The 66,992-nt window shown below is 57.0% G+C and overlaps 5 protein-coding genes and 1 long non-coding RNA gene across 11 annotated transcripts; 2 read left to right on the top strand and 4 right to left on the bottom strand.

Annotated features, from left to right (window-relative positions):
• Positions 1-2,747: 2,747 nt before the first annotated feature.
• DRAXIN (dorsal inhibitory axon guidance protein) lies at positions 2,748-12,335 on the bottom strand. Its single transcript, XM_037045324.1, has 6 exons — positions 11,893-12,335; positions 9,567-9,757; positions 8,264-8,375; positions 7,812-7,901; positions 6,646-6,735; positions 2,748-2,943 (listed from the first exon to the last, which is right to left on the bottom strand). Exons 1-6 carry the CDS (start codon positions 12,329-12,331, stop codon positions 2,831-2,833), a joined length of 1,035 nt encoding a protein of 344 aa, XP_036901219.1. The 5' UTR covers positions 12,332-12,335; the 3' UTR covers positions 2,748-2,830.
• Positions 12,336-14,491: 2,156 nt separating this feature from the next.
• Positions 14,492-30,889, bottom strand: LOC118986347 (uncharacterized). The gene is made up of 3 exons (XR_005066350.1): positions 30,719-30,889; positions 27,961-28,702; positions 14,492-14,502 (listed from the first exon to the last, which is right to left on the bottom strand). It is a non-coding gene; the product is annotated as an uncharacterized LOC118986347 (long non-coding RNA).
• Positions 30,890-30,944: 55 nt separating this feature from the next.
• Positions 30,945-35,722, top strand: MAD2L2 (mitotic arrest deficient 2 like 2). Of its 5 annotated transcripts, XM_037045223.1 has the most exons (10): positions 30,945-31,085; positions 31,191-31,287; positions 31,501-31,552; positions 31,642-31,760; positions 32,694-32,765; positions 33,186-33,286; positions 34,077-34,171; positions 34,489-34,562; positions 35,033-35,125; positions 35,373-35,722. In XM_037045223.1, the coding sequence occupies exons 3-10, from the start codon at positions 31,513-31,515 to the stop codon at positions 35,412-35,414; spliced, it is 636 nt and encodes a 211-aa protein (XP_036901118.1). In that variant the 5' UTR covers positions 30,945-31,085; positions 31,191-31,287; positions 31,501-31,512; the 3' UTR covers positions 35,415-35,722. The 5 variants fall into 5 exon arrangements, with proteins under 5 accessions (XP_036901118.1, XP_036901120.1, XP_036901117.1 ...); XM_037045225.1 differs by lacking the exon at positions 31,191-31,287 and having other exon boundaries at positions 30,945-31,075; XM_037045222.1 differs by having other exon boundaries at positions 30,946-31,085; positions 31,252-31,552.
• A 144-nt stretch (positions 35,723-35,866) lies between these two features.
• LOC118986345 (F-box only protein 6-like) lies at positions 35,867-42,569 on the bottom strand. Its single transcript, XM_037045221.1, has 6 exons — positions 42,473-42,569; positions 39,925-40,223; positions 37,905-38,031; positions 37,353-37,448; positions 36,367-36,502; positions 35,867-36,245 (listed from the first exon to the last, which is right to left on the bottom strand). Exons 2-6 carry the CDS (start codon positions 40,190-40,192, stop codon positions 36,063-36,065), a joined length of 810 nt encoding a protein of 269 aa, XP_036901116.1. The 5' UTR covers positions 40,193-40,223; positions 42,473-42,569; the 3' UTR covers positions 35,867-36,062.
• A 3,015-nt stretch (positions 42,570-45,584) lies between these two features.
• Positions 45,585-50,564, bottom strand: FBXO44 (F-box protein 44). Its single transcript, XM_037045230.1, is given in 7 exon segments — positions 45,585-46,540; positions 46,543-46,675; positions 47,567-47,702; positions 47,808-47,903; positions 48,052-48,178; positions 49,337-49,625; positions 50,447-50,564. Coding segments are annotated over 7 exon segments (828 nt in total). The 5' UTR covers positions 50,453-50,564; the 3' UTR covers positions 45,585-46,499.
• A 435-nt stretch (positions 50,565-50,999) lies between these two features.
• On the top strand, positions 51,000-56,399 carry FBXO2 (F-box protein 2). Of its 2 annotated transcripts, none has more exons than XM_037045228.1 (6): positions 51,000-51,135; positions 54,090-54,452; positions 54,875-55,004; positions 55,074-55,169; positions 55,601-55,739; positions 55,972-56,399. In XM_037045228.1, the coding sequence occupies exons 1-6, from the start codon at positions 51,114-51,116 to the stop codon at positions 56,104-56,106; spliced, it is 885 nt and encodes a 294-aa protein (XP_036901123.1). In that variant the 5' UTR covers positions 51,000-51,113; the 3' UTR covers positions 56,107-56,399. The 2 variants fall into 2 exon arrangements, with proteins under 2 accessions (XP_036901123.1, XP_036901124.1); XM_037045229.1 differs by having other exon boundaries at positions 51,001-51,135; positions 54,093-54,452.
• The last annotated feature ends 10,593 nt before the right edge of the window (positions 56,400-66,992 follow it).

The following is a 66,992-nucleotide window of genomic DNA, read 5'->3' on the forward strand; positions in this document are numbered from 1 at the left end:
GACCCCTGCCCCGACCCAGTCGGTGGGACAAGAGTGGCCCGAGGGCCTAGCTCCGCATTAGTTACCTGCAGAACTTTGAAAATACAGGGAGTCCACACACAAGGAAGGCCGATCAAGCCAGAGTCTTTGCAGGTGGCCCCGCACAACAGTGCCTTTGAAAGTCCCCAGATCATTCTACCGCGCAGCCCAGGTTGAGCCTAGAGCAGGGATCTGCAAACTGCGGCCCTGGAGCCTGTCCAACCCGCCACCTATTTTTGTGTCGGCCACAAGTTACATGAGGTTTTTACAGTTTTTAAATGTGCTTTAGAAAACCAAGAGAAGAATAGCAGCTTGGGACATGTGAAGATTATGCGACATTCAAATCTCTGTGCCAAAAAGTTTTAATGGAACGTAGCCTAACATATGTATCTGGTCCTTCATGGTCAAGTTTGCCAAACCCTGGATTTAAAGGAGAGTGGCTTCTGTACCAGCAGAAGGGATTTAAGATAGACCTAAGGAAGAACTAAGACCTAAGACAGACCTAAGGTGGAGGTTTTTTAAAATACTGAAGGGGTCTTGGGATCCCTAAATCTGGAGAAAAGAGGATTTCACCCCCACCCCCACCCCACTTTGCAAACATCACCTGGAGATAGCCAGGGCAAATGGGATAACTAGGCCCCGAATTTCCAAGTGCCCTGGTGGGCAGTGAGAGTTCCTCGGGGTGAGGGTTTCAGCTTTGTCTTGACCTTCTGGGTTCCACTGCTGATGTCTGGAGCCACCTAACTGCTGCCCCCAGACTAGACGCTGGGTTTCCTGCCGGCAGCCACACCCTCCGGGCTGTATCATAATGTCCAATCAGCCACCTCACGTGAGGCACACACAGTTCTCCAACAGACAAAACTGCCGGCGGTGGAGGATTCGATTTCCAAAGAGCTGACTTTGATCTCTTTCAGTTCCCCTGCCCCACCCGACAAGAGTCCCATGCCCATCGAACTTGAACAGGAGGAAAGAGCAAGCGTATTTGGTTTCTGCTGGACGGGTCTGCTTTCACCGGTGCCAGACCCCTGACCCCAACCGATTTTCCCAGGGGAGTAAACAGCCTTGGCATCCTGGGGGCGTGGCCCCTCCCTCCCGTAGGTGGCCAGGCCTGCAAAGAATTTTGATGGGTGGGACTTTTGTCATTTGAGAGCTGGTTTGCCCTGGGCCAGAGGGTTGACCAGGAGTGAGATGCCAGGTGGGGTCGGGGCATCCAGGTTGCCCCTTAGAGCCAACTCCGCCTGGAGAGGTGTTCTGGGTGGGCATCATGGGTCTGGCCTGTGGGAGCAGAGGCCTTCAAGCACCTCAACCTCAGAGATGCCCTAACTCCCCCGTGCATTTTGTGGCAGAAGTGTGGGGTCGTAGTCCTAGCAGGGCCTCTGGGAGGCCTGAGTACCACTGAGTAGCAAAGTGGAAGCACGTGGGCAATGCGTGTGCTTTTTGAGTCCATGCCTGCCTCAGAATCTCGAAGGGCTCCGAGTACAAACAGTGAGGAACCCCTGGGGTGGAAGACAACGGGGGCAACCCCAGCTCGAATGTCCCAGGCCTGGGTGAGCAGGACTAGAGGAATCTCAGGAACCGGTCGAATCTCCAAATGCCGGCCCGCAGAGGGCAGGGGCCCATGTGCCCAAAGCCTGCCTTGCAGACAAGCAGGTGCTTAGCGCAGGTTTGGTTTGTTTTTCGGGAGGATGTCCGTTTGTCCAGGGAAGGAAGAGAGCGGTCAGTTACTGCAGCTGCCCCCCAGTGAAAGGACTACCAGGGGACACTCCGCTCGCTGTCAGCCCTGGAGAGCCCCCAGCAAGTCCTCCGTGGTGGGAAAGCAAGAACCTGGGCCGTGGAGCCAGATGACCTTGGCTGGGTTCTGATCACAGCCCCACATCTATTCCCTAAGCAGGGGCATCCGTCCCGCGCGGCCCAGGCGTCCCGCGCGGCCCAGGATGGCTGTAATGCAGCCCAACACAAAATTGTAAATTTACTTAAAGACTTTTTCCTGCTTATCAGCTTTCGTTAGTGTTTCTGTTTTTAACATGTGGCCCGAGACAACTCTTTTTTTTCTGGTATGGTCCAAAGATGCCAAAAGGTCGGACACCCCTGCAAGGCAGGGGTGGGTGCTCTCAGCGGGGCTTGGGGAGGGCCAGCAGCGTGGGCAGGCCCCCAGAGCTTGCTGGGAAGGCAGAATCAACTGAATAGGAACCTGTGTTTTCACTAGACTGCCGGCGGCTGGTACACAAGTGAAGGTTTGAGGAGCATTGAGCTGGGACCCTGAACAGGTCGTAAGACTCAACTGTGCCTCAGTTTCCTCACCTGTGAAATGGTGATAATGCTTACTTTAGCAGGTCACGTGATAACTGGATGGGATAATGTATGCCGCTTTCAGCACAGTGCCTGGTACAGAAGAGGTGTTGCTATTCATCTGCCGTCTTTGAGTTCTCCTATCTCAGGGCGTTTCCATTTCTTTTCCGTTCCAAATTAAACTCGAGGCTATTGCACTGCTGCGGTCGAACAGTAGAGGGCACTCTCGACATTGTCATCGAGGAGAACCAGGCACCGGTTGCGGAGGTCCTGCGTGTGGGTCCCCCAGGGATGGGGATGGTGGGTGCAGATTGCTGCTGCTTGGCTCCTGGGCAAAGGGAGGTCCCCAGAGCTCCCGTCCTGGGACTGCGGGTCCTGGGCCCGAGCCCGCAGCCTCAGATACCTGCAGCCTGAGCCCCCCATTTGGTTGGTCGCCCACTGGTAGCTATACACAAATTGCCTGCTTCTCCAAACCTCCAGCGCTCAGTCCCCAGGCCTGTGGGGGTCACCTCAACCTGGGCCGCTAGACATTGATGAAGGATCCCTGGTCGCCATTGGCCGTCTCGGGCTCCACGCAGCGCCCCTTCCTCCGTGTGACCCTGCGGTTCCGGTGGAACTTGGCGTAACAGCGCAGCCCTGAGCGAAGGGAGTCAAGAGGGTCAGGGGTGCCTCCCACCCCGGCCAGTCTCCTCCCCATCCTCCCACACACCCCCTCTGGGGCCCCCCCGCACCCTCCCGCACCCCCTTCTTTATCCTGCCCTACAACCAGCCCATCCTCTACAGAATGCAGAGACATGGAGCGGAGAACGGATGGAGCACTGGGGATGCGTGGAGCCGGGACACCGTCCGTGTGACGCTGTAGCAGTGGGTGCACGTCATTAGGCCTTCACGAAAGCCCACAGAACGTGCAGCCCAAAGCGTGAACCCTCACTTATACTTTGGACTTTAATTAGTAATAATGTATCCGGATTGGTTCATCAATTGCAGAAAGTGTACCACGCTAATGTGAGGTAAGAAAAGGGGAAACTGCCGTACTCTATGTTTTCCGCACAATTAATCTGTGAACCTAAAACTGCTTGGGAAAAAAGCCTATTAAAGACTTTTGAAAGGACCGCAGGCTCTGCCCTCCCTTACAAAACCTCCCAGGATCCCCATTGTACTCCAAAGGAAATTTAACATCAGTCTTCTCACTTCTCCTCGCATAGCCAGGCATTTCCTGCCCCAGGACCTTTGTGCCTGCTGTTCTCTCAGCCAGAAATCCTTCCCAAGCCCTTTGCATAGCTGGCTCCTTCAGGGCCTTCAGGTCTCGAAGAGATTCCCCCCAACACACCCCCAGACTAAAGTGGGCGTGGCCTTCCTGGTGCATCTGTGGGAGGGTTTTCTCACTGTGGATCCCTCTGCTGTGCCACAGCCACCCACTGAGGTCCACGGGTAGATATGCTTTTCATTTAGGGCCACACCCTCTGGATGGTGGGGGAAAGAGATGTCAGCGCGGCCTGAGCAAATCCAACGTTTCCCGTTAGGAGTGACCACAGACAGTGGACATTGTTCATTTCAGGTCCACGTATGGTCCACTTATTCACTGTCAAGAGAATAAGGGGACTGCTATGAAGTTTGTGCTTAGTGGCCTAGACCTGACACCTGGGTCACTGGGTTTTTAGACCTGTGGCCACACAAGTGACACTTGGGAGTAGACAGGGGATTCATGAGCAGGTGTGGTTAGTAGCCACTTCAGAAGCCCTTCCGGAACCCTCCAGAACCCAGGCTGGCCCTGATGGCAGGACTTAAGCCGTGAGCCTCGTGCTCAATGTTTTGAGATATCTCGGGAGTCCCAAGGACTCCTGGTTTTCCTGAGGACTCCTGGCACTCCCTGGGTCCCTCTGGGGTGGCATCTTGGTGAGAACCTCCTCCTGTACCACACCCTGAAGGAGCTGCCTGAACTGCCATTTACACTCTTCATTTTTTTTTGAGCCTGAGTCTCCAAGAAGGAAGCAAGGGTTTGGATGGAACCGACCAGTGCGAGGGATCATCGGAAACAAACAGATGGGGCTTTGTTTGTAGATATATCCTTTGGACGCCTGGCAAGTGGCCCCTTCCCACTGGAGGCCCAGGGAGGAAGGGAGGGAAGAAGGAAGGAAGGATGGATTTTGATTCCTGGGCAGAGGGGCCACCGCTGAGCATCCAGCCAGGCACCGACTAGGCACGAGCAGCTATCTCAATAGGGCCAAGTCCCCCTCACTCGGCTGGGCTGGGCCTGGAGGCTGAGGTTTGGCCCCAGTGCGGTTCCGGGCTCTGTGGACTGGAGTGCCTCCTGCCCTTTCTGCACCTTGGTCTCCTCCTTGGTGAAATGGGGCCCCGACCCTGCACACAGGTACCAGACCAGCATCCCCCCCGCTTCCCATACCAGCTGCCCCCACTGCCCCCACCCCCTCTGACCTCCCAGCTGGTCCTTCCTCTCTCCATTCCTGCCCTACAGAGCCGTTCAGCCATAGTGAACTTTTAACCCTGAAGTCAGACCATGTCACTCCCCCTGCTTAAAACCTGCCTGCGACTCCTGAGTACAAGTCAAACAGGGCTCGTGAAATTCTCTGGACCAGCTCTCCCCCACCGGCCCCTGGGCCTTTTACCACCTTCCCTGGGGCCTCTACGTGCCCACTCTCCACACCGACCTCAATCCTGTCCCAGGTCCTTACCTTTTCCCTGGCTCTCACCTGGGGCTCCCCTCCAGGAGCCCCGATATCTTCAGGTGGCTGACACCACTGTCCCCTCCTGTCCATCCTTTCATGAGATCCCCCGGGCTATTTTCCTTACAGCCCTTCCTACTTTCTAAAGACATTTTATCTATTTATTTGCTTATGGTCTGCTCATCTCATTAGAATGGACTCTGTGGGTGCAGAACTTGCTGAATCCCCAGTGTCCGGAACAGCGCCAGACACATAGTAGGTACTCAGTAAATATTTCCTGACTGAATGGATGAATGAGTAATTGGACCTATGTAGTGTCATGGCTTTTACAGCAGATGGATTTTAGGCCCAAGCAAACAAAACTGGGGCATGGGTCCCAGGTCGGCTAACAGAGGAACTGGGACTGGATCCCCCACTCAGGACGTATGAACGCTGATTGGGTATTGAATGATATTGAGTGATTATTGTTTATTCTTGTTATTTTTCATTCCTCACCTGAGGATATGTTTTTATGGATGTGAGGCAGAGAGAGAGAGACAGAGAGAGAAACATCAACTGGTTGCCTCCTATACACGTCCCGACTGGATTGAACCCGCAACGCAGGTATGTGCCCTGCCTGGGAATGAAATGGACAATCTTCGGGTGCACAGAAGGACATTCCAACCAACGGAGCCACCTGGCCAGGGCTTTGATATTTTGTTTTTAAAAGAGTCCTTATCTTTTAGAGATAGACTGAAGTATTCGCAGATGTAATATCTCCAAACTCCCAGGAGTTGTTTCAAAATCATTCTGGAGTGGGGGAAACTGAGCCGGGGGGGTGGGGGGGGTGGACACGGCCCAGACTGGCAGCGAGCTGGCCCATTGTGCCGCTGGGCACTGGGAAACGGGGGCTCATTATTCTGACTCCTTAGTATACTGTTTGAAAAATTCCCCAATGCAACACTGAAACTATTCCCCTACATTTCTAGCTGTGTGACTTTGGGCGCGTTGCTTAAACAGAACCTCTCTGTGCTTTCGTTTGCCGATGTGTAACTTGGGGATCATGACAGCCCCTTCCTGGGGGTCTGTGAAGGTTAAGGAGACATAAGGGCTATGGATGACGGAGGACAATGGGAGTAAAGTGCTTAGCACAGAGCCTGGCACAGCTGGGCAGGAGGGCACCCCCTGGGCTGGGCGGGAGCTCAGAGGAGTTAAAGAGGTAGCTGGCCGAGTGCATCTTCCCTGGGACGTGCTGGGAACTCCACGCCCGCCCCCGCTATCACACTTGGAAGGCTCCCCCGGGATAGAATTCTGGCCTTCTCAGGTTTGATCTTATTTAGAGAGATAGGCACCTCTCTGCCCCCTTCTCCCGCTTCCAGATCATGGGAGATGACGCCAGCTTGTATTTCAGAGGTGAGAAAAGCAAATCTCAAACGCGACGCCAGGCGCCGAGACTGAACGAGTTCACAGATTGGGAAGGCCCCGAGCAAAGCTGTCGCTGCTCACGGCTGCAACTCCCCAGGGATTCTCCCACCCCCTGGTTCGCCGCAGGGCCTTCGGCCCACCCTCCGCCAGGACACCGTGTCCCCCACTCGGTGCTGAACCAGCTTCAAGGAGGAAGGGAGTTTTGGGGGTTCTCAGAGGTGGAGGCCCCTCCCCGGGGGCCCAGGCTCACCTTCCACGCACATGCAGTCGTCGAAGCATTTGTTGTTGAGGCCCCGGTTGTGGGGCGTGCAGAGGTGCTCCCGCAGGCCGCAGCAGGTCCCTGGCGGCACAGCGAGCGCACGCGGTCAGCCAAGCTGAGTGGGCCCGCCCCCCTGACCGGCGTGCACGGTCCCGCTGGACAGGAGATCCATCATCTCCGTGGCAGGGCCATGCCCTGGTGGGGTGGGGCCATCTGGTGTGCAGGGCTCCCAGCTGGAACCACTGACGGATGTCACGGCCCAGGCCCCTGCGGGTGGGTGGCAGAGACCCCAGCTGCCCCAGATGGGCAACTGATTGACCGTGGGAGGGGCGGAGGCGGTGTGGGATCCCCTCCCTGGAATAGCAGGCAGAACAGCTAGGGGCTGCCATTGTGCAGTCAGCTTGAAGCTGGGGGTGAGGCCTCAGGGACCATCAGCACCAACGTCCTCCGTGGACAGATGGGGAAACCAAAGCCCCCCAGGAGACAATGAGGTCTCCCAAGGCAGGCCTCGCCCACCGCAGGCCAGCTCTCAGAGTGACCGTCCAGTTGGCCCAAATTATCCTTTTCTCTCTGCTCAGGGTGAAAACAATGGTTTGGAGAGAAAGCAGCCCTGTGGGGAGCCGGCGGTGGAGCTCACACGTCACCCAATGCCGGCCCGGATGCTGGATGGAGACCATTCCTGCCACTGAGGAAACCGTGGGGCACTGAGGAGGTGCGCCATTTGGATCCCTCCCGGATGGCATTGCTGTCCGACAGTGAAGAGAGCAGTGAGCACCTTCGGGATGTCACCCCGGGCCCATGACACACTGGCCCTTGAGTGGTCCCAGCCAACGACTTAAGGCAGCACGTGGGGCAGTGGTCCACCAGGCGGACGCAGGTGTGGGCCACTTCCTAGCTGTGTGACCTTGGCTGAGACACTTAGCTTCTCCGAGGCTCAGTTTCCTTGCCTGAAAACTGGGGGTGACAGGGTCTCTCTCTGTGTTGCCATGAGGATTAAATAAAGTGTGACAGCAACTCTCAGGAAAGTGGAAGCTGGAGCTGTTCCCCCTTATTACCCCCAGAAGGTCATGAACCCAAAGGCCCCGCCTCACGTGCCTGGGAAGGCCCACCCCACCCTCACCCAGGTCCCCCAGCAGCCGGTGATGCTGGGTGGGTACCTGGCAGGCAGTCTTGGTGGTGGTCGCACGGTTCCCCTTCGGCCAGTGACGTTTCGTTGCTGTCGCCGGAGAGTTGACCCCGCTGTCTCTCTGGGGATGAGAAGATCTGCGGTCAGAAGCCAGGGCCCCACAGAGCAGAGATTAACCAGCAGGACACCAGTGTCAGGGTGCTCGGCCCGTGCCACCCCCGCCGTGTGGCTGGGACACTCTGCCTCGAGTTATCTCTTTTCAGTACGGACCTAACAGTTTTTGTTTTTTTTTTTCAGGATATGTGACAAGTTCTCGATAGTAGTATTTCCATTGGGGTTTCCGTTCCAGTGTGGACCCCATGCCCCATCCATCCCCCATTCTTGACATCTGTAGGTCAGGCTGGGCTGACATAGATGGCTGGGGAGGGGAGCTGGAGGAGGGGAGGGGGCCCAGGCATGGGGGTGGCAGGTAGGTGGACGCACCTTTCTTTTTTGCAGAGGGCCAGACCTCAGGTTTTAGGTCTTCATAATCAGTCCAGTCGAACAAAGCCATGTCCAGCGTGGGCATCACCTCCCCACCAGGCCTGGGCTGAACCTGCAGAAGGAGGGTGGAGGACAGAACATGGAGCACCCAACCAGCGGAAGCAGGAGTGTGGGGCCCCAGGGCCAGAGGGCAAGGGAGGGGCTCCTCGAAGGCAGGCTCGCCCTTTGCTAGAATACAGTCCCCTGTGGTCCCTGCCTCAGCAATCACCAGTCACCGGGGTGCCTGCCTCATCTGACATTCAAGCAGAATGGTGCCCACAGGTGACCCATGCAGACGGAGGGTGGTTTATGGGGGTGGGAGGGTCTGGGAAGGCAATCGTGCCTGTGCAGGGGCTCTACACCCATGTGGAGGGAGTTCACTTCCCCGCCCCTTCTTGCCCCTGCAGAAGTTGTCAGCTCCCCACAGTGGCACTGTTGAGGCCACGGCCATGGCTGCGTTCCACTCACGGCCCTGGGCCAGCCATCTCAGGGCTGGGTGCTCAGTGGGTGGACTTCAGGGGGCCTGGGACAGCAGGGAGAGCCACGTATTTATGGGGATGGTCCACAGCTTTGATCAGAATCTCGGGGGTGGGGCAGACCCAAAAAAAGAGAATAAGAAAGATCTGCTAAAAAGTGAAGTTCTTCTTCTACATAGATGTTATTGCTCATTTTACATGATATGATTTTTGGAAAATATTTCAAAGCTACCGAAGAGGGGCCATAATGCACACCTCGCTAATTGCAAGAATGACGCGATGAACCCCCGGGGTCCCTGCCTCTGGACTTGCCAGTGGTAGCATCCTGGCCACATGTGCTTGCCCACTCCCTCTCCATACAGCTAAAGGTCCGGAGCAGGTGTTAAGTGTTGACAAATGCGTGTTGATTCTGGATCGTGGCGACCTGGGTTTTCACAGTATCGTGATTTCCCGTACTTTCTGGCAGGTCTAAGTTCTCCCCAAGGGCATTGCTCTTCTCAGGGCAGAAGCCAGGGTGCTGAGCGGGCACTGGCTTGCTGGGCTGTCCCTGGGGTGAGCCCCCAGGACCACTTTCTGCTGGACAGCGGCAGCCCTTAGAGGACAGAGTACCCACCAGGCTGTAGCTGGGCTGGACAGACACCAGGAGACCCGGTTTCCAGCTAGCCCCAGTGGCCTCCTGCCATCCTCTCCCACCCGTGCCTCAGGCTCCATACATGTCCTGGGGGGGAGGTTGCATGATGTGGCTGCAAGGACTCCTCTGGCTCCAACGCCGTTCCGAGGCCCCTTACCTGGGGCCACAGGGATGTGACGGGCAGAATCAGGGACTCTTCTGTGGCAGGCGCTGCCTCCAAGGTGGAGAGGTAGAGTACAGTCGGGGCCAGGCTGGTGGAGGATTCCTCTATTGCGGCGTCTGGCGCCTGGTCTTCCGAGAACTCCACCCTCTTCATTAGGGAGCTGGGGCCTCGGACCAAGGCCTGGCCTGAGACACAGGGTCAGAAACACAGGGCCTGTATCTGCTCGCCACCTCGTATCAGCCCGTAGCAGAACCCACATTTCCTGCTGCAAGCAAGGGGCAGCGGGCACCAGGTGACAAGCCTGACAAGCCCTCGGCTCCCTGCTGCTCACTCTCCTGGGGAGGTGGAGACTGGGGACTGGGGATGAGGGGAAATGTCTGGAGGAACTTGCAGTGTTGCCAGGGACACCACCCAAGGATTCTTGGTCTGAGGCAACATTCCAGCAAGTCCAAGGCCAGGTTGGCTGGGTGTAGCCGAGGGTGTATGCACTGCAAATGGGAACAGTCAGGGTTGCCCGAGGGAGGCTTGCTGGAGGAGGTGAAGTCTGAGTAGGGGAGCGGGGTGGTGAGGCTGAGCTGAAGCCTTTCACACACAGGAAGTGCGTGCCAGGCTGTGAAAGTCATCACCCTGTTACTGAGGCCCCACTGTGTGTGCCTGCCCCGAAGGCACGTCTGATCACTGCATGACCCCTCGGCAATAATGCAGCAATAGCAGCTGTGGGAGGCAGGAATGCAAGCAGAGAGGTTGAGAGACTTGCCTGAGGGGACACAGCTGGTAAAAGTCTGAATTCGAACCCAGTTATACCTGAGTGTAGAATCGGTACTTTTTACCACCAATCCCACCTTCTAAGGCGCATGGGCATGAGGTAGGGGAGGGTGAATGAGACTAGGCAGGTTTGGGGTGGTTGGGACAAAGGGGCTTTGAGAGAAGCTGGAAGGGCCGGGCTGTTCCTGGCCTCTTTTTTCTCAGGCAAGACCTGACTTTAAGGTCGGGGCAGTTGGGATCACTCTGCCCTCCAGAGATGAATCCCGGAGAGCAGCAAGGCTGCTTAGCAACCCTGGAATCTGCTCCATTCACTCCCCAGGCTTCACAGCTGGTCAGCAGGGCAGGGCCTGGCCTCCGGACCTCCGTGGTCCCCTCTTCCTCTTGCCCACTGTCTTAGGAGGGCCCCCCTGGCCCACTGGAACTGGGAGCTGGAGCTGAACTGAGCTGGATCCACACGCCATGTTCCCTTGGACTCAAGGATGCCAGCATCCAGGATGGGAGGCTGAGAGTCTAAATTTACACCCCCCCGCACCCCCACATTCACACACTTGTGGGGGGGCGGGTCTCAGGAGACCTGGCAGGGAAGCATGCCCCAGCTGTTTGCAGGGGAAGGTGCGGCTGAGGCTCCACACCTTCCTCCTCCCCAACCCCTGCCCCATCTCGGTTTGCAGCACTAGACCTGCCCCTAGGGGCAGTCTCGTCACACGAAGGGAAGCCGGTCTGGCAGTGGGCTGGAGGCCAGGTGAGGCTGGGGCTGGTGCAGCTGAGCAGAGCTGCTGGGAAATGCCTGTTCAGAGACTGAGCGGGCAAAGGGAGCGGGTGGCTGGGGCCAGTAGGCAGCTAGATGCTAATAGGGATTTGGAAATGTGGAGGAAACTCAAGGGAGGGCCAGGGGGGCTGAGGGGGTGGGGAGCACAGCAGGAAACCAGCAGGGCAGAGGCAGGAGGGATAAGGATGCGGTGCCTCACCCCCAGGTGCCCAGATGTCCTGGGACACCTGTGTCCAGGTGGGAGGACACTGATTTGGCATCAAGAGAAAGCTGAGAATGAACTAGTGACAACTGCTCATTGTCCCGGCCACTTGCCAGGCACCATTCTAAGCCCTTTACATATCAAGTGGTGTCTGAATCTACACTGAGGGTACCTGGGACCATTATCCTCATTTTTCAGAGGGGGAAACTGAGGCAAAGAAGGGGGACTCGCCCTGGGCCACACAGCCAGTGAACAGTGGAACCAAGATCTGAACTTGGGCAGATCTGGCGCCAGAAACGAGGCCCTCAGCCCCTGCCGTCCGCTTCAGAGCTGACTCAGTGGTGTTCTCGGAGGGCACCCAGCTGGCCCATCTCTACTCAGGATAGATGTAGGTCAGATACAAAGCAGAACTTTCTGACTTAGAAGGATCATCTATGGATTAGAGCTTCCTCTTTGGCCACAGGTCCCTCTCCTCCTCCCAGGCTCCAGCCCTAAAGTGTCCCTTGGTCATTTGGGTCTGAGCCCTCTCCCCTCCCCCTCCCTGTCCCTTCATGACGTGGAAGGACACCACCCAGTCCAGCTACCTCTGTGCGGTTTCAACCTCTCCCTGCGTCGCTTGTGTTCCTTGCCACGCTTCTTCCCCGGAGACCGGTTCTCCTTCTTAGGGTAGGGCAGTGACAACCCCAGGAACAGATTCTTGTCCTGCAGCAGGCCAGCAGGACTTTGTCCAGGTGGCAGCCCCTCTGTCCCTGACAGCCTGGAGGCCTGCCTGGTGGAGGTGCCCACAGCTCCCTCCTGGGCCCGGCCAGGCATGCCAGGGCCCCGACCCTTCTTGCCCAGGCTCCGCCGGTGGTGGTGACTGGCTTGTGGCGTCCACCATGCTGGGCCTGGGAGGTCGAGTCGATTCTCAGGGAGGTTTCGAGCAGGAGTTCCAGGTCCCAGGGAGCCCGCCAGACTCAGCTCCAGAAGCACCAGGAGAGCCAGGAAAAGCATGGGGGCAACACAGGCGGCGGGCAGGGCCATGGGCTCCTCCCTGCAAGAAAAGCGGCCTGTGAGGGGGTGGCCTTCCTCCTCCACTTCCCACTCCCAAACCCCCTCATTACGGCCCTTCTATTGTTACAGCCCTCAACAGGGATAGAGGGGGACTGTGTCCCCCAGGGGACACTTGGCAACATCTGGAGATGTCGGTTGTCAAAATTGGGCAGTGCCACTGACTGCTGGCTAGAGGCCTGGACAGACCCCACAACAGACTCCTGGGCCAGAAAGACCCCAGTGCTGGGCTGAGCCCCGAATCACCCCTCCCTGCCCTGGAAAACAGCTTGAGCAGCATCCAGGTTCCAGATTAGTCTAGAATTCCTTTCTCTGCACACACCTCTGCCCTTCACCCAGGCCCCTGGAATGAGCTCAGAATTATGTCTCTAGTCCCCGGGACTTGAGTCAAAGCCTCAGTCCATACAAATGAAACAATAGCGTTTGGGCACATGCATGGGCAGGAATCGCGTTCAGCGCCTGCCGTGGGTTTGTACAGCTTGGTCCACTCCATGGCGCTCTGAGGTGGCGCCTACTGTTTTCTGAAGTGGAGGTTAAGGCTCAGAGTGCTTTGGTCACACCAGAGGACAGTCATTTGTGCAATCTTCTGCCTCTGCTAGGAGCTGTCACATGGCGATCCCTGGACATCCTGGTTCTGTTATGGCCTGTTTTTCACTCCAGGGTCCGGGCAGGTTCCCTGCTGGGCCGAGGGGTTCTGGAGGCTTGATGCGAAACCCTGCAGGGTGGAGTGAGCCAACAGCCCCTCATTCTCCACTGGAAGCGGCGCCCCCTCAGGGGACCCACAACTCTGCCCCACACTGGAGGAAGAATCCGACCCCTGGACAGTCCAGAGGACCCTGGAGCTAAGGCCCACGAGGCCTGTGGCTGGGGCCCGGTGGAGTGTCAGCCGGACTCTGGAGAGCACCCCTGGGCCCTCCCCCGCCACCCGTCTCACTGCATCCAGATAAGTCTGGTGCCAGGTTAGCCGGGCTGATTGAATTTTGGGGACTCCCCGGGGCCCCCACCCCAGAGTATCCCATTAGGCTCACAAAGGCACTTATACTCCATTTCCTTGTGATTTGTGGCCATGGGATTGTCCAGGCTGAGGAAGGGCTGCCGGGCCTGGGAGGGCTCCCGCATGCCCTCTGCCAGCCCTGCTGGGGTGCCTGCTGGCCCCACACTGGCCTCCCCTCCACCCCAGGTGCACCTTTAGCCAACCCTGCCTGAGAGGCCCTTGAAGTGGGAGGGGAGGGCAGGTGGGACCAGGAGGCTGAGGCCGCAGCAGGCTGACGCACTCGGAGAGGGCCTGGCCACCTGCTGCCCTTTACCCTGCTCCCCCTTCATCCCGGCCTTGAGTGTCCTTGTCCCTTGGGAGGCCGGAGCCTGTGCCTCCACTGCCCTCAGTTCTGCTCTTCCTAGAACCGTGGACTGAGAAAGAGGCTGTCCCATCCCCTCTCTGCTCGGCCCATCTCCAGAGCCACCTGTGTATCCTGGGTGAACCTCAGTGAGCTGCGTGGGACCCTAAGATAGGTTTGTTGTGACAACCCCATCTCATCACCCTAAAACCATTCCTAAAACGATTATCGGTAACTCGACAGCCCTGGCCGGATGGCCTGTCCATCTGGCAGGCCCCAGGAGGCCTCTGCGCCCTCAGCCTCCCCTCCAGCCTTACCATGTGAGGGTCCTGGAGGCAGGGGCCGCCAGGCAGGAGGAAGGGCCCCATTTCAAAGGGCTGTTAGTTAAGCATTGTTCCCCTCCCAGGGACTCCTCGAACCCTGTTTCCAGAACTGAGGCATGATGTCATCTTTGTTCCCTCCCACCCTTTGTACCCGATGAATCACATGCAGCTGGCCCGGGGCAGGGGAGAGGGGATTTCAGTGTGTGGTCCTGGTGCCCCCTTGGAGGAGGGCCATCCCTCCGCCCAGACCCAGCCTGTACTGATGCCAGATTTCTCTGATCATATCCCCTCCCGTGCTCAAAACTATCCATGGCTCCCTATTGCCTTCCCTTTTAACCACAGACTCCTCACTTTGGCACTTAAGACCTTGCATAATGTGGCCCCAACCTAACTTCGCAGCCCTGACTTCTACTTCCTCCCCTGCACAGCCAATTGAGACTATTCCCTGGGCCCCCAACACACCCCATCTTTCCTGTTTCTATTCCCCCTTAGGTTGTTCCCTCTGCCTGGGGCACCCTCCCACCTCCCCCCCACCTCTCTCTGTCCAAACCCTGCCATCTTCTGGCCCCATCCCACATGTCCTCTCTCTCAGGAAGCCTCGTTCAGCCCTCCAGTTGGCTATGCTGCCTCCTCTGTGCTCCTACCAGTTCTTCAAGGCCCCTCGAGCCATTTCCTGCTGGGTGATCTGCTTTTTTTTGTAAAGCCCCTGACTAAAAGGGAAGATCCTTGGGGGCTCTGTCCCATTTTTCCCTCTGGTCCTATCGGATCTACAGGGCCCTGCAAATAGGCACTGAAGACCATGGATCGGAATGGAGGTGGATGGGGCGCAATCAAACTGACACCTGAGCACAGGATAATGAATATATTCTCGGGGCGTGTGCATGGGGGGAGGGGCCGGAGTGATCGCTGGGGGACCTGGCACCGCTTTGTCCTGACAATTGCCTGGAACTCTCTCCCAGCCCACAGGGCGTGCACGCAGATCTTGGCTCAGCCCAGCAGCCGAGATGCCAGCCTGGCAGAGAGCCACGCTGGCAATGTGGGCTGCTACGGAACCGTGCAAAGGAGCCACCGTAAGGAAGAGCTCCAGTCGGTTCTGTTGCTCTGGAAGGCGGTGGGAGGCTGAATCACAAAGCGTCAAGCATCCAGGCAAAAAGGGGGCGGCAGGCACCCCTCCCCCACCTCCAGTTGGCCACAGAGGGTTCTGCCTGTGGCTTGCTCACAAAGCCTGCTCTTCTGGGGCTGGGTCTCATTTCTCTCACCTCCCAGATGGGGGACAATCAGTAGCTTGGGTTTGTCCTGACAAGAGGTGTCAAGAGACCTCAGGACCACCCACAACCCAGAGATGGCGCTCTCACAACTCAGGTCTAATAGGGACTCATTAAAAGCAAAGCCAAACAAAAGCAATCTTGAGGACAGGAGGGCCACTCCCTGCGCTGCAGCGAAGCCCAGGCTGTTTCTCGCCTCTTATCACATCCTCTCAACTGCCCTGCAGGGCGGGTCGTTTCCCACGTTTTCAAAATGAGGACTCTGAGGCACGGAGAGGGTAAGCCACAAGTCCAAGGTGACATGACTGGTGAGTGGCAAAGCCACTCAAGGCAGGGGATCTCTCTGCACAGGCGCAGCCCTTGCTCTCCATCACCTGTGCAAGGCACTACCTCAGGGGTCACCTGTGTCCCACGCAGGTCCTGTCCTCAGGGAGAGCGCAGTTGGCACCCAGCAGGGCACCAGAACCAAGGAGGGAAAAGGGGCTTCTCTCTGGGTCTTATCCTGTGCAGAGTGGGGCTGCAAAGCTGTCTCCATCCAGAAGGCTGCCAGGAAGCTGCATCACATGCAAATGAAGGCAGTTAATCCAGCCTGGAGCCTGCTTTGATTCCTGAGTCCCCCCACCAACAGCCTTGCATTGGGGGGGGGCATGGGGGGGGCTCCTGCCTGGTAGCCAACTGCAGAGCTGGGCAGCCACCAGGCAATCTTGCCTTGCTGATCAGCCCACCCGCGGCACGGTGGCCTGTGGCAGGAGGGAGGTGATTTGGGGGGTGGGTAGAGCTGGCCGAGGGGCATTTGATAAGAATGCTGGGTCAAGGGATCTCAGCAGGTGCAGGGTGAGCGAGCGGTGCTCATTCCAGGCTGTGAGCCAGGCAGCCACCCACTGGGCGAACTTGGCCCACTGACCCCCACCTGGACCCTTAGTCCCCTCCTCCTGCCTGAAAGGGACTCACTCGGTACAGATGTGTCAGAGGCTCTGTAAGCATTTGATTCTAACCTGACTTTTTAAAAATCTTTTTCCACTATTATGTACACTAGAGTAAAAACCACAGACAGTCTCCGAGGTGTTCTCCACCAGTTTTCACACAGGCGCCGCCCCGTCATGGCTTGGGGTTCCCCTGAGTCACGGAAGCGTGTCCCTCGGACACGAGGTGGGCCCTTTAAAGAACAGCTGCCATTGGCAGCTACTTATTCACACGTAAGCTTCAGGGTTTTCCGGGCACGAACAACCGGCGCCCGGTAGAGGCCGACGTCCCTTGCATCCTTTCATGTCGCTGAGGGACAGCTTCCTTTTTCTCATCAACTTACTTTGAAACAGGGCAAGGCTGTAAATTGGGGGCATAGCAGGGGTCGTGCAGCACCTTCAGGTAGAGGAGGCTAAGGAGTCTGACGGTGAGAGGGGAAGCTGTGTGTGCAGCCAGTGGGGAAACTCACGATGCAGGGGAGGGATCCACCGTGCGGGGGGGGGGGGGGGGGGGGACCCGGGGGGGGGGGGGGGGGGCCGGGGGGGGGGGGGGGGGGGGGGGCGGTGCTACCCTGCTCAGCGGCCGTGCCTCTGTGGGCCTCATGTATTGGGATTGCCTGGAAAACCGTCTGTACTGCTGAGACCATTGGGGTGGGGGGCAGGGGGAGAAGATCGCTGGATCGTCGGGCGAGAGGGTCTGCCCAGGGAGGTGGGGATTCAGGATCCACAGGGACAAGACTCCTCCATCTGTCAGTCTGTCCAGCTGACAGCCCCTGCCCCCATGGGGAAGGATGACAGATAATCCTCCAGGATCCAGAGGGAGTCCCCAGGGACGAGGGACATGTTTTGAGGCAGCACGAGTTCAGAGGACCTATTTGTAAATGTTAAAAGATAAAGCAAACCCTGGCCAGGTAGCTTGGTTGGTTAGAGCATCGTCCTGATACACCAAGGTTGTGGGTTCGATTCCCTGTCAGGGCACATACAAGGATCAGCCAATGAATGCATCAGTACGTGGAACAACAAATCGATGTTTCACTCTCTCTCTCTCTCATTCCCTTCCTCTCTCTCTAGAAAAATCAGTTCAAAACACAACACATAATAACAACCAACACTTTCAGGGCTATCACCCCCACTCACTTTTGGAGGTCCCCTGCCTGCTCTGTCCAGCTTTATAACTGTGTCTGACTCTGTGGCACAGATGTGACCCTAACCTGCCGAGCTGCTCGGATGGGCACCCCGAGACCAGCACAGGGAATCTTCAGGATGACTGGGGCCCTTCTGTCTTCGGCGGGAGCTTCAGAGAGGGAGGAAGGGTGCTCAGGTCGGGGTGGGAGACTGGATGGGGAGGGACCCTAATTCTTGGCATTGCTCTGGTCTCGGCTCAGATCTTAAAATGACCCTCCCCATAGAAACACCCTAAACCCCTTCCGCTCACAGGAAACTTGAAGGCAGTCACCTCAGCAAACTTTGGATGGGAAGGGACTCTGACCCCTGAAAGGCCAAGAAACATGTCCAGGGACATCTTGGTCCATTGAGAAAACCCAGGTGGGGAAGCACATGCTGAACTCGCCCCAAACACATCACCTTACTCGGACACAATCTGGGCCCAGGGGACAAGCCCTCCTGGCTCCTGGGGAAATGGGCCTGGGGTTTCTTGGCCTGCTGGGCATAGGTGGGCACCTCACACCTTCCCCTCTGGGGAGTCCGGACACTAAGGGCTGAATTCTGCCCTTCGAGCAGCCGCCTCAGGCAGGACTGGCCTCNAAAACCCAGGTGGGGAAGCACATGCTGAACTCGCCCCAACCACATCGCCTTACTCGGACACAATCTGGGCCCAGGGGACAAGCCCTCCTGGCTCCTGGGGAAATGGGCCTGGGGTTTCTTGGCCTGCTGGGCATAGGTGGGCACCTCACACCTTCCCCTCTGGGGAGTCCGGACACTAAGGGCTGAATTCTGCCCTTCGAGCAGCCGCCTCAGGCAGGACTGGCCTCCGTGTGGGTGGCCCCTTCGTGACAAAACTCTCTCCAAGTTCCCTGCATGTTTCAGGTAATGAACAGCCCCCTACACTCTTCTGCCTCGTCCCTGCTTTTCACCAAAATGTTCTCCAGGTCGTGGTCAGAACAAACCTGATCACTAGTGCTCCGGTGGCATAAAACTCTTCAGTGGACAAAGCTGCAAGACACACAGCAGACAAGCCACTCCTGGACTGTCACCCCCCCTCTCAGACCTGGGCACTGCCAGCCTGGGACCCCGGGGGGCCGCGACTGTCTGCTCCGAACTCCGACACAGCACCGCTGAGGACAGATCTTGTTAGAGGCAGGGATCTCTGATGGTGTGTTCCCAAGTGTCCCTGAAGATTTTATGGGCGCACTAACTTGAAATTGACTGGCCTGACTCTTCCCAGGACAGCTGGAACTGGAGAATGCAGGCGGCTGTCCTCTGGTCCCCATCCACTTAGACCAGTGGGGCTACCCTGCAGGCAGCTCCGCAAACCTGGGACTCGAATTGGGGGATCTTAGAGCTCCTGGCCACTGGGAGCAGACTGCTGTCTTCTTTAGCGGGAGCTGATCCCCCCAGGGGCCGCAAAGTGTGCAGTTTTGCTTGTTCAATCAGAATATCTATATTCCCCTTGAGAGTCAGGGATGGGGAAGGGGGTGGATTCTGAATACATGGACTGGGCTACTCCCGAGGCAGTTTGGGACTAGACTTTGTCCCTTTAACCCCTGTCACCATCTCTCACACCATCGCGTTTCACGAGTCACCATTTCACCGCCTGGGAAATGGGATCCTTCACCCGCCATGAGATTTTGACTATTTAGGAAGTCAGTCCTTGCATGCTGTGCAGGGGTGGTTCTGGGGAAGGATGGGAACAGGAAGGGTAAGTGGGGTGAAAGGTGGCGAGGAGGAGCTCACTGTGGTGGGCGAGACTGGAAAGAGCTGCTCTGGGAGGTGCTCGCCGGCCAGCTCCTTACCCATCTCCTGCCTCCCTGCGGCTCTGAGCCCTGCAGTGTCCCCTGTCCAACAGGAAGGGGCCTGTCTGCTCCCTTTAGGTCTCAGAACAGCCAGAGCCCCACCTACTCCGCCACACACCGTCGATCCCACCTGGCCTCCGGCACGGAACTCCGCCTCCCAACCTGTGGAGCAGCAGGTGCTTCTTTGCCATGGAGACCGCTGGGCAGAGTGACGCCAGGTGGTCACCACTTGCTGAGACTCTCTGGGAGCCATGCAAGGGACCTTGCTCCAATCTGAAGGGGGACACAGAGTCCCTGCTCCTGGACATCACCGGTCTGACTGGGGATGACGAGCCCTGGCTCTCGAGGAGGGGGACCCAGTGTGACAGGGAGCTCGAACTCTTGCCTTGGAGTACTCTCTGTATAGGCAGGAAGAGTGGCCCTTGTCCCAGGAAGCCTCAGGTCTAAAGGTTGAGTTCCAGCTGCTGCCTTAGGGACAGAATTCCCAGTCTGACAGGAGAGACACAGCTCCGGCCTGGGAAGTCCCTGCAATGTTGGGAAAACAAACTCTTTGCCGGACGGAGCTGCTAACCTATAGGCAAAGACACAGTCTCGGCCCTCCAGGTGTCCACTCTGACCTGGCAGAGGCCACAGGTCTAATGAAGGACTGAAGCACCGCCATAACTCCTACTGATTCCAACACACAGACGTCAGCCCAAAGCCACGAAGCTGAGCCATGGGGGAGCCCTACCAAGCTCAGTAGAAAGAGCTGTGTGTCCCTGGGCAAGTGGTCAACCTCTCTGAGCCTCAGTGTCCTCTCCTGTAGAATGCCAGTGGGGGTGAGGATGAAGGAGGGGAAGGTAAATGACTTGTTACCCAGTAAGGATGCAATAGGCAGCAACTGAGGAGGGGAAAGAGTGGGAGGGCATGCATTTGTGCCTGCGTGTGCAGGGCAAGCACAGGTGGTCCCATCTTCTATCTGTGGTGCAGTGATCGATGGCTTCCACGGGGCAGGCCAGGCCAGGCCAAGGCCAGGCTGGAAGGGGCCATTGTCTTGGCCAACGAGGTTTGGCTTCCCTGCAGGAGCAGTGCCATCTGCTTTCATTGTTTCCAACAGCAGCCTTGGGAATTCCTGCCCCCACAAGGCCTCTGAGAGCCCTGTGCAGGGGTATTGGGGAGGGGGTGCTCCTCTGCCAGTACCCCACCCCCAACTCCTGGTTACAGGTGCTCCTGTCCTCCTAGGCAACCCTCCCGCCCCTGCTCCCCAAACTTCATGATCTTGGTGCCCAGACCATTTACCACCACTTGCTGTCCAGCCAGACCCATCACTCAATCATCGAGAGACAAAAGTGCCTGCTGTGGGCTCTGGCAGAGCCAGCATGGAGTAGAGAGACACCTGGAGTCAGGCAAGCCTGGGTATGAGTAGTCCTGGCTCCCTGCACTTAACAGCTGTGTGACCCTAGGCCAGTCCACTAACCTCTCTGGGCTTTGGTCCCACATATGAAAGGTGAGTGTTTGTTTGGGGTTCATGCACTGGGCATTTATGAAGCTGGTCCTAGAGCTCTATATGCATGATCTAATTTGACCCTCTGAAGTGGGCAATATTTTTCACATAATAACGGCAATAATGGCCCAACATTGGGACAAAGATTTGGGAGATTTGCCCAAAGTTACACAGTAGGGTAAGTGGTACAACTGGGGTTTGAACCCATGGCCATTTGACTCCAAAGGCAAGGTCTTGACCACTCATGCTACAGTCAGTGACTGATACTGGTGCAGATACCATGGCTGTCAGCAGCGATGCATTCTGGGGGCACAGAGAGGACCCCTAAAAACTTGTGGGTTCTACAGTTCATCCCAGCTGCTCTAGGTCAGGCAGAGGCATCATCGCTCATAACGCCACATCCCTCTGGGGTGGGTACAGGCCATCAAGGCCAGGCCATGGTGTTGCAGTGTGGGGGCTGCTGAAGCTGGGCCCTGGGGGCAGGGGGGACAGGGCCTCCAGTGGTGAGTCTTCAGCCACCCCCTTGTGTCCACTTGAGAGGAAGGGGTGGGGCAGGACAAGCAGAGGGCCTGGAGCAGCAAGAGAGGCAGGTCTCAACTGTCAGGGTCAGAACAGGGGTGCTCCCATGATGCCCCACTTGGGAACATGCCCAGGACCCCTCTCTGCTTCTGCTCTCCCGGCCTGTGGCATCTGGAAAGGCTGGATGCAGATCCCAGCCTTGCCTCAGTCCTGGCTGAGACAAGTGGGGGGGGGGCTCCTTCTGGGTCACAGAGTTGCTGAGCAAATCAGCTGGGGAAACCCACCCTGCTGACTTTTGGTCCTCCCATCCCTGGCGAGTCTGTTTCCTCCACTCTGATCAGGTACACACATCCTGCTCACCTTCCAGGGGGATGCATGGGGCTTCTCCAGGCAGATTGTTCCCCCTCCAACCTCCCCAGCCACGGTCCTTGGCTACAGGACTGACTCTGCCCCTGGCCTGGACAGTGGGACCCAGTGGCACCTAGGGGTAACTTATGGCCTGCAATTTTCAGTTCATTCCGTCTCCTTGACTGAGGATCCCATTCAACAGAACAGGTGTGTGCAGAGCACCTACGTCGGTCAGGGACTTGGGACCACAGGCGGGGTGGAAGCCAGCCCCGCCCAGGGAAGTGAGGACCATGAGACACAGGGAGGCAAAGGGTAGCAGGAGGGGCATCTGACCTCAGCCTGCAAGGATGGGCAGCCTTCCACTGAGCACAGAGGAGGGAAGAGATTCCAGACGGAGGAAAGAGCCCCAGCCAAATCTAAGAGGGAGTCAGGGCATGGAGATTTGTCCTTTATCATGGCTGAAATCCCAGCTGTGGATGGGGCGTGCTGGTGGCAGGCAGTTAATTTAGTGGCATTAGGAAGCCATGGGGGGTTTAGATTGAATGGTGAGGAAGACAGAGAAGGTGCCATCATTTTCACTGGGGGTGGGGGGGTGGGGGGATGAGGGGCAAGGAAGCCACGAGGGCGGTTCTTAGAGGTTGCAGGGGCTGCTCAGTTGGCTTTCCCTAGGATGGCTGCCGTCCCGGGAGGCAGGGGACAGAGATGGAGAAAGGCTCCAGGTGGCCAGAGTTGGCCTGTCTGCCAGATCACGAGCTGCAGGCTGAACGGGGTGCACAGGGGTCCCCAGTCCTATCCTGGCCTCTCTAAAGGGAGAGAGGCTCCAGGTGTCAGCCCTGGGTGTGACAGGAACTCAGCCCGGAGATCCCAGGCAGGACTAGCCACCTTCTCCAAAGTTGTTCTCATTAGGCCACTTAGCCCACATGCCGGTGGACAGGTGGGGTGGGTGTCACCTGTTAGGATGACACAGACGATCGGAGGGTTTGGGCGACCACACGGCAGGTCCAGGGTCCAGCAAAATGATTCCCCCAGAGGAAAGCAAATGGCTTGCGAGGTAGTGTCATGGGAAAAAGCAATCAGTGAGAGGCATGGGCTCAGAATTGGGGGTGGGTCCCCCGGACACCTGGTGATAAATGACCTGCTGTTGGCAAGGCGGGCAGCTCCGCTGATCTCATTTTTGAAAGCAGGGGCCCTTTTCACCCTGACTTTTAAACTCTGGTTTTAGGACAAACAGGGGAAGAGGGACAGAAAGAGAGAACAGGGTAAGAAGGCAATGCCTGTATGGGTGGGTGGGGCAACAGTGGTGCGGGAGGGGGCACTCCCCGGTTTCTCTAATGTTCAATTTCTGATCCATTTCCCCCTCTCCGCCGAGGCCCCATCCCCATGCCACCCAGGGGCTGCAGACTCCCTCACCGCCTCTGCTGTGTACTGTGCTGGTATCCAGCAAGCTTTTTTTTTTTTTTCCTCCCGCTGATTCCACACACATCCCTATATGTCGGTGCTATTATTATTCCCGTTTTGTGAAGGGGACACTGAGGCTCAGAGAAGTGCGTTCCTTTGTCCAAGTCACTCCCAGAACATGTCTGCCTGACCCCAGAGGGATGGTACTAAACCAGGACATGGGCACGTTCTTGCGTGCCACGAGGTTTGGAGGTGGGCAGCGTGGAGGAGGGCACTGGGCTTCAGAGACCAGGCAAGGCTGGCGGCGCACCCAGTAGAGGAAGGCAAGAGGACTTGGCGGGAAACCCAAGAGCCCTCTGGTCTCAAACCTCGGTGCCTGCGGGAGGCTGAGACCCCAGCCCGCAGTTGGAGGGAAGCCAGCACCCGGGAGCGCGGGTGCGCGGGTACGGGAGGAGGGAGCTTAACGCCGTCGTCGGGGTGGCTAGGGCGCGGTATGGCCCGGGCGGACGGGAGAGCTCGAGACCGAACCTGATGTTCTCGGGGGGCGGGGGTCACACCCAGAGTCCCCTCTCCCTGCAACACACTCAGCCTCTTGGGCAGCCTCAAAACAGGCAGGAGGGTATACCTGCCAGCTCCGTCGGGGCTCAGGGGAGTCTTCGAAGATTCTTCGAACGGTAGTAGATTGGGGTCCTCGGCCTGAGAGACCACCCGCCGAATCAGAGACAGAGAGACAAAGAGAGACCAGTCCCGGAAGGAGAAGGCTAGTGCCAAGGAAGAGAGTGGGCGACAGCCGCGACCAGGCGAGGGCGGCGAGGGCGCGCGCGACGCTGAGTATCAAAGCGTGGAAAAGTGAGTGACCAGCAGGAGGTGGGTGGATGAAGGACCCGGAGCAGAGCCAAGAGCAGAGGCGAGACGCGGCAGGGAGCGGAGGCGGCAGACGGACAGACCCACGCGTCGGACAGCCGGGAGGGCAGGGAAGAAAGCAGCACCCTCACCTCTAGCCCAAATCTGAGGCGCACGCCGCCCCTGAGCGCCGCCCCTGAGCGCGCCAGGTAGCCCACCTTTGTCCCGGCGCGCAGCCAGGTGAGGCCGGAGGGCGGAGCCAGGGGCGGGCCACCACCATGCCTTACCTGTCCGGCCAGCTGGGCGGGGGCCGAGAGCCTGGGGGAGCCGAACGCAGCCAGCCGACAAACAAGCGGCTGAGCGGGAACCGCGCGGAGAAGTGCGCGAGTGTCAAGAGAATGTGCCCAGGCGGCGCGGGGCTGGAGGGGAGGGGCGGAGGCGGATGAGCGTGAAGAGGGCGGGAGCAACGGGAGGGGGCGGAGGAGGGGCGGTGGGGAGTCGGCTCCGAGGCCCCCCGTGGAGGGGCAGCCCCCGGCCAGACCAGCCCCGCGCGCTCCCGGCTGGCGCGCCCTCGCCAGCTGCCCTCGGCGTTCCCGGCCCGCTCTCCAGAGGCCTAGCCGCCGCAGCCGCGGTGAGGGCTTGGGGCAGACAAAGGAGGCAGACAAAGGCGGGCGCAGCCGGGCGGCGGTGCGGGCACCGGGCGAGGCGGGCCCACTCCTCCCGGTGCGTAAGGAGCCGCCTTGGCGCGGCCCGAGGCGCGTGGGACGGGCGGGGCCTGGGAGGCGGTGGCGCATTTGGAGTAGCTCCACCGGGAGCGGTGACAAAGGGCCACGGCAGGGGGTCCCTGGCGGACCCCAACAATGAATCGGAGCTGAACACTCAGCTGCTGCGGCGGCGTCTGGCTGGGTAGGGGCCGGCGGGTCCCCAAAAGGATTATTCCGCCTAGGCTGTCAAATAGGACAGAAGAAACGCCCGGTGCGAGGGAGGCGGGACCCAGCACCGCTGAGCCTTTGTAGCCCCGGAAAGTACATGAAGAGTGTATGGGGCGGATTCTAGGAGAACTCGCTCTTGCCTGAAGGGGTATGGGGCCTTCAAAGCGCTACCTGGTGAGATTCCTGGGCGCCGCCTCCCCCACCCTCTGAAGGAAGCAGGACAATCCTACCTATCCGCCGCCCCCCCCCCCGCCACACACACACACACACACACACACACACACACATCTTCGGCCCCTCGCCACGCCCCATCCAAAGTCTGCAGCCCGGCCCTGACGGGACAAAGCCAGTGGCCGAGGACTGGCTCATCCATCACCGCTCGGGGCGCTGCGTGTCGCGGACCCTGGGAGTCCGGGAATGCTGTGTAATGGGTCCCGCTGCCCCCATAACTCACGGCAGGGTCATCGGGGCCACAGGCGCTGAAAAGATCAAAGCGTGATGGGGTGGGACGGGCGCGGGGGAAGCGGCAGTCTTTCCGTTTCGACTGCTTTGGTTTTTTTTTTTTTCTTTCTGCGGAATATGGCAAATTATGGCTCAGAGGTTTAACAGCTCTGCTTTGTAGTCGGACCGAATGCTTCGGGCTCCTCTTCTGATGCCATCGCCCTTGTCTTGGGGCCAGTGGCTTAAGCTCTCTGAGCTCATTACTATCCCTAACTCTCAGGGTTCAGGGGTTAAGTACGGTGACCTGGGTAAGGAGATGCTTTTCCCAAGGTTCTGGACCCACAGGAAATGATCTAGAAAAACCAGCTGCTGTTGTCACTGTGATGTTATCAACTTGATGGGCTTCCTGGTGGACTGGCCTAAGGGGGGAGGCTGCTTATTTCCTGGAAGGTTTAAATCCCTTATCCCACAAGTAAGGGATAAGGGATAAGTAGGTGCTGTTGAGCACCTACTATGTGTCAGCCTGTTCTGGGTACCGGGGCTACAGTAATGAACAACATCAAGGGACTCCCTGCTCTCATGGAGCTTACGTTCTAGTGAAGGAGACAGTGAACAGATATCTTTGTAATATGCCAAGTGGTGATTAGTGCTATGAAAAAGTAAGAGAGCGCATGAAGGAGAGAAAACATTGAAGGGGAAGAGTCGTTTTCCCTAAGATTCTCCGAAAAGGCCTCTGGTGAGGAAGTTTCTTCAGCAAAGAAAATGAGGCAGTGAAATGACTAAGAACAATGACCAAAAAAGAAAGGAAAATGAGGTAGTGAATTGATTAAGACAACAAAAAAAATTTTAAAGGAAAGAAAGCGAAGAAAATGAGGCGAAGAGCCAGGTGGCCGAGAGAAGAGCGACTTGGACAGGAGAGGCGGTCGGAGGCCTGCGGCAGGAGAGTGCTTGGTGTCTGGGGAAGTCCAGCGGCTTGGAGGCTGGCGCAGACAGCCCTGACATCGGAGAGGGGGTGGACCAGGGGGGCCGCACAGGCCACACTGAGGACGTGGACTTGTAGTTGGAGTGAGAGGGGAGCCATTAGAGGAGGGTCCTGAGCCATGCAGAGACGTGACATGACTTGGGTTTTCACAGCAACTCACTGTCTCCTAAAGCCGAGGACACACCAGGATAGGACAGGCACAGGAGCAGGGGGACCAGTTAGGGACAGTGGCAGAGGAGACAGTGACTTGGGCCTGGGAGGGGCACAGTGGTCGTGATTCTTTTCTCCTTCCCAAGGAGGAAGCTGCGGTCCAGCATTCACTGTCCAGAAGCAAAGTACTAGGGACTTGGGCTCGAATGCTCACCGGCAGCCAACCGTGGGCCATGCTCAGACTCTCTGTCCTCAGGGCGAGACAGTGGGGAAAGGTGGGTGTTAGGGGAGGCCCGGACTCCTAGCCCATCCAGGCTAGGGTGACTCCGGGCCTCAGTTTCCCCACCTGTAAAGTGTGGTAGTTGAGTCGCCAAAGTAGGAATGACAAAATGTGGTATAGTCATACAACGGGTTATCATTTGGCCATAAAAAGGAATGAAGTACCAACGCACCTCACATCTGGGTGAATCTTGAAAACATGCTAAGGCCTGAAAGCCAGATGTAAAAGACCACATATGAATTAGGTGATTGAGTTCACAGGAAATATTCAGAATAGGCAAGCCCATAGAGACAGAAAGTAGACCAGTGATGGCCAGGGCTGGGGGAAGGGAGACTGGAGAGTGACTGCTGATGTGTGTGGAGTTCCTTCTATTTAGAGTGATGAAAATGCCCTGGAATCAGACCGTGGTGGTTGGTGCACAACTCTGGGACTCTAAACCACTGATGTGCACACTTTAAAAGGATGAACTTCATGAGTTGCATCTCAACAAAGCAGTTGTTTTTTAAAAGTTGAGCTGGATCAAGGGGTTTTACCCTGTTACCCGGGATGCCTTCAGAGGGCCTGGACACTCCTAAAGTCTCTGTGAATTTGGGCAGAAGTTCAAAGCTTAAGAAGAGAGGAAGAAGTTCAGCCCTGGCTGAAGTATGGGGAGTGCCCAGTGTCCCAGACCTTTTCCTGGGTCAGAGGTCAGCAGCGGACCCTGGGGTCTGGGACAGCTGTGCAGGCCAGGCCTCACACCAGAAGGCCGGACGAGGGAGGAGTGGAACTGCCTGTCTGCTGTGGCCCCTGGTTGGGCATCTCGGGCCGTGAAGACACATGTCCTCCGTTAGGGCACCTTGGGGGCTGCCTGCTGCCCGGGGAAGTGAAAATGGGGTGGGAGGGCACACAGCTAAGATGTTTTGGGTGGGGTTTTGAAAAGCATGCTGCCTGGTCCAGAGTATTTGCTCTAGAGGCTTAGACAGCATGTGCCGATTTTAATATCATTGTCGTAACAGCCATTTATTGAGCATTTGTGTGCTAGGCGTTGTACACCTCAAATTTTTACAAGCGTTACTTCATTTATTTCTACTCAACTCAGTGGAATTTGTACCACTACTATCCCAGTTTACAGATGAGAAAACTGAGGTTTGGAGAGCGAAGGGCCAAACAGCCGGTGCAGCAGCAGCGGTGGGTGAAAAATGGCAGGTTGGCTGCATGAGCAGCCTGGTGGGAGTGGGGACGCCGCAGTGAGCACCCACACCCCTCGCTCCTTTTCTAAAGCAGCTCTTTTCTGCACACCGTGCCGACTCACTGCAATCCGGGGTCTTTGCTCCTCATCCAGACTGGTAGGGTGTGAGTCAGGCAAGTGGCAATGAGCCACCGTCTGCCACTGTTCTTGCCTTCACTCATTTAACACACATGGAGAACCTGGGTTTGGCCAGGCCCTGGGTGAGGGGCTGAACTAAAAGAATGAATGAGGCTGTGTCTCTGCTTAGGGGTTGTTCCAACTGGATGGGTTCCTGAGCATTGGGGTACCTGTGGGATTGTCCCCAGGCTGTATGTGGTTGATTCTGTGAGTCTCCCACCCCGTGTCTGGTGTCCTAGGAACCTCTGGCAAGGGTAGGATCCATGACTCAGCCTGTGATCAGCCTGGTGGGTATGGGAGTGGGGCTTTGAAAGCACCACAGGGTCTGGATGCTGTTGTCTTCCCCAGTTCACTCGCCGTGTGCTTGCTCAGTGGACCCCAGGAGCCCTCGTTTGCCCATGCAGACCTTCGTCTTTGCAAGGCCTTTCTCTGCAAGATGTTGTTGCATCTTGCCTTCTCTTCAGTTTCAATATAAATGTCCCTCGGGAATGGGTTTGTCTCTGTCCCATTGCAGAACCTTGGGGACCTGCTCCAGTTGGCAAATAAGCTCTTCCTCCTCCTGAACATCCATCCTTCCCTCTCAGACACCCTCCTACATAGTGTTGTTGTGGTGAAAAATATGCAAATGACTTTGAAAAACAGAAACAGTCTCCCAACAAATGGGTATTCAAAAATGTAATAAGTTAACCCCATACTGTCATCTGAGTCCCTCAACCATCCATCATGCTGATGTGATTAAGATATGAAAAGCCAGGTGCCGCAGAGCCCTGTGGATGGAAGTGACAGATGAATTTTCACAGTCCGCCCCTGCAGCTCCCTGCTCTTGCCCCTCCCCTCCCCAAGGGTCTACAGAGGACCCAAGGCCACCAGAGGTTTAAGGAACATCCATCCAGCCTTTTCATTTTAGGAATGAGAAGGGGCCCCTTTGGGGTTAGGGGTCAGATCACTTCGAATCCCTCATCTGTCTCCGGCCTGCTTTCCTCTGCATATGGCTGACCCTGAATACAAAGCCCCACACCTAGGCACTTTTCTCTTTGGGTTTTGACAAGGTGGGTTCCCCAGGGTCTAACGGGGACCTCAGTTCCCCAGGTGGGGAAATGTGAAGTGTCGGGTTGTATGTCTTTCAGGGTTTCTCTGGAGTTCTTGAGCTGTGTGTTAGGAGACCTTTGGGTGGCTTGCACTGTGTCTTAGGGCAGAGGGCTGGGGCTGCGGGCCCATGGAAGGGGGGCCTGGCACAAGCCCCATGATGCTCACACTATGCCCTGGGGACCTTTTACAAGGAATTGCCTCCCTAAAACTGCCACTTCCTGTCACCAATGAAAAAGCTACTTGAGTAGCCTCCAGAAAGAGGCAAAGAAGGACCCTCATTTCCCTAGTGGCCAAAGTATCACAATGATTAAATCTGGAGCCAGGGGACACCTTCTACAAGTCAATGAGCCACTTGGCTGGCTCTGTGTGAAAGTAGTCCCCCACGCATGGCATGGTGGGGACTGGATCTCCATGTCTCAAGAAGAGTTGCTGTGCCCCAAATGCGTTGCCAGGTGCATCAGCTCTTGAAATAAATCACCCACCCCTTTGGGTTAAGTGCTGCAGCCCAAAACAGTTGTGGTGATCCCCATACTTTTGGGGGGCATCAGGGCCCCTGGGGAGCTGTTAAAGGGCCAGTACCATGCTGGGCACTCTGGCTGAACTGGTAGGTCTGGGAGGCCAAGGGTTTCCAGTATTTAATGGGCTCCCCAGGGATTCAGATGCAGATTTGCAAGGACTCCTTTTGAGACCTGCTCTGCTGGCATTCCTGACTTAATGGGCCAAGCTACACATTCTCTCCTCTGTCCCCACCCCATCGGAAGTGCGTAAATGAAGATTTGAAGGCCTCTGGGGTAAAGAGTCTCCCACATTCATGGCTGGATGTGTCCCCACAGATGGGTGAGACTTCTGACAAGCTCTCAGAGGTCAGAGACAAGGTCCCTGGGCTTCTAGTTCTGACTTGGTTTTTCCTGCCTCCACAGCCATTTCTCTGATCTTAATTTCCCCACCCGTAAAGTAAAGGGGCTGAAAGTAAGTTGAAGTCTGAATAGAAATCAGAACTGGGTTTGTATTCCAAACGTGCCATTTCGGCAAATTAAAAACATCGCTGTGCCTGCTTTACCATCTGTAAGTGGGGCTGTGTAATGGGCATTTAGCTCCTAGGGCTAATGAGGGAATTAAAGAAATCAGCGCTTGGCATACAATAAGTGCTCAGGCCATGTTAGTAACGATTTTAACATTAGTACCTTTCAGGAGTCAATGGGGGGTGGGGAGGGGGTGATTCCAGAGCTGTAAACTGGAGGGGCAGAACACATTTCTTCGAGCCCCTCCTCCAATCGTTGTGTGACGTTTTACTCTACCCTCTGCACCTGGTTGGCTCATTTGTAAAACGGGGACAATGAAAGTAACTCCTGTAGAATTGTTTTGAGAATTTAGTGATATGATCCATGTACACACAGTGCAGCATCTGGCACACGGATGAACCTCCATGAAGGCCAGCTATTGTTTTGATGAGTGGGCCAGGGAGGTTTTTTTCTTCTTGGGAGGTAAAGCCAAGCTGTATAAGTTCCGGGAGGGGGTGGCGGCCTCCCAGGTGCAGCCTCGTCCGCCCCTCTCCCCGCCCAGGAATCGGCGGATTCGCTTTCGGTTGGGCAACTGAGCCCGGGAACTGCGATTTCGGAACTAGCAGTAGATGTCGCTGTCTAGAGTTCCCAGCTGTGACCTCCATCTAGTTCGTACCAGCAGCACGTACCCACCGCCTTACCGCGCCTTCTAAAGTGAGAGAAATGTCCTGGAGAAGAAGATTCGTAGGGATCTGAGGCGGAGGCCAAAGTTACCTTCTATCGCGCCCACTCAAAATTGAAACCACGCGGTTGCCGCAGTATTATCCCATTCGGGCCCGGGGGCTCTCCAGCCCCGAGGCTGGCCCCGCCTCTTCCGCCCCCGCTCCGGCCGCGGGGGGGAGTGGGCGTGGCTCGGAGAGCGCTCTAGACCCGCCGCGGCGCCACGGACGTCACGAGGCGGCGCCTGGGCCGCGCGGATTGAGCTGGAGGTGCAAGTGGCTGAGTCCGTGGTTCCCCGCGCGGGGGCCAGGCCTCCGGCTGGCAACCGAGGCCAGAGCCGGTACCAGGGGAGGGGAGAGGGGCGGGATTCCCTCCGGGAAGGGGTCGGGCCATGGAGAGGGTGGAGCCTTATTCTGACCGAGTTTCTCCTCCCGCGCGTGTCTAGCTTTCCCCTCCCCGCCCAACGCATCCTGCGGTTACTTCTGCGGTCCTTTTTGCCCGCACAGCTCTGGCGTTTCCTACCACCCGCCACGAGACATTTGGTGAAGTGCCAGTGAAAGCAGGCTGACCCAGAGGCAGCTGATGCCCCGAGCTGTGACGCCAGTGTGGGGGGTCGTTGCAGCTGCTCTGATTCTGTGTTCTGGGGAGTCCTGCCCTATTCCCCGCAAGCGGAGGGGAGGAGCTGTTGAGGCCGGCGGGCCCTGTGGCTGACTGGACCTTTGGAACGACACCCCCCCCTTCTGTCCCACCCCTAGTAGGCGGGAAAAATGACTACGCTCACGCGACAGGACCTCAACTTTGGCCAAGGTAGGGATGCTGGACCTGCCTACCTGGGGGCGAGGGAGGGCCTGGGCCGGCGGGTTTCCCAGAGCATACCGGGTTCTGCCCCCTCGCAGTAGTGGCTGACGTGCTCTGCGAGTTCCTGGAGGTGGCTGTGCACCTAATCCTCTACGTGCGCGAGGTCTACCCGGTGGGCATTTTCCAGAAGCGAAAGAAGTACAACGTGCCCGTCCAGGTGAGTCCCCACAGCGGCTTGAAGCCACTGGGTCACATCCTAATTACAGAGTGGGTAGAGAGAGGATTTTAAAATTCTGTTCCACCTTCAGGCCCAGCCTCCTTTCTGCAGCAGCGGGGGTCTTGCCTCCCAGGTCCTTGCAGCTACTTACTGGTAGCCACTCCCACCCCTCATTGCCGTGGTTCAGCTCCTTCCAGCCCCTCCAGAAGTTAGGGACCAGGCCTTCAGATTCGAGTTGCCTTGGGGCATGATTATACTTTAAGGTCAAGGGTTGGTTTGGGAACAGGATTCCTGTAAACCTCAGGCACCTTCTTCCTGCCCTCACTTACCCTAATTGCAGGTTAAAAGGGTCTCTAGAAGTGCCTGCCCCTTGGAAGACACTCGGTAAACATTAGAATAAATGACTGAATACTGGAAGCTTAAAGGGTGTAGAGGGAAAGGAAAAGAGAACAGCACTTACTGAGTACCCACTAGAGAAGTCTCTTATTTAATTCTCGCTTTTTCTTGGAGATCTTCATGGGTAAAGTTTATTAAAGCTCAGAGAAGTAATTTGGCTGAGGCCACACAGCTCCTTAGTTCCAGATTCTTAACTTTTGAAAACTGATTCCATTTCTGGATCCCTTCTCTGGAAAAATGCCCATATACCCAAACACAAGCAATTTAGGGGTTTTTCAGACTCTGAAGGAACCAAAGGACCCTACATTAATGCTAAGTGCTAACGTTGAGACTAAATTCTTATCCTGTAATTCATCCTCTAATGTGGATAACTCAGAATTCTTAGCCCCATGATTGGAAGTTGGTCTCTTTGGTGGGAAGCTCCAGGGAACTGCTGGGCCTCTTCAAAGGCACACAGGGCCTAGGCTCCTGGAGGGGATGGTGGGTGTTCCCCACTGGTGCTGGGGGCCTCACCAGCCATCACGGCATCGTGTGCAGATGTCCTGCCACCCGGAGCTGAACCAGTACATCCAGGACACACTGCACTGTGTCAAGCCACTCCTGGAGAAGGTGAGGCCACTGCCCCCCCAACCCACCTTATCCCCAATGTGGGATGGGGTGATGCTGGGCCCAGGAGCTGACTTGTGGATGGTTCTATGAGTGAGCCCTCCCTGGGAGGGTTCTGTTCTCACTCCCACCCCCAAGTTCTGCCTGGGCTTGGCCCCTTAGGATTCCCTCCTCCTGTTTTGTCCTGCTCTCCGAGATGTCCTAGGACCCCTAAGGAGTCCAGAGGTCTCTCCCCTCAGCCCATACCACTCATGTCTGGGAGTGCCTACTTGAACTTCTCAGACTTCTCTGGGCTCTCGGGGACCCTCGGCCTAGAGGCTGAGCAGGACCGTGAGTGTGCCCTTTCCATTCCTTCCTTGGGCAGGGCGGGGGTGGTGGTGGGTGGGGCACCCACTTCTGGAGTAGGGGATTCTGTCCTTGCAGAATGATGTGGAGAAAGTGGTGGTGGTCATTTTGGACAAAGAACACCGTCCAGTAGAGAAGTTTGTCTTTGAAATCACCCAGCCTCCGCTGCTGTCTATCAGGTGAGTGGCCATCCCACCATCCCCCTGCTAATGGTATGAAGTCCCTAGGAATGCCCTTCCCTCACCCCTTTAAGGCAGCTCCTAGTACCTCGGAAAAATGCAAGACGTGCCAACCTAACAGGCGGGCTGTCAAGCAGTCTCGGGACATCACACAGGTTACATGGGGATCCTCCAGTGTCATACCTGGAAAACCACAGCACTGGTGAATGAATGGCTAGTCCCAGCCTCATCTTAAAGAGATGGAGAAACTGAGGCCTAGAGATGTACCATGAACTGCTCAGGGTCTCCCACATGGTGGCAGAGCCAGGCCATGGACCAAGTGTGTTGACTTCCCAGTCAAGTGGTACAGTCCCTAGTCAATTAGAAGTTGGAAAAAAAAGAAGTTGACCTTGGGCAGGAATGTTGGCTGGTCGGCTGCTGGCTTCTGGTGGTGAGATCAGGACAATAAAATCCATCCCTGTCCTAGTACGGCCTTGGGCAAGCCCTTTCCCTTCAGGCTCCGGGTCTTGGTCCCCAGTCCAGGGTGGGGGTGGGGGGGATATCAGGAACTGATACTACAGGAACCACTTGTAGGGAATCCCTTCCTCCCTTCCCTTCATCCTGACTTACCAGGTCCGGGATGGGGCTCTGTGTTGGTTTTAAACTTCCCAGATGATAGGTAGCCAGGCTCTTAGAAGTCAGGAGGACTAGCGGGGGACTAGAGGGGCCCTGGACCCCCTGGTTTGCTTCCCGGGCTGACTGCATGCTGGCGGGAGGGGGCGCCCATGTGATGGGAGGCCTTCCTTTCCAGCTCAGACTCCCTGCTGTCTCATGTGGAGCAGCTGCTCCGAGCCTTCATCCTGAAGATCAGCGTGTGTGATGCTGTCCTGGACCACAACCCACCAGGTGTGCTCCCCTCCTACTACCTTTTCCCTGGGTGTTTCCATGGCTACCTTGGGTTGGTCTGTGTTCTCAAGTCCCTGTTTGGCTGCACTGAGCCTCGTCCCTTCCTGCCATTGAGAACTCCTTTGAAAGCCTACTTCCTCCAGGAAGCTTCCCTGGTTGACACAACCCTGGCTTCCATCTGCCTGCTGACTGTGTCTTAACATTTGGTTTCCACTCTGATCCGTGGGGCCGCTGAGCTAGCTAGGGAGGTGGGAAGAGACTAAGCCGAGTGGCGGGCACCGTGTGGCTGGGGTGTGACCAAACGCTTGCCTCTTCAGGCTGTACTTTCACAGTCTTGGTGCACACGAGGGAAGCTGCCACTCGAAACATGGAGAAGATCCAGGTCATCAAGGTGAGATGACACTGGTCTGGGCAGGGGGACAGCTGGGAGGCTCTAAGAAGGAGATACCACACTTCCAGTGGGCCAGGGGTGCTGCCCATAGCCACAGTAATCACATGGCTTGTGACAGTCCCTGGCACCCAGGGGGCTCCCTTTGTGTGTTAACTGTGTGGCTATGGGCCTTGTGATTGTCAGCACCGAGGGAGGGGTGGGGCCGGATGCTGGGGCTGCTGGCTTGGTGGGGGTTCTCCAGAGAGGAGGGGGTCCTTGCCCACTAGTTTCAGAACTGGTGCTTAGGGCTTAAGTTACTTGGGTTCCCAGCCCAGCTCTGACCTACAGACCTGTCCTGCCCTGTGGAGGAGCCTGGCACTCTGCGCCTCCCTGGCGATTCTGATGCTCCCCAAAGTCTGGTGGGGGGACCAAAGGGAAGGCAGTCCAGGTTCCAGCTCCCTTTACCCACCCCCCCTTGACTCCCTCCCCAGGACTTCCCCTGGATCCTGGCAGATGAGCAGGATGTCCACATGCATGACCCCCGGCTGATACCCCTAAAAACCATGACGTCGGACATTTTAAAGGTGAGCTGTGTGAGGACCGGGTAGCTTTATTTAGGGTGTGCTGAGGCCTTATGGACAAGGCCAGGGGGGCGTTTCCAGGGAGTGCTGGTGTAATGTCCCTCCCATCCCCCCCTTTCCTTCCTGTCTGGCTGTCGCCATCCAACCAGACCCTTGGCAGAGAGCCGCCTGCCGGGGGCCTGTGGGCCCACCACACAGGTGCCCCGATGTGGCCGTCCAGCTGACGTGGCTGTTTGTTCCTGTCCATTAGATGCAGCTCTACGTGGAAGAACGAGCTCATAAAAGCAGCTGAGGGTGTGTCTGCCCCACTGCAGATGCCACAGCTGTTGGACTCCGGGGGCCTCAGCCTTGGGCAGCGCTGCAGCCCCCCCACCCCCGACTCCAAGTGCTCTTACTGCCTCTACGGACTGGTTGCCCGCCCTGCAGCGAGGGGCTGCTCAGGGCTGGCCGTCTTCATGGAGGGACCCCCCGCCCAGAAGGGCAGGAAGGGCGTAGGACCTGCTTCCTCTGCCTCCTGGGGTTTCGCCGGCAAATGCTGTCTCAAATACTGTGCTGTGAGTTGTTTTAATAAAGGGCCCCAAGGGCCGACCTGGGCTCTCACTACCTGTAGTGGGAGGGACAGATGCAGCCAAATGCACCTGGGACAAGGGCCACTACTCCATCAAAGTGCTGGGAACCCCAACCCCCCACTCCTAGACCCAACCCAGGCTGGTTTTACTGAAAACATTTATTTTGACAAAACAGCAGAGCTACATTTAACAGTAAATTTTAACAGGAAGTTACCACAACCTGGTGGGTTTGCCCAAGGTTAGAACTGTGGCAGGAGGCCCCTGGGCTGGCAGAGACGGGGGACGGATAGGTAGCCGTCAGGTGACAGACTGTCGGGGGGGCCTTTGGAAATGAGGCGGAGGGAGGGCGAGTCAGCATCCCCCTCCTGCCCCTACCTGGGTCTGGGCTGGGCTGTGGAGGGCGCCGGGTTCCTGGTCATCTTAGGGGTGATGACGATGCTGCTGTTGGTGACGCGTGGCCCGTACCAGCCTGCCCAGAACTGGGTGTCTGTGCCCCCGTGCTGGAAGAGGATGTGGCGAACGCCTGGGGGGTAATCCGAGAAGGTGTGGGTGACCTGAAGGGAGGGCAGAGGAAGTGACCACCAGGATGGGGAAGGCACGAGTTCCAGGTGGCAGTGCTCGGGGCGGTGCAGGCCCTGAGAGAAGTGGGTGGCGAGCAAGCAGTGGAGGCCTCACCTCTGTCCACGTGGCATCGTTCCACTGATGGATGGTCACAGGTGGGGGCTCGAAGGATGCCAAGGTGATGTAGTCGGCCGAGACCAGCTGCACTCGGATGCTGTAGGTACAGCCGCAGTCTGCTCTAGCAGCGAACCTAGGCGAGGGTGGAGCTCAGGACTGTGTACCCCAAGACAAAGGGTGGCCCTGGTGGTGGGCAGGCAGCAGGCCTACACATTGGAGCTCTTGAGGTTCATTTGCTGTGCAGCCCATGAGGCCCACCTTCAGTGTTCCCTGGACCCTGGGAAGCAGTCTGCCTGGGCTGGGCCTCAGGTACTGAGAAAAGGGCAACCCTTTTGGGTATTTCAGAGAAGAGTTCACCTTAAAAAGCAGAGCACAGAGATGGACGCCCAGGCTGTCAGAGCGGTGTCACCTGTATGTTGCCGGGGCCCAGGCTGTGGATTCCAGGGGAGGTTAAGGGAGGGGTGGCCTGGGCGGTCGGGGCTGACACAGAGCTTGCCCTCCACTCAGCCCTGCTGTTCCTGCCCAACCCCCCAAATCTCTGTCCCTCCACCCTCAGAGTGGTGGCCCTGGCTGGGACTGGTGTCCTGCTTCTGCCAGGGGCAAAGTCAGAGCCTGGCACATCTGTGTACAGAGAAGGGACTTGAGAGGTGTGGGCTACACAGTGACAAGGAGCACGGAGGCAGATACAGCATGTGAGCACTGTGAGGGGCTGGGTCTTGGCTGTCTGTTGCTCTAGTGCTTGTTCATGACAACTCATCTGTAGGCCTCAGTCTCCCCATCTGTAAAGTGGGGTCAATGTCCCCTGCTAACACAGGGTGGTGGGGAGGCCTGAAGGTGCTACTGGATGAGCCAGTGCTGGGTCTGGCCTTGGGGAGGGGGGTGGCCCTTGCTATAGGACACTACTGGGCACAGAACAGGCCCTCACCCCAGGTGTTCTAAGGAAAAGTGGAGGATGCAGAGTGTGGGGCCCTGGCCAGACTCACCAGTCTGTCACCACAATGTCAGGCCGGAACTTGTCCATCAGTTCCTCCCAGTAGCCCTCGGCTTTGAGGTCCACCAGCTGGGACTTGAGGCATAACCTAGGGAGCAGAGAGAGAGGCTTGCATTCCCAGGTGTGCTCTGCATGGCCTGGACCCAGGAGGTGGTTCAGGGGACCCAGCTGTGTCCCCTGACCATTGCAGGACAGCTGTTGGTTGGTGCGGACTCTGGCTCCTAGCTTGGTACAGACCCCAAGGAACATGTAGGGAGTCTGACCGCTCTGCGCCTGGGCAGCATCTGATCCCAGTCCCTAGACCCAGTCTCCCAGGGCCCCAGGGAATTCACACTCCTAGGTTAGGGACAGCCTGTAGACACCCCGACAGCCTAACTGCCCCAGGGGCTCCCACCCTCCTTACGCTGGTCTCCACCCCCAGTCAGTTTACTCTTGCCCCAGGGGACAGTAGGCTCTGAGCTGCACGGAGCCCCTAAGGAGGTAGGCTTGGGGTTTGGCAAAAGGTGTCCTGATCCTCTTCCCGGCAACCCAGCCTGTGTCTTACTCATAGGATGTGACGAAGTACTTCTTGACTTTGGGGCCAGGAAAGTCTGTCCCATGGTCTCCTGGTAAGCTCTCCACCTTCCATTCGTCGCCCCCATTGGAGTCGATACACCAGGATGTCATACCCTCTGGGGAGAGACAGAAGCTGGGTAAATGAAAATGCGCAGCCTGGCCCTCCCCATTTGGTCCTGGGAGGGAGGGAAGGAGCGGGGGCAGGCATTGAAAGGCAGGGCTTGCTCACACTCTCAGATCTCAAGCTGCACACCCCACCTGCACCTGGGAACACCCCTACAAAGCTCAGCTCCTCCAGCCCACTCCCACCTGTCCCCACGATATCACTTCTGATCTGGGACCTGCCCCCTCCCGCTTTGTCCTTCACTAGCTTGACTCCTCACGTGAGGCTGGGGCAAAACCACTTTTTCTCAGTTCCACGTTGCTGAGGATCTCTGGGAAATACCCAAGTGTTGGTTCTCAGAACATTAAATTGGGGTGATGCTTTTGTTCTTTTTAATACTGATTTTTTTTAATTAAAGATTTTTACTTATTTTTAGAGAGAGAAGGGAAGGAGAAAGGGAGAGAAACACTGATGTGCGAGAGAAGCATGGATCGGTTGCTTCTCATATTTCCCCCAACTGGGGACCTGGCCCACAACCCAGGTATGTGCCCTGACAGGGAATTGAACAGGTGAACTTCTGGTTTGCAGGTGGGCACTCAGTCCCGAGTCACCCCACCCAGAGTGCTACTTTTGTTCTTAACTGACATTGCTCCCCGGTGTCCTAACCATGTCACTGAGATCTGAGGGGCATGGGACCATTGAAAGGTTTGCCAGGGGGGTCCCAGAAAACCTCCACCCTGGGCGGGAGGGGTAATGGCTGGGAGAACAGGCCTCCACTGGGCTGGTGGTGTGCAGCAGCTCCCATTTGTGGAAATATTCCCACCAGTTTGGGCCAGCAGGTTCCAGTCCTCCTCTTCAGACTGAGCTGAGAAGCCCTTCACACAGCAGCTGTTTCTCACCAAGGCTTTCCAGAACAATCACCAGGGGAGCCTTCCCAAATCCCTCCCTTGCTTCTTCTACAAGGGGCCAGCATTGCACCCGTTACTTAGGTGCTGGGGGCTTCTGCAGTACAGAACCAGACAGGCAGCACAGGAGCACAAGATGAGCCAGTGGCCTGGCTGGGCGGCTTCTGAGAGGAACCTGGGGCAGGCGGGGAGCTCTGAGCGTTGGGGTGCTGGCTATGGTGACGCTAAGGGGCCTGAGGGCCTTGGGCAGCTGGGCGTTTCTGGTTCTCCAGGCAGGATACCTGTCTTGCTTGGGGCCTAACATTCCCATCTGCACTGCCTTAATGGGCCAGCTCCTGGGACCCAGATGAGAGGGATTCTGAGTACACAGACAGTGCCTCTTAGTCAGTTGCTGATGTAGTCCCAATAAGGAGCACAGTGCCTGGTGTGTAGGAGGTGACTGCATGAAGGGAAAAAACCCTGGCGAATACAAAGGAGTGCGAGATGAACAGGGGCCTCAAATTATGTGACTGCAGCCACCTCTCAAAATCCTCATTTTCTTCATATGATTGGGATAAGGGAGGGTAGTCACATTTGGGAAGAGCTCAGGATAGTGCCTGGCACAGAGGCAGCCCCCCACAAACTTTAGGCAGCTCAGACTGAGCTAAAGGGGGAAAGGTGGACCTGCAGTTTGTTTATTCAACAGATGCTTCTCGAGCACCTGCTGTGTGGAGGTGTTGTGGATGCTGGATGTAAAGAGCCAAGCATGAAGTTTGTGACAAAGAGATAAAAAGGTGATTCTAGGTTTTGAAAAGTTCTAAGAAGGAACTAAATGGAGGTGGAAGGACAGAGGTAGGGAACACTGGTTTTGGATGGGCAGGTCCCTGAACTAAGGCCTCAAGAGTGAACAGGAACCAAGGGAGCACGGTGCTGAGAGCACGGTGTTAGGTTCTGAGAGAACACTCCGGGTAGTGTGGGCATAGCCAGCGCAAAGGTCCTGAGGTTTTGACGAAGCAGCCCACCTTCAGCACACGGGTTGCGCAGGAGGTTCCGGCGGAGGCTGCACAAAAAATAGAAGACCTTCCAGTCCGCCACAGGCTCGTCCCAGTCCTCAGTGATGAAGCCGTCCCGCAGGCTCTTGCGTTTCCAGAGGGTCACGACGTCGATAAGGTCACGCCAGAAGCTGCAGACAGGCCGGCAGCGCAGCAGCAGCTGACGCGCTGGCACGTGTGTGAACACCTCCAGGAGGATGTTCTCCGGCAGCAGCTCGTTGATGCTGACCAGGGCCATAGCTGGGGTGGGGCGAGGTGCGGGCACAGGCCTGTGGGGGGCAGTGGCGGTCAGAGCGCCGACTGAGGAGGTGGCCACCTCAGATCTCCAGGGTCCCGGGCCAGGGACTCCTAATCCTGCATCTGTTGTGAAGTGAGAGGTTAAGAACGAAGTGTTTGAGCAGCCTTCCAGTTCACAGTAGGCCCTCAAAATACAGACTAATTTTTAAAGATTGATTTGAGAGTGGGGGAAGGAGAGAAACATCGATTTGCTGTTCCACTTATCTATGCACTCCTTGGTTGCTTCTTGCGTGTGCCCTGACCCAAGATGGGGAAGCGAATCTGCAACCTTGGTATAACTGGATGGCACTAACCAACTGAGATACCTGGCCAGAGCCGGACTAATTTTTTGAGGCCTTGCCCTCCCATTAAAAAAAAATTGCTTAATTTTAAGTTGATGCACAGTTAAGACTTTGCCAGTGCCACGGTGCCTTCTGGGAGCTCTGTAAGGGTTTGTGGTGATGTTTCAGTGTTGTGAACTCCCTGTTATCAAATCTTTATTACCATGTCACACTTGATTAAGTGGTGAGGCTAGCACTGAGGAACAAATTGCTTACTTTGGCCTGGAAGCCAGATGGGATAGGCACCCAAGTGAGCGTGCCCCTTCCCTTCTGGGCGGGAGTCAGGCCAGAGCCACTGTGAAAGGCCCAGAAACCAAAAAGCGCTTTGGGGACCCTAAGCAAGGCTGCCTGGGTTTGAAGCCTGGCCTGCAGTGACTGACTTGTGAAGCTGTGAAAAGGAGGTGATAAGTGTTCCAACCTCAGAGGAGCCAGAACAGCTAATAAGTAAAGCATTTGACACAGGACTTCTATCACTGGACTAAAACCAAAAGCAAAAGCAAAACCAAACCAAAGTACGCAGTTGTAGAGCTACCTGCCCCCAAGAAGGCTTCCCTTCCTTCCTCGTGCAATCTCAGTTGCACAAGGGTTTCCACTCCCGGTAGCCTGAATCATACCTGATAAGGCATGATCCCTTATCAGACCCCTCAGGGGTCTGGTCAGAAAGCCCTCTGAGCAGATTCCCACCCCCCCGCCTCCAGCCTCAGGGGTAGGGGAGGGAACATTCTGCACCACACCAGGAAGACTTCTCATGTCTCACAAAGACTGGGACAAAGAGGCAGTTCAGCATCTTCTCTAAGCTCCTGTTTGGGGGAGCAGGGCGGAAGGAAGGTGGGTGCACACACTCTGGCTCCTGCCCTGGGAAGAGCGTTTTAGCATGGCAGAGAAAAACAAACATAAGTAAGGCACTGTACGCTATGCAAAATAATGTGATGGATAAAAACTTTCACGTGGCCAGGTCTAATTTTTTCAGGAGGAGGTGTAAACATTTTTTAAAAATGAAACCTGTGAGTTTTTAAATGCGGGCAACTTCTAAAAGCACTGTCTAGGACCGGGACAGGGGTGTCCAACCTTTTAGCATCTCTAGGTCACGATGGAAGAAGAGTTGTCTTGGGCCACACATAAATACACAAACACTAGCGAAAACTGATGGGCAAAAAAAAAATGTTTTAAGTAAATCTACAATTTTGTGTTGTAAATTCCTAACCATCCTGGACCGTTATGCGGCTGGGGGCTGCAAGCTGGACACCCCTGGCTACATAAAAGTCGCTGAGCTCTGGAGTTAGGTACCAGCAACTCCTCACTTTGACATCCAAAGCCCGGTCTTTGACTCTGGTCGCCTGTTATGACTCCCCCTACCCTTAGTTTCTGTTCTTCGGGGGCCTCGTGTCCTGCATGAAGACTGCGCGGTGGTAGCGGTGGGCCGCGGAAGGGGAGCCCACCCTAGGACATTCACACCAGCCCGAATAAGCCACCCGGCACTTACTGGGCTTCCCATGTGCCCGCCCAGCGTCACGCCCCGGCCTTGTGTCCCCGGATCCTCCCAACAACTACTCAAAGCGCCCTGGAAAAGGCAGGCGCTGGTTCTCGGCTCCGCGGACATGGGCGTGCCAGCTGGTCCCAATTTATCCGCCGGCGGGGGTCTCACTCGCGAGGTGTGGGCCCCGAGGTACAGCGCGTTTTGGAGCGGCCCGCAGGCCAGGACCGAGCGGGAGTCAGGACTGGGCGACACGAGATTCCGCGCAGCGCGGGACCTGACCGGAGAGACCAGCCCCGCCGGAACCTCACCCCCTGGTCCCGGGAGGCCCTCCCGGCCCCTCCCGACCCAGCGTCCGCGGATAATGCCCCGGGTCTACCCGCTTCCCAGCGCCGGACATACCCGCTTCCCGGTGCTGGACACTCACCCCTCGCCGCGCCCGTCGCCCCCTGCCTACGCTCGGGCTGAGCGGAAAGCTGCGCAGGGGTCGGCACGCCCGGCGGGGGGCAACCGGGTCGGCCGCGCTCTGGCCCCGCCCCGCCCCCGCGCTGACGCACGCGCTGCGTCAGCCTGCTCGTGACTTGGGCTGGGCTGGGCTGTGGCGATGGAACATTGGTTCAGGGTTGCCCCAGGCCCCCCAGGCCCCCCTTTTTTAAACATCAGGCTTTTCCCCAGGTGGGGGGCTGCTGCCATTTTTGCCCTTTGCTCCTCCCCCTCCACGAACCCCAGGCTTGTCCTAACCAAGCCCTTGAAGAGCACTCCCCTGCACCAGCTCTGCCTCAGACCTCTTAACCTTTCCAGATGGGGAAAGGAGGTGGGAGGAGGGCAACCCACAGGGGACCTCTGAACCGGTGGGTTCCCCCGGAGGGTGATTGCTGAATGTGAAGGTCAGGCTTGGCCTGGCCCCTACCTTCCCTAGGGCTTGACTGCCAGCAGGCAGGTAAAAATCTGACTTCCGGCCAAGATGGAGGCATAGGTGGAAACTGCGCCTCCTCGCACAACCAAAATTAAGGACAACAAAGATTTAGACACAAAAAGCCAACCAGAAATGACAGAAAATTGACTGTACAGAAGTCTAACAACCATTCATCCAGACCAGTGAGAGGGGGTGGAGTCGGCGGCAGGCGGAGATGGAAGAGGCACTGGCTGGAGGACCCAAGAGCATAGGCAACACACAGCTAGCAGACCTTGGGCACAGGGAGGAAACAAGTAGGCCCAGTGAGGAGCACAAGGCACTTGGCTGACCTCAGTCACACATTTTTGTGCATATAATGCAGGCGAAAACGGGCAGCAAGACAGACCATGCAACCCAGGGCCCCAGGGAAGGGAAATAAAGCCTAAAAGCACCGATGAAGAGACCCTGTGGGTCTCTCCCAGCCTCACAGAATTCCTGGGAGAGATCCACAGGGTCCTAGAATGTACACAAGCTCACCCACCTGGGAACCAGCACCAGAAAGGGCCCAATTTGCTTGTGGGAAGCTGCAGAGGGGACCGAAATCCAAGAGAGAGCATGAAACAAGCGCCATTGCCCTTCTCTGACTCCGCCCCCACAGACAGCATAACAACCCAGCAACCGGGTCGCCCTGCCCTGGTGAACACCTAAGGCTCCGCCCCTCATACGTAACAGGTGCCAACAGACCAAAACATTATGGCTCAAGAAGAACAACTCAAAACCCCAGAGCCAATACTAAGCGTCCAAGAGATAGCCAACCTATCAGATGCACAGTTTAAAATACTGGTGATCAGGATGCTCACAGAACTGGTTGATTTTGGTTGCAAATTAGATGAAAAAATGAAGGCCACACTAAGTGAAATGAAGGAAAATGCACAGGGAACCAATAGTGATGGAAAGAAAACCAGGACTCAAATCAATGGAGTGGACCAGAAGGAAGAAACAACCAAACAGAAAAGAATGAAGAAACAAGAATTCCAAAAAAAATGAGGAGAGGCTTAGGAACCTCCAGGACATCTTGAAACGTTTCTACATCTGAATTATAGGGGTACCAAAAGGGGAAGAGGAAGAGCAACAAATGGAAAAGTTATTTGAACAAATAATAAGGAGAACTTCCCCAATCTGGCAAAGGAAATAGACTTCCAGGAAATCCAGGAAGCTCAGAGAGTCCCAAAGAAGTTGGACCCAAGGAGGAACACACCAAAGCACATCATTACATTAGCCAAGATAAAAATGAAAGAGAGAATCCTAGAAGCAGCAAGAGATAAAGAGACGGTAACCTATAAAGGAGTTCTCATCAGACTGCCAGCTGATTTCTCAAAAGAGACCTTACAGGCAAGAAGGGGCTGGAAAGAAGTATTCCAAGTCATGAAAGGCAAGGACCTACATCCAAGATTACTCTATCCAGCAAAGCTTTCATTTAGAATGGAAGAGCAGATAAAGCACCCTTCTCAGATAAGGTCAAGTTCAAGGAGTTCATCATCACCAAGACCTTATTATATGAAATGTGAAAGGGATTTATCTAAGAAATAGAAGATAAAAAATATGAACAGTGAAAGGACAGCAAACTCAGTTATTAACAACCACACCTAAAAAGCAAACTAAGCAGACAGCTAAAATAGGAGCAGAGCCACAGAAATGAAGATCACATGGAGGGTTAGCAACAGGGGAGTGGGAGGAGAAGGGGGGAGAAGGTACAGAGAATAAGTAGCATAGACAGTGGGGAGAAAATAGACAGGGGGAGGGCAAGAGTAGTGTGGGAAATGCAGAAGCTAAAGAACTTATGACACATGGACATGAACTAAAGGTAGGAAGGTGGGTGGGAGGGGGTGTGCAGGGTGGAGGGGATTGAAGGGGGGAAATGGGACAACTAATGCCATAATCAATAAGTTATTTTTAAAAAAGTAAAAATCTCTCTATGTGCTTGTCTGGATTAAATTCACTGATCCTTCATTCTATAAATAATTATCAAGCACCTGGGCCTTCGGGGAACCAGAAAGGGTTGTGCAGGCCGTGCGTGGCACCAGGGTGCCTGGCCAGGTCCCATTAACTCCTCGTTAGGACTGTATCTTCTCCAAGAAAGGGCGTCCTCTGCTAAATTGCCATACAGGTGTTGAGTGGTGGTCCCTGCCTCGGCTGAGGCCCTCATCTAGCTCCTTGTTGAGTGAGACAATTAAGTTTAACAGTACTTACTGAGCACCCACTGAGAGCCATTCTACGTGCCTTGGCTTCATCTAATGTCATTAAAGCTCTGGGAAGAGTAAGTTAAACACCTGTGTGCGGGGCTGGGATGACCCCGCTGACCCAGCGTGAGGTGCACACAAGGGCTGCCAGGAGATATCCACACACCCCACCCCAGGCTGGCTGCCAGGTCACAGTGGAAGTTAGCTAGGCTGATAGCTACTGGGGCCAGGGGTTTGCAGCTCATGGAGGGGTCTGTCCTGGGACCCTGGTTCTCCCATGGTGCGGCTCCTGCAATGCCAATCCCTCTCTGTTCCTTGGACAGAGGCCACAGGTGCTGCCCCTTTGACAGGTCTGGGGCCTCCCATGAAGTTTGCCCTTTCCCCCCAGAGACCACAGGGCACAATTTGGGCTGGGAAATCCTTTTATTTGGCTGCATTCAGCAGGGGTGGGGTCAGAGCACTGGTGTCCTTCCAGCAGGAGGGAGAGACAGAGGGCAGGGTGGGGAGAGCCAATGAATGGCAGTTCCAAGGGTGGGGTAGGGGCCTGGTCCAGGCATGGAGGTGGACAGGTGGTCCTTGAAAATTCCCACCCCACTCATCCTATGCCCACACATCCTAGCTCCCAGAATCACAGCCCGATGCTGCATCCACCTGCCCTGAGTTACCACGTACAGGATTCTGGAGGTCTTCTGGAGAGCCCCACCCCATCTGGCTTCTGGGGTGTCACTGACGGTGAGGACAGCCCAGACCTGGAGTAGACTCCACCCCACCCTGGGCCTGCCCATCTCAGACCAGGCACCGGCCTCTGGGCCTCGGCCACCACTCAGAGCCGGTGGGCAGAGTGAGAGCTTAGGAACAGCAGAGTCCTCCTTCCACTCTCAGGCTTGTCTGAGCTACACGGTCACCTGCCAGTATCTGCATTATCCAGGGCAGCCACAGGCTGGCCAGATGTCCTTTACTCTGCCCCTGCTTCGAGGGGCCCCAAAAGAAATGTGGAGAAAGGCCCAGAAGGGGAAGGTAGAAACCCAGATCCAGGCTGCCATCTGAGCTTGGAGACCCACCCTCAGAGGGTCTAGGGGAGGGCCCTGGGGGGACACCCTATACCTCCCTAACCTCAGGGGCCCCATCTCTTAAAGGCCTGCCCCCTCGTCATTCAGGTCGAGCCCTCGGATGGGCTGTGCACAGCACGCGAAGGCAGCACAAATGGAGAGGCTCCACGAAGAGGCGGGGTGGGGAGCAAGGCTGAACTAGGAGCTCTGGGGAAGCCTGGCCCACCTCCCTTTCCCAAGCCCAGCTTTTCTCTGACAACAGTTTACCAGTCAGCGTTCTGTGGATGGGGCCTCGGAGACATCAGGGCAGCGGGGGGCCCAATGGTGATGCTGCTGTTGGTGACCCTTGGGCCGTACCAGCCGGCCCAGTAGTGGGTGTCCACACCGCCGTGCTGAAACCAGATGTAGCGGACGCCGGGCGGGTAGTTGGAGAAGGTGTGGGAGACCTGGGAGGGGGCAGGGGGAGGGAGGGAGCGAGGTCAGGGGAGGTGGCCTTTGAGGGTAGTGCCGTCTGAAGGGCAGCGGAGGCCAGGAGGCATCTGCTACCTTAGTGCTGGTGCAGGAGTCAGCGGAACAGGGTTCTAGTTCTAACTCGGAGATGCTGGGCATACCATCTCCCCCTCTATGCCTTAGTTTCCTCATCTGCAAAATGGAGTAAAATCCTGGAGGATCCCAGTGCAGCACAGAATGACCAAGGCACGTTCTCAAGCGTTCAAAGGCTGTCCAATTCAGTCATCGTGGGCACATGTAGCTATTTAGTTTAAAATTAGTTAACATTAAGTGAACTTAAAAAATTTAGTTCCTCAGTCACACTGGGAACTGGCTCTTATTAAGTAGCTATTGGCTCCCACACGGGACAGCGCAGACAGATCATTTCTATCACTGCAGAAAGTTTCCTGGACACCACTGGCCCAGATCCGGAGGTGGCCCCCCACCTACTTTTGTAAATCTGACTGGAACACAGACACGTCCACTGCGTGTGAACCGCAGCTGCGTTGTGCACGCAGCTGGGGAGTCCAGGAGTTGAGTAACTATAACAGGGACGGCACGGCCTGCAAAGCCTGAAGTGTTTCCATCCGGCCTTTTAACAAAATGTCTGCTGACCATCTGCTGTCACCAGCCAGCATCAAGACGGCCGTGACCATCAACATCAGGAGGCGATAACAGTCAGCCTTTTGAACGCGGCTTTACCAGCATCACTTCGCTGATGTCTTTCAGAGCTCAGAGCGGCCGAAGCCCAGGTGAGAAGCGGCAGAGCTGGGATTCGAACCCAGACCTGTCTGCCCGTGGTCTCTGCCAGGAGCAGTGTGCTCTTGCCCTCTTCCTGGCCCACGTACCTCCCTCCACTTGGCATCGCTCTTCTGCTGGATCGTTGCTGGGTCTGGCTGGAAGGTCCCCAGAGGCGCGTGTGCTGATGACAGAAGCTGAACGCACAGCTGGTACTTGGACCCACAGTCTGGCCTTGCCGCGAACCTGCAGGCAGACGGAGGGCCCATTGGAGCCTTGGAGATGGGGACAGGGTGGGGGTGGGGCGCTTGAGTGGCAGGGCCCCCCCAAACCCTCGCCCCGGGCACTCACCAGTCCTTGACCTTGATGTCTGGCCGTGTGGTGTCCATCAGTTCCTCCCAATACCCTTCGGCCTTGAGGTCCACCACCTGGGACTTGAGGCAGGTGCTGGGGGGTAGGCGGAGGGCGGGAGGGGCTGAGGCTCACCGCTAGGGCACTGGGAGGCTAGGACTGCCTGCCCAGAGCAGGAGAGACCCCAGGGTGCAGTGACTTGGGCTCCCCCCTCACCCCAAGACCCCCTGACCTTGGATCTTACTAATAAGAAGTCACGAAGTATTTCTTGACCTGGTCATTGGGGAATTCCTTCCTCTGGTCTCCAGAGAGATCTTCTACCTTCCACTCGTCGCCTCCATTCACATCCAGGCTCCAGAACTCAAATCCCTCTGGCAGGAAAGCACCGGGCGCATCAAGGGGACGCCCTTCCGTGGTCACCGTCTCCCAAGGGCCCCTTCTCCCTGGACCCCAGCAGTTGCCCCGCCCCTAGCCCTGTATTCCTGCCATAGAACACTTCGGATCTGTAACGCCTGCCTTGAATGAGCAGCTTCCTGTGTCAGGCACCGCGGTAGGTGATTTCCACTGGAAGCCTGAGACACGAGATGATACGAACGAGCAGCAGCCCCTTCGGTGATGCAGAACACTGTGACGCTGGCCAGATCTGGGTCTAGTCCTGCCTTTGCTGATACTGGGCTGTGTGACCCTAGGCAAGTTGCTTTCCCTCTCTGAGCCTTGGTTTTGTCTTCTAGAAACTGGGGTCAAGAATAGGAAGTGGCAAACTTTCTGTCAAGGGCCAAAATATTTTAGGTTTATGTGGGCACTGTCCCTATCACATAGTATGCTTTTTTTTAACCATTTAAAACTGTAAAAACTATTCTTAGCTTCTGGACCAGATCTGGCTCAGGGACCATAGTGCGCCTGCTGCTGGGCAAGAACAAGGCTGTTGGGGGGGTGGTCCAGTGAGGCAGGCCTCCGACAGCAATGGGGAGCTTGGAATTGTTTGTTTCATCACCACGTGGCTCCGGAATTTGGCCATGTAACGGAAAGTGAGGTTCCCGCCCTACCCCCATGCCAGTGTGCAGCCCATGAGTTCACCACAGCGAGGGGACAAGGGAGCTCTAGATGACTACAGAGGTCTTGTTCAATCTGTTGTTGAAACGTGCTGGAAAGAAGACTGGCTCTGTCATTCTTCCGTATGCACAGCCCCTTTGACCTCAGGGACGGTCCTAGTAGGTCTGGCCTGGGCGTCTGACTTGCTGGTCTTGTGTCTGGGACACAATTAGTCCTAACGGGCCAATATTCCCTCTCCTAGGAAAGGTCACTGGGGAAGGAATCTTAAGGGTAAAGTACGAAATGCCACTCTTGGCTTCAGTTTGCATCTCTGACAAATGGGTATGCTACCCGTACCTGCCTTTCAGGGTTGTTGTGAGAGGATTAAAGGAGTTAACCGTCAGTGCCTAGCGCATAGTAAGTGCTTCATAAATGTTAGCAGGTATCCTGACAGTGTGTGTGTGTTGGGAGCATGCCAGACCCACTCTGCGCCCCACCTTCTGCACACGGGTTGTGCAGGAGGTTCCTGTGCAAGCTCTGTAGGAAGTAGAAGACCTTCCAGTCCGCCACGGGCTGGTCCCAGTCCTCGCCGATGAAGCCCTCCCGCAGGCACTTGCGCTTCCAGAGGGTGACGAGGTCGATGAGGTCACGCCAGAGGCTGCAGACGAGGCGGCAGCGCAGCAGCAGCTGGCGGGCGGGCACGTGTGTGAACAGTTCCAGCAGGATGGTCTCCGGCAGCTCGTTGATGTTCCCCACCACCATAGCTCCTGGCTTCTGGACGCTCTCCTGTGGATATTGAAAAGCCGGGCTCCAGACCAAGCCCTCTCCCTGCGCCCGGTATTTGCAGCACCCCGTGGCGGTGGAGGTTCCTATCCCAGGCCTGACATTTACTGTCTCAGGAAAAGACCCTGTGCCTTTCTGAGACTCCGTGTCCTTCTCTGTAAAGGAGGCTTAAGGAGGTCCCCGGAGGGATGGCTGGATCTGCCCAAAGACGCACAGACGGGAGCCGAGGAAGGAGCGGGAGTCTTCTATTCTAGAGGCAGCCCTTTTCAATAGGCCAGATAGCCCGTAGAACTGAAGCAACAAAGCGCAGCCCCGCAGGACATCCAGTCCTGCGGTGCCTTCTCCATTCTCTCTCCCATCATCAGAGAGAGGGGAGATGTTGGGGGTAGGAACACTTATTGTCTCAGACGGAGGTCCAAAGGGCTCAAGCGACATTCTCAAGACCGCAGTGGAAATGGCCTGCCCAGCTGGGACTGGAGAAGGGGTGGGGGAAAGGCCTTGCCTATTCCCCCACCCCCATTCCCGTGTCTGGGCTCCAGTTCCAGGTTCCCTTGCGCGCCTTCGGCCTCCCATTCTGAGTCGCGACTTTCACAAGTCCCCCAAAGTCGGGACTCGGACCCCCACACATCGAGGAAGACTCCTGCCTGAGTTTCCGCTCGTGCCACCGCTGGAGGCCGCACCGCGCAGCGCCAGCGGCCTGAGACTTGTCCGAGTCGGGCCTCCCTCCACGCACAGCGGCGGGGCCAGGAACCGCAGGGCCGGCTGCCGGGCCCGCGCCCGCGCCCCTGCCGCGGCCAGCCCCAGCGCCCTCTCCCTCTGGTCACCTGCATTGGGCCACAGGGGCGAGATCCCACTGGGTCGCACGAGCTGAACCGGCCTCCGCCTGCGGTCGCCGGGTGTACAGTCCTGCCCTGGCCCCGGCCCCGCCTCCACCGCCTCCCCTCCCTGCGCCGAGCCGCGCCGGCGCGCGCCTGGGTGCGTGGACCTGGGACGCACCCCCCCCCCACCGCCTTTGCGAAGTAGGAAAATTACCGGGGGTGGGGGTGTCGGGAGGAGCCTCTGCCCTCCCCTCGCTTGGCTGCATGCCCCGCACCCTCCGCATGACCCAGACTCTCCCTGTCCCCTCGCGTCCTCCTCCCAACAGCCAACTCAGAAGGGAGCCGGGAGAAGGCTCAGATCGGACCCCCCCCCCCATTAAAAATAAAATAAGCAAGCGAACAAAAAAAAATAAAAATGACTATTGATCTTTCCCGGCCTCCCGGGTCTGCCGAGGAACCTGCAGCCTCAGGCTCCGGGCGGACAGCTCCGGACTGCCCGGCGGCCCGGCGCGGGGCCAAAGGCGGGGCGGGGGCGGAGGCAGGGGCCTTCAAAAGGCGCAGAGGGCCCGGACCCGACCCAGACGCAGGCAGCACCTAGACTCGCCGACGCCCAGGGACCCGGGCAGCCTCGCAGCGCCCCGGCTCCTCCTCCTTGCGATCGCCCTCCGCAGCGATGGACGGAGACGGTGACCCAGGTAGCTACCGCAGCCCGGGCCCACTAGCTCAGCCTGGGAGGAAGACCGGGGCCGGCGGGCGAGAGCTACGGGGGTGGGCATGCCGAAACCCAGCGCCGCAAACTTTCGCCTGAGCGAAGCCCTTGACACAGTCTCAAAAGAGCACAATCCTCTGAGGCCTCGAGAGGGGACAGGCAGGAAGGAAGGACTCGGGGTTTCCATTTACCCAGGAAACAGCGTAGGAATAGTTCCACGTTCCTGGCTCCCAGCTTTCTGAGGGTTTATCAGGCTGAGCGACATCTAGGATGGGGGAGGCTGCGGGAGGCTGCGGGAGGCTGCGGGAGGCTGCGGGAGGCTGCGGGAGGCTACATGCCCTTTCCTTCCGTCAGTTTCTTCCATTTGCTAGCTCTGGCTGGTGAGCTGTCTGAATCTGTGTGGATGTCTTGGGGTTACTGGCCTCTCCCCACCCCATTCTCCTGGGTTCCCTTGTCTGGAAGGGCCACCCTTCATCTGGGTGGCCAGGTGCCCAATGGGGCCCTCTGAGACTGCCCAGTCATCTTGTCTGGCACCAGAGACCCCCGTCCTTCGAGCTGGCGGAGCTAGCTTGGCCTGTAGGGGTTGCCAGCTGAGTCAGGGTGGGAGCAAGTCCCGCCTGCGGACTCCCCGGCCCTTCCTCAGCAGGCCCGTCTGAGAGTGGGCACTGCTTGGGGGAGGCAATGGGAAACAGATCGATGCCCACTCAGGCAGCCAAGCCCCCTTTTCCTGGCCCTGAAAATCCCAGCTCCTCCGGCTCCCATTCCCAGTCCTCCGTGGCCCCCTTGCCACACCTTTTCTAGGGCCCCAGAATGGGCTCCTGCTTTTTCTCAGGGCCCAGCTATTCCCTGGACTCCAGGGCCCAATCCAGGTGAGTGAATCAGCCCTGGAGGCAGCTTCCAGGGGCCAGATAACTTTCCGACAGCAACAATGTGGGGAGTTGTGTGCACTTGAGCAAGGGTGGGGGGGCCTGTAACCAGATCTGGGGCCTCAAGTGCCAGGCCTGGGGCCAGGAGAGGGGACTGGGTGAAGTGCACCTTTCTGGGGAGCATCAGGTGTCCACCAGGGCCAGGGCAGGGCAGGGGGAGGGGTGGAGAGGTGAGGACACTGGGCTCTGCTCCCCGGAGACCTGTGGGCAGCAGGACGGGCAGGTGATGTGGCTTCAGGGCCTGGTGTGTTCTTCTCAGACTTCCCACTGTTCCGCAATGTGGCTTGGGAGAAGCCAGGAAGTGTCTCCGGGCCTCAGCTTCCTCTTTGCCAAAAGGGAAGGGGTAAAGCCCCGCATCATACAGATGTGGCAAAGTAAATAAATAATAAAAATGCTAATAATGAAGGGAACGTGCTGTGCTGAATGATAAGACTCACAAATAAGGTCTACTGTGGACCCACTGTGCACTCTGGGCTCTGAAGAGGTAAACCCTGATTCCACAATCAAGGGTCTGACTGTGTGGGGAGGGGGAGAAAATGCTGCAGGAGAGGAGGCGAAGGGCTGGCAGGCTGGGGTCCTGGTGACACCCAGACTTGGGCCCAGGCCCTGCCTGCTCCCTCCCCCAGTGCCCGGCCCATTTCCACTACCACCTCGGCTTTCCAGGGTTCAGCCCTTAGGAACCCCCGAGTCTGAGAGCTGTGGCCTTCCCCATCACCCAGAGTGGTCCTGTCTCCTCCCCACACTGTCTCCCTTCTCCAGAGACACTGGGCACTTGGTATCTGCTTACTCGAGGCTTCAGTGGCCTGGCTGAGGCCGGCTGGGATCCAGAGGACAGTATAGTCTGCAGCTCCTGACGTCTGTCCACTCCCTTACCACTGAGAATGCCCTCGCCCCTAAGGGGGTGTGGACGTCAGCACTGTCTGATGGGCCCGGCATTCTATAGACGAGGAACTGGAGGGCCGGGAGCGGAAAAAGCCTTCCTTTCCCAAACACGTATCACAGCTCCCTGTTTGACACATGGGGCCTTGTAATGAGCCCTTCTGCCCCGCCCCCAATCAAGGACCTCCGGTTGCCTCCCCCTTGGCCTCAGATCCCTGTGTCCCCTTCCCTAATACTAGCAGCAGGACCTTTGACAAGCCATCGCGCATCCCAGGGTCTGAGCATTTCCATCTGCAGAATCAAAATCACAGCGGTGCCTCCTAATTCAGGGAGGGGTTTTATTGACAATTCAGGGAGGGATTTTATTGACCTGTGAGGGCTAAAGGTGGCCCCGGGGCCCCGCTGCCTGGGGTCAAATCTAGGCTCCAACCGCCCATTTGCTGTGCGATCCTCAGCCTGTTCACCTCTCTGTGCCTCTGTGTCCTCATCAGTGAAACAGGGACAGCGACAGAAAAAGCCTTGAAGAGATGCTGTGAGGCTTTAAGGAGTAAATGAAATTAAAATGCTCAGAACAGGCCCACACTCGCTAAGTGCCCAATAAACATGAGCTGCTAACGATGTGCCAGATGCCAGGCACTGGGGACAAAGCAGTGAGTTCCCCAGACCCTGTTTCCTGCCCTTGTGCCCTCAACCTAGTCCCAAGGAAGGTGTTTTCCAAACCATAACCCACTAAGACAAAATCTGGGAAGAACTGGAACTCCGGCCATGAGAGGGGAAGTCCAGGAGGGCTTCCATGAGGAGGTGACAGGAGCAGGGCTCTCAGAGGGTGGTTGGAAGAATTAAAGAAGTTCATCTGTGAAATGTAAGGCAGTCCTGTTAATAATATCAGCTGCTGTTATCTACTCCCAGCTGCTGCACGGGAAACTGAGGCCTCTAAATAGGCTCTTCCTCCTTGGGGCTAGTCTGGGGCCCTGGTTCCCTTGGGCCTTCTCTACTTCCACTGGGCACCAGTTTCTGGTTGCAGAGCCTCTGGCCACAGCTGCTGAGGCGGGGCGGATGCCGGACACGCGGCGGTTCAGAGGCCTGTAGGGAGACAGTCTGGGGGGAGTCACGACCCTCCACCCTTCGCCCCCCACAGAGAGCGTGGGCCAGCCTGAGGAGGCGAGCCCCGAGGAGCAGCAGGAGGAGGCGTGCCCGGAGGAGGCGAACGCCGGGGAGGAGGAGGAGGAGGCGGCGGCGGCGTTCCTGGACGAGCTGCCCGAGCCGCTGCTGCTGCGCGTGCTGGCGGAGCTGCCGGCCGCGGAGCTGGTGCAGGTGTGCCGCCTGGTGTGTCTGCGCTGGAAGGAGCTGGTGGACGGCGCCCCCCTGTGGCTGCTCAAGTGCCAGCAGGAGGGCCTGGTGCCCGAGGGCGGCTCCGAGGACGAGCGCGACCACTGGCAGCAGTTCTACTTCCTGAGCAAGAGGCGGCGCAACTTGCTGCGCAACCCGTGCGGGGAAGGTGAGGCTCCGGTCCTAGTACCCGACGACTGGGGGGCTCAGCTTCCCCCTCTGGAAAATGGGCCATGCACAATGCCAGGCTGCTTGAGGGAGAAATGAGAGCTCTTGGCACAATGCCCAGCACAGAATAGCCCCAATAAACACTATTATTTCCCTGTCCGCCTGCTCCCTGGGGGTCTCTTTCCCAGGCCCTTCCACCATCCGTGACCCAGGGCAAAGACTTGCCCTGTAGGGGACCCTCCCAGGAGGGAGAAAGAATCTGGGACAAACAGAAAGTGCCTGCCATTCAACTCCACCATCGTCTCCCACCCGACACCATTAAAGTACCAGTTGGCCCAGCACCCGACTATGGGGGCTAAAGCCAGCGCCGCCACACCATCACAGGGACCGGGTGACTAGGGTGGGGCTGTCGTGTTCCTGCAGAGGACTTGGAGGGCTGGTGCGACGTGGAACATGGCGGGGACGGCTGGAGGGTGGAGGAAATGCCCGGAGACTGTGGGATGGAATTCATCCAGGATGACAACGTCAAGAAGTTCTTTGCTTCCTCCTTCGAGTAAGGAGAAGGGGGATGGCCGGGGAGGGGCAAGGGGGCCTCCACTCCTTCCTAACGCACTTCCCCCAGGTGGTGTCGGAAAGCGCAGGTCATCGACCTGCAGGCTGAGGGCTACTGGGAGGAGCTGCTGGACACTACTCAGCCGGCCATCGTGGTGAAGGACTGGTAAGCGACCCTGCGGGACTGGGGTGGGGGGTGGGGACTAAAGCCACCACCCTGCTTGGAGGGCCACTGCCTCCCCTAGTGGTGGTGGCCACGTGGAACCTGTCCCCAGGAAAAGGTGAAATCCACCTTTCTTGCTGAGCTTAAATGCTGGCAATCTTGTTGTTTGTTTGTTTTGTTTTGATTCCTCTACCGTCCAAACAAGTCATGTCTTTGTGGGCTGGCTTTGGCTTTGGGCCCAAGGTTGGGTCTGGCCCATTTGGGTTTTAGCCCTGGGGTTTGGACTTTCGGCAAGTCACTTTCTCTCCCTGGCCTCAGTTTCCTCATCTGTAAGATGGGGGCACCAGCAGCAGAGTCGACAGGGTTACCTGCTGTAGACGGCCAGGCCTACGGGCTGAGGCCCACCTCGGCTCTCGCTCCCTCCCCCGGGGCAGGTACTCCGGTCGCAGCGACGCGGGCTGCGTGTATGAGCTCACGGTGAAGCTGCTGTCGGAGCACGAAGACGTGCTGGCCGAGTTCAACAGCGGGCAGGTGGCGGTGCCGCAAACGGACGACAACGGGGGCTGGATCGAGGTGAGCTCGGAGACTTGGGGCGGCGAGGCAGGACCTGGATGTAATGGGCGGGGTTTGTGGGAACCCCGCCCCGTGGGCGGGCGCGGGCCCGGAAGGGCCGACCATTCTGGGAGAGAGCCCAGGGGCTGAGATACCGAGTCAGGTCTGGGACGAGTCAGAGGACCGGGTGGGGTGGCCTGGGAAGGCTTCGGTTCCCCAAGACTGACCTTTTTCCTCACCCCACACCCCACAGATCTCCCACACTTTTACCGACTATGGGCCCGGCGTTCGCTTCGTCCGCTTCGAGCACGGGGGACAGGACTCCGTTTACTGGAAGGGCTGGTTCGGGGCCCGGGTGACCAACAGCAGCGTGTGGGTGGAGCCCTGAGTGATCCCTCCTCCAGCTCCCAGCAGCAGCCCGGGTCGGGCAGAGGCCCGGCGTAGATAGGCCTTAGTGGTAGCACCCACACCTCCCCCGCCCCCCACCCCACGCACTCCTCTCCCGCCCCTTACTCCAAGCCCAGCCCCCACACAGGTAGAGAAGGGTTTTGCTGGCATATATTTGCACCTGGAAAATAGGATGGGTGAAGGCTTGGGCCTGGACTGGGCCCACCGCTGAATCCCCACCCCCAGCACAGTGCCTGCCACAGCGTGGACGTTCAATAAATATTATTTGTTCAAGGAAGAAATGAATGAAGAAACGGATGAATGAATACCCGTCCCTGTGCACCCTTCCCTGTCTCCCGAGGGCCCCTGGCTCAGCCTGGAAAAATACTTGGCGGGGCTCCAGCTGCTTGGGTTTCCAGAGCCCATTGGGCCGGGGCAGAGCCAGCCAGGCCTGGGCAGCGGACAAAGGCTGGGATTGTGAGGCCGAGGAGTGGGGAGCTGGGCCTGGCGCCGGACTGACACCCAAGCTGCCCAGAGGCCAGCATGGAAGGGGGGCACCCTGCAGGCCTCTCTTGATCCCCGTGGGTGATGGCAACACCTCATCTGGGGTACGAATTAAGAGAATTCAGGGCTCAGGGATGGACGCCCATGACCTGGGGTGGGGGATGGGGAGGTGTGGGTGGGGGAACACAGAAAAGGTCAGCTTGGCATCCCTCTTCGGTTTGTGCCCATGTCACGGCTTTCCGCCCTGGCTTGCTATCGACTCGCCCAGGAGCCATGTGCATCTGGTCTCATTGGTCGTTTTCTGAGTCCTGTCGGCAGCCTGGCCCCTGGCACTGGTTTGAGGGGAGGGAAGGAGGGACGGGTGTGGCGCCAGGCTCTGGACCAGGCTCTCTCTGGCCTCCCCAGCAGCTCTGAAACCCGGCCCCTCCCCAGGACTCTCAGCTGCTTGTCCAGGGCGGTGCAGGGTCCTGAAACATCTGCTCTCTCCGCCATGGGGACCAGTAAAATCCCCAGGCTGCTCTGGCCTTCCTTTGCTCCTGAGCCCCAGTGCTACCTGCTAGCCGGGTGGGGCTGCAGGATTTAGGCGGGGGCCCACCCACACTCCTTCATTGGTTCATTCATTCACTCCTCCGTTCATTCATGGTTCCTGAAGTCCCTGTCATGGCCAGGCCCTGTGCAGGGCCCTGAGGTGACATCCGTGAGCAAGACACTTCTTGTCCCAGGAAGAGCCATCATCCTGTCTACACTGAGGAGGTGGCACCCTGGGAGGGGATTTATCTGGTGTCCTTCGGGGCCTCCAGTCTAATGGTGGAGGCATAGTCCCTGCTCTGGGGACACCCTCAGTCTGACGGGGTGGGGGAGGGCAAAGCCCTGACCTCAGAGAATGTCCAGTCCTGAGGTGGGAGCACAGCCCCTGCTCCCTGGGCACCCCCAGTCCTTTCTTGGGGATGTCACAGTCTGGGGTGGGGGGCATTGTCCACACCCACCTGCGCTGCCAGTGGGCCAGGAGGTCCAGTTTGATGAGGACTCACAGAGGAAGAGGCTCACCTCTGTGAGCCCCCAGTTTTAAGTACAGCGGTGACAGGCAACGGGAAGCTTTGGGGTGAGGGACTAGGGTGGGCATGTGGGGGGCCAGATGGGGGGTGAGTAGGGAGAGGACCAGAGCCTGCCTGGGGGCTGTAGGGGGAGGCTGGACTGAGACATCAGTGGGCCTGCGTGCTTGTGAGGGCTGGATGTCAGGGTGGGAATTTGGGGGGCATGGAAGATGTCACAGTGGGGGAGCTCCCCCCACGGAGATTCAGGAAAGAGGCCTACGTGGTGTCTGGAACTATGGGCTGGAGACACTGGAGTTGCAGCGTATGTGGCCACCAGTCAAAGCCAAGGGCACTGGTGAGGGCCGGTGACAAGTGTGCAGTGAGGCAGGAGAGGGCCCAGGGAAAGCTCCATCTCTGGGCCGTGATGGGGAGACAGAGCAGCCAGGGAGGGGCGTGGGGTGGGCTAAGAGGGAACAAGCCCAGTGAGGCCACCTCCAGCCAACTGCCTGTTCTCAGAGGAAAGAGCCAGAAGCCCAGAGCCTCCTCTGCAGGCTCCTCCCCAGAAGCTGCAGAGGAGACCTGAAGACCTTGGATAATGGCATGGTCCGGACCCAATGTCCCCAAGTACCTGTCACTGGAGCTACGGTCTGATAGACTGGTAGTGTTTAGTTCGGGAAGACAAGACAGCTGCTCCTGAGCTGTCAAAGGGCTGATGCTGCAGGGCGGCGGGGGGGCACATCCTGTCATACCACCCTGGTCCCCCAGACGGAGGTGGGGAAGGGGGAGAGGGCATTGTTACCCTCTTTCTTCACGGGACGAGACTGAGGGACTTTCTTGGCAAATGGCACACAGAATACCTGGAGAAGCACTGGTGCTAATCCAGGTGCATCTTGCTTCAAGGATCTTGCTCTTAACCCCCCAGCTGCATTGTCTCTAATCTAGAGGGTAGAGCTGGACCCCCAGGAACCATACGGTTTAACAGGACTGCAGATATCAGCTTCCTTCAAGGGAAACCTACACACTTTCCAGCAGGGGGCGCCCAAGGGCCCTTCCAGGCAGTGGGGTGAGCTAAAGCCAGAGAATGGTAGACAGGTTAGCCAGCCACATTGTTCAATGGCGGCGAACATTGGCTAAGGAGAGAGAGGCCTGCATGTCCCCTAAGAACCTTTTGAACTGATCAATACTTATTGAGCAACTACTATCTGTTGGGCAGGGATAAAGCAGGCAAGGACTCTGCCTTCCTGGAATACACAGCCCAGATGAAGAAGCATAAACACAAGAGGCTAAGTGAATGAATAAAAAAATTACTAACATGGTATAGCACTTAATATCCATGCCAGGCACTACTCCAAGACATATATATATATATATATATATATATATATATATATGTATATGTATATATATATTCATCGTAAGAACCTTATGAAGTGGGAACGTTCAGTTTATTATTACGTTCAGTTTTTACAGGTGGGAAAACTGAAGCACAGAGAGGTTAAGCAACTTGTCTGAGGCCACACAGCTAATAAATGGAATTCTACTCAGCCACCTGGGCTCTTGATTTCTATAGTGCAGTAAACGAAGTAGAGAGCGAGAGTGGGAGTGCTCTTTTGGTCAAGGTGAACAGGGAGGATCTCCCTGAGGACGTGACATCTGAATGATAAGGAGAAACCAGCAGATGTCTGGGGGAAGCACAGCGCAGGAGCAGTAAGTGCAAAGGCCCTGAGGTGGGAATAGACTTATTAACAGATCAGAAAGGCAACCAGCATGGCCAGAACTCAGTGGGCAAGTTGGGGAACCGTTTGATGTGAGGTTGGAGATGTAGACAGGTAGTCCTGAAAGTTTTCTGAGCACCTACTGTGTGCACTGTCTTATAAGGTATAAATGCTATAGGAGGCAGAAATGATCTCAGTGTCCTTGAAGGAAAAACCTCGCTTTGTCCAGCGGGAGCTGGGACGGGGAGTTAGTTGCGAGCAACTGACAGCCTAGCTGATGAAACCGAATTTCCCAGGAGTAACTGGATGAACGCTAATGATGACAACAACAATGGTGAACGATAATGATGACAGCGATGACAAGTGACAGGTGTCAGTGGAGGTCGCACAGGTGTCAGTTCCTGTGCTGAGCACACAGGCTCGTTTAGTCTGCCCAGCGGCCCTCTCTGCTACATCCAGATACTCTTGTTTTGCAGACAAGAGAGCGAGGACTCAGAGATGCGGGGTGGTTGTCCAGGGCGACAGGGGGAGTAAGTGCTTGAGGCTGGGACACAGGCCAGGGGACAGAGCAGTAGCGGCAGTCAGGGGCTCCGAGGTGAGGAAGAGTAGGAAGAGTCGGGGAAGACAAGGCGTTAGTGCTTCTGCGCACATCACGGCCGGGCCGTGGGGGTGGGGTTGCTGGGGGTGGGGTGGGGGGCAGAGGAGGAAGGGCTGCGAAGTGTTTCTGGGCCACTTTAGCTACGGCGGCTGGGGAGGTAAGATGAACTTTCTTTTAGATTTCTTCATGGAGCCCTGTAGCCATTTTACAGTTGACAAAAGTCCCCTTTCCTCGTTCTGATTTATTTATTTCGTGAATCTGGATTTTTGTGCGTTTGGTACCTTTCACTGGGGACCTAGAGGGAGGAGGAAAGGAAGGACTAGTTCTACCACTAGGTGGCAGCATTGTCCAGGAAGTACCCTGGGCGAGTGGTCCTGCCCAGTTCTTCGAAGAGAAGGAGGCCTCGGAGAGCTGAATTTGAACCCAAAGCCTGATTTCTTTCCTTTGCTCGGGGCTAAGTCTGGGTCTGCAGGGGCTGGGTCTGCAGCGGCTGGGCCTCTTGTCCTGCTTCCGGGCTGCTCTTACGCCAGAGGCTCCCGAGAAACGTTTCAGAGGCTGGGTCCTCTGGGTCATAAGTCCTATAAGACTAGGAAGGGCTGATGGTCCCCAAGGATCCAGCCCCCAAAAGATTTGGGTCCTGGAGCCCCCAACCCGTCCACCCTAGACAGAGCCCTGCACCCGCAGTGAACACAGACCACCCAGGCAGATCCAATCCCGATCTCCTGGTGAGTAATGACTTTGCTATTTTTTCTCCCATAAATTAAACCTAATCTTGTGTTGACTCTGCTGAACCAGGAGAATAATGAGGAAGATTAAGATGAGATGGTATTCATTCTCCTCCAACAAGAGCCAATTAATTGTCAGCAGGATTACCTCGCCCTGAGCCGGGAGCTCTGCAGACAGGGCAGGCAGGGCTTGGGCCTCTCTCGCTGCTTCAGTAGGGGTCTGTGGGTGATGCAGCAGCAAAGCTTTCAGTCAGATGTCAGGAAGAACTGCCTGGGTGAAGGGGGGCTGGGGTCGAGGAGGGGGATGTGAAGGGCATGGATCCTTCCACCCAGGTGATGTTTGTGAGACACAGAGGGGCGCTCAGGGGAATTTTTGAACCCCTGAACTACTGGGCAACTGCTCTCTGAGGCCCCTGACCACTCAGGCCACCAGACATGGTCCCCTGCATTTCCTTTCTCAGGGGATGTCCCTGTGACCTGGCTAAGCCTCATGGGCTCCATTCTGAGGTCACCTTTGCTAAATGAACCTGCATGCAGGGGGTCTCCAGCCCCCTCCCCGCCCTGCTCTCCCTCTTCCTTTCCTCTCCCAGGGGTCAGGGAGGCCACACATCCAGGCTCGAGAACACAGATCTGGAGACAGGAACCCTTGGGTTTTATCTGGCTTTGTCCCCTGGGCAACACGGAACCTGCCACGCCACCTGCCAGCTTGCTCTGCTGTCCCGAGGAGCTGAAGGGCCGGAGGTTCCAGACACAGCTGTCAGCACCCACCTGGCTGGCCACTGAGAGGCGGGAGGGGCGAGTGTCCGTTGATCTCTTCCCCTCCACAGTCTGTCATCACTGCCCAAGGCAGCCCCTGGGGAGGCTTCATTTCATCAACCCAGGTTATGCAGGAGGAAGCTAAGGCTCAGAGAGGAGGGTCTAGTGGTCAAGGTCACAAGGCAGTGGCCTGTAGAGCTAGCTGGGCCGAGGCCTGGTCTGTGCCCCAAAGCCTGTGCCCCTCCCTGACTCCATGTCGATTCACAAACATGAAAGGCATTCCACATGCACTGGATGAATGAATGAAACTCTTGCCTGGTGCTATTTCTGGTCCAGGAAGTCCCTGTTTCAGACTCTCCCACCTCTTGGTCACTCCCAGGGGTCCATGGATTATGTGTGATTTGCCGAATCCTCCTTGGCGATGCCCGGCGGCGGCTCGTCCATCTCTCCTGCACTGCATTACAAAAATCCATCCTTCCGGCCGAGTCTCAGAGCTTGCCTCCCCACGCGGGTCGATAAGCCTTGTTATTTCCCGAGCACAGCAACAGTATCGCGTCGCCCGTATTTGATCATTCGTGATGTTTCCCACCACTGTGTGCTCGCTACGTGCGAGGCAGGTTCAAAGTGTTGCTCGTCTGTGGTTTTGTTTGATTTTCCCGGCACGCCTGTGTGCTGGTAGGGTCCCCATTTGGGAGTCGGTGATGGAACTGAGGCCCAGAGAAGTGCCGTTTCCAGTTCTGCCCAAGGTCACACAGCCAGGACCCTGCAGGGCTGCGTCCACTCGTGGTCTGTCTCACTCTAGAGCCAGAGTTCTTCCCACACCAAGGATGTGACTTCCCAGGACGTGACTGTGCTGTGGGTGGTGGTGGGGGGGTGGGGGGCACGGGCCTCAGGGTTCCGTGGAACCAACAGGATGTCAGGCTGAGCCTCAGGGGTGGACCTATGATTCTTCTGCAGAAGCACTTGGTGCCCAAGCATTTACTGAGCGCCTTCTGTGTGCCAGACACCGTGTTCTGCTCCAGGATACAACGGTGAGCCAGCGAGGCCCTCATCCCTGCCCCCCCGCCCCCCGGAGCTCACAGACTAATGGGGTAGACAGATGTGCATTCCCAGCCTGACCCTCCCTGCCTGTGTGACCTTGGCCACATCACTTAACCAGGAACTGCCTCAGTGTCCTCATCTGCAAAATGGGGCTGATCATAGGAGCTACCTTACAGGGTTGTTAGGAGCATCAAGTGATTCCATATTCGCACAGCACTCAGGTNGGTGGACCTATGATTCTTCTGCAGAAGCACTTGGTGGCCAAGCATTTACTGAGCGCCTTCTGTGTGCCAGACACCTTGTTCTGCTCCAGGATACAACGGTGAGCCAGCGAGGCCCTCGTCCCCGCCCCCCCCCGTCCCCCAGAGCTCACAGACTAATGGGGTAGACAGATGTGCATTCCCAGCCTGACCCTCCCTGCCTGTGTGACCTTGGCCACATCACTTAACCAGGAACTGCCTCAGTGTCCTCATCTGCAAAATGGGGCTGATCATAGGAGCTACCTTACAGGGTTGTTAGGAGCATCAAGTGATTCCATATTCGCACAGCACTCAGGTCGGGGTCTGCACAGAGAAAGCGCTATTTATGAGCTTGTTAAATAAAAGAAATGAACAAGGGGTGACCACAGTCACCACAGTCACCCTTGTAGACAGGCTGTGAGACACGAGGCCCTGTAGGTTGGGAGCCTAAAGGAGGGACATCTAACCTGGACCATAATCAAGGAAGGCTTCTTGGAGGAGACAGTGGGTAGCCACTGGATCTGAGTGGACACTTGAGCTGAGGAAGAGTATGATACTAAATGACTTCCCTAGCCAAGGAAGCGTCCTTAGCTTCCTGTCCATCAGTTGCACCTGTGGGACTAAGTGATCTTTTCCCAGGGCCTATTGTCGTAATTTATCAGCATGCTAAGCACCATAGTGGCATCTAAATTTGAATAGAAGCCTCTGTCCTCAGGGACCCATGGTTGACGGGGCTGGGCGGAGGGGATCCTGCGCCTTCTCCAGCCCAGCAGAGGAAGCCCCTGGCCAGGTGGGCAGGTGCGGGAAGCCTCTGGTGGTGGAGACTGCAGCCAGGAGCCTACATAAAGACAAAGACATCTCTGAAAAAAAACAAAAAAAACAAAAAAAAAAAAAGGAAAGGAAGAAGCAGACAGGGAAATGATTTTCTCTGCTGGCCTTCTCGGGGAATTAAATCTTGTTTTTTTTGTCACCAGCGAGTGGAATAATCCAATATATTAAAGCAGAAGCCCCCTCCTATTTATTGCCGTGACTTTGGCCTAACAGTCTCGGGGCTGCATTCGGAATCAGATGTTCCCGGGGAGGGAGGGCAGGTGGGAGGGAGGCGTCAGCCCCCTGGATCAATTCCTTTCCTCTCCGACACTGGAAAAATGAATTATTCCTCGAAAAGCAGGCTCCTCATCTGATGAATTCTGCACTGCAGAGCTGGAGGAGTTAGACCAAATTGAATTTGGTCTTTGAGAGACATTTAAAACCAGGTGGAGTGTGTGTGTCAGTGGGGGGGTGTCTGTCTGCTATGGGGGGCCTTGGCCGTCTGGTTGGGAAGCCCCCTGCTCACCACAGTCCTCTGGGGTGGGGACAGGAGGCAACCATCCTGCCTGCCCGAGGGGGAACCTGCACCCCACAGGGGGTGGGACATTTTGTTCCTAGCCTGAGGCTCAGAGAAGTGAGGCTACCTGTCTGAGCCCACACAGCCATATGGTAACCAGGGCAGGTTACCCTTTTGGTCCTTTGTCCTCTGAGTCTTGCTGAAAATGGCCTCAGAGAACCCCGTCTCCCTCCACGGAACCTTGAGTGGACTAAGTTAGGGGTGAGAGCTTTCCACTCTCGACACTGGTTCTGCCCATCCATAGCTGTGTGACTTGGGGCAAGTAGCCCAACCTCTCTGGGCCTCAGTTTACTCATCTGAAAAACGGGGTTTGTTAAAATCCTTATACCGGTTGCCACCCTGTCAGCTACAAAGGACAGAAAAGCAATGCAAAGTGGCTTGATTACAAAGCCAAATTGGTGGCCCCCGCCCGTAACAGAGAAGCCCAGTGTAGATTTCTTTCAGGCAGAGCTCGACCTGGAGGCTGCAAAGGCACATTCGGAGCTCCGTGTTTCTCCTTGTCTCTCGGCTCTACGTGACCTCATCCCAGGCCTCTGCCCCCAGATCTGCGTCTCCCCAGAACCCAGTCTGGCTGGGCTGCACGCCCCCACCTCTAAACCATCACTGTGGGGGGGGGGCTAGCTAACTCCCCGGTGGGCGAGGCCCGGGGTGGAGTCACCCCGTGAGAACTGCAGGCTGAGAGAAGGAGGAAGACTCGGTGGGGCTTGAAGAAGGGGGACTGGGAGCTGGGACAGAAAGCCACTTGGAGTCCCACCCCTCACAGGCCCTGGCAGGGAGGAATGGGGGCTTGGCCCAGCTCTGGGCACAGGGCGGGCTCCCAGCTTACCAGGGCCTTGCTGATGGGATGCAGTGTCCTTCTGGGCAGGATAGGAGAGGCTCTGCCGGATGCCCTCTGCCTTCCTCACCCTCTCCGCCTTCATCTGCTCCCCGCCCCCCGCCACCCGGCCAGACACCAACCTTCCTCCCTCTGCCTGACCAGGGATCGTGGGGGCGGGGGTGCTTGTTGCCCCACACAGCCCTGGGAGCTGCAGAGGCTGCGTTCTCACTGATGGTGTGAGCGAGAGAGGAAAAAGCAGTCTTCCGTGCAGCTCCTCCTGGGTTGGAGGGGGTTTGTCGGGGCTAATGAGCTGGGGCCCAGGGCAGAGCTGGGGAGGGGGCTGCTTCCCGTTCAGGCTGCAGCTCTGCAGGGTAGAGGCCTGGACTGGGACAGAGGCTCGGGGGACCGAGGAGGGGGGCGCACAGGGGTCTGCTCTGTGTCCCCCCCTGCCCTCCTCATGTCCCTGACCATCTGACCCACCTCGTATAGGAAATACCCCAGTAGCCACACCTGATTTTCTCTAGCCTGTATTGTGGAAACCCGGGGTATCTGTTTTACTTCCCCCAAATATCAAGTCATGCTGTGACATTGCGATTGCCTTTGTACGTGACACCCCTCATCTCTGAGAGGTTCAGATCCACCCCGACAAGTGTCCACCTGCCCTGGGGGTCAGGGAAGGGAGGGGAGAGGACAGAGAAGATGAGCGTCCTGTCCGGCACCCGCCCCAGAGTGTGGGTGCCACTGGCGTGCTCTCCAGGCAGCCCCTACCCTGCACCTTTCCAGCTGCAGACCTGGAAACGGAGGCTGTGCTGGGGGAGGGAACGAACGTGCCGCTTTGAGAGTCAGCGTGGTTAAAAAAAAGCACAGCCAGGACCTGGGTTCAAATTTCATTTTTACCATTAGCAAACCTGGTAGCCTTGGGCAAGCTACTTACCTTTCCGTATCTTCGTAAAATTGTTTTCTTAAGTGGACACAATGCCTACCCTTAGGGTTGTTTCTTTCCTACATAAAGCACTGGGCACGCACCCAGGGGCTCACTAAGGACTTTGGTATTGATCTGGTTTTGACATGCCCAGGGAGGGGGCTTGAATCCCCTACCGGTCCAGCACGTGGTAGAGAGGAGGGGGCCTGTGATCGGGAGCCTCACAGGTCAGAGCTGCTCCTAAAAGATGTGGCTCAGAGGACAGAGGTTCAGACCAGAACTGCTAGAAAGGATGAAAGTAGATGCGTTGCCAGGGTGGGTGTGCTGCAGCCTTCACTGAGGCCAGGTGCGCCCAGTCCTAAAAGCGTGCAAGGGTGCGCACACCCAGCTGCCTTCTGGAGTCTGGCCTGAGTCCCAATAGCTTCAGTTTCAGGCCCCCTCCCCCCGCTATTTTTGCCCTGAGTGGGCACTGGCCCTCCCTGCCCTCTACCAGTTCCCCTTCCTTCCTGAGCAAGGTGGCCTGGGGTGTGCGGACAAGGAGAATGGGACTGCCCAAGTCTAGAGGTCAAGCCCGAATGCTGCTGCTTTCTCCTGGGCTGCTCTTGGGCAGGTTATTCCACTTTTCTGAGCCTCAGCTTCCTCCCCTGTGAAATGGGATTATAGTACTCACCATGCAGAACGTTGCCAGGGCCAGTGAAGCGAGCGGTTGAGACAGTGCTTTGTGACTGTATGTGGCCCACAAACGAGGCCCTGACAGAATCAAAGGGTCTTCTGTCCCACCAGACTCTCCCTTGGAGATCACAGGCACGCAGCCACACCCCAGGCACGCAGCCTTAGAGCAGATTCAAACACTGTCATGAGCCAATTCTGAGCTGCAGCCTCACGTACCGCCCCCTGCCCCCACTGCCCCATCCCGGGCAGTTTCTCATGTCCGTGGAGGGACGATCACTTGGCCTGCTGGGCACAGGGCAGACTGAAGCCCTAGACCTGAGCTGACATGCTGGGTGGGTTTCTGGGTTTCTCTGGGTCATTGATGGCTGGCTTGCAAAGTGGGGTGGTAACCTCTGCTTTCTTCCTCTCTCAACCCTACTTCTGCCCAGTCATAACCTGATCGGGAGGTGAGGGGCCAGGAAGTCCACCCAGATGCAC

The sequence above is a fragment of the Sturnira hondurensis genome, unplaced genomic scaffold, assembly GCF_014824575.4.
Source record: "Sturnira hondurensis isolate 20B ecotype Veracruz unplaced genomic scaffold, ASM1482457v3 Scaffold0004257, whole genome shotgun sequence".
In the NCBI taxonomy this organism is placed as follows: Eukaryota; Metazoa; Chordata; class Mammalia; order Chiroptera; family Phyllostomidae; genus Sturnira; species Sturnira hondurensis.

Bases quoted from the DNA above. Each gene is read 5' to 3' on its own strand.
- DRAXIN (XM_037045324.1), bottom strand. From the start codon at position 12,331: ATGGCCCTGCCCGCCGCCTGTGTTGCCCCCATGCTTTTCCTGGCTCTC. The intron at 6,736-7,811 runs GTACCCACCCAG...CTGTGCCGCCAG, and splicing joins CCACCAAGACTGCCTGCCAG to GGACCTGCTGCGGCCTGCGG. The intron at 2,944-6,645 runs GTGAGCCTGGGC...CCCTTCGCTCAG, and splicing joins CGACTGCATGTGCGTGGAAG to GGCTGCGCTGTTACGCCAAG.
- LOC118986345 (XM_037045221.1), bottom strand. From the start codon at position 40,192: ATGGCCCTGGTCAGCATCAACGAGCTGCTGCCGGAGAACATCCTCCTG. The intron at 36,503-37,352 runs GTGAGTCTGGCC...ACCCTCGCCTAG, and splicing joins GACATTGTGGTGACAGACTG to GTTCGCTGCTAGAGCAGACT. The intron at 36,246-36,366 runs GTGAGGCCTCCA...CCCTCCCTTCAG, and splicing joins ACGATGCCACGTGGACAGAG to GTCACCCACACCTTCTCGGA.
- FBXO2 (XM_037045228.1), top strand. From the start codon at position 51,114: ATGGACGGAGACGGTGACCCAG. The intron at 51,136-54,089 runs GTAGCTACCGCA...CTTCGCCCCCCA, and splicing joins GGACGGAGACGGTGACCCAG to CAGAGAGCGTGGGCCAGCCT. The intron at 54,453-54,874 runs GTGAGGCTCCGG...GTGTTCCTGCAG, and splicing joins GCGCAACCCGTGCGGGGAAG to AGGACTTGGAGGGCTGGTGC.
- MAD2L2 (XM_037045223.1), top strand. From the start codon at position 31,513: ATGACTACGCTCACGCGACAGGACCTCAACTTTGGCCAAG. The intron at 31,553-31,641 runs GTAGGGATGCTG...GCCCCCTCGCAG, and splicing joins GGACCTCAACTTTGGCCAAG to TAGTGGCTGACGTGCTCTGC. The intron at 35,126-35,372 runs GTGAGCTGTGTG...CCTGTCCATTAG, and splicing joins TGACGTCGGACATTTTAAAG to ATGCAGCTCTACGTGGAAGA.